Source organism: Lygodium microphyllum, chromosome 15, assembly GCF_053477565.2.
Source record: "Lygodium microphyllum isolate KBCC chromosome 15, Lygodium_microphyllum_v1.1.10, whole genome shotgun sequence".
In the NCBI taxonomy this organism is placed as follows: domain Eukaryota; kingdom Viridiplantae; phylum Streptophyta; class Polypodiopsida; order Schizaeales; family Lygodiaceae; genus Lygodium; species Lygodium microphyllum.
The window spans coordinates 60,054,058-60,126,146 of NC_141149.1; the positions used below are offsets into that span (position 1 = coordinate 60,054,058).

Consider the following 72,089-nt stretch of genomic DNA (forward strand, 5'->3'; position numbering starts at 1 on the left):
GCAAATAACCTCATGAGCTCTGAGGCTCATGAGCATCATGAGAATCTTCTTGTGCATGCTACTCATGTGATACAAAGGTAGAACATCAACTTCATGAAGTCTATCAGATGTGTTCCCTTATCTTAACTTGCAACCGATATCCTACAATACTTCAATGATATCAACCTTCACAACACCATAATTTGAGGATTGATCTTCCATTATCTTAACTTGCTAATTGATATCCTGCATTACTTCAATGATATCAACATTCACAACACCATAATTCGAGGACTGATTTTCAACATTTTCACGCTACTTGTCACTTTGCAAGTTAGTAATCATACCCAAAAGTCTATCATATTCAACCTACAATCCATTAAGGTTCTCCTTAAGAATATCCTTTTCATGAATTAAGGCTTCCAAGTTTTCTAAAACAAATTCTTACTGCACAACTACATATGACTGAGAGATTACTTGAGACATTCTCCCGGCAATGGAAACCCACAGTCATGCTACATAAAAACAAAACCTTCTAAGTCCACCTCTAAATCATTCAAAATCTACTTTTCAACCTTTAACAAAGGCTCCAATCATGCATCTAAGAGAATCCTTTTTTCTTTGAGCTTAGTATTTTCCTGTGTCACCACTAAATCAATCTCATTCTGAAACTTAGCTTGCATAGTGGCTATCCACTCTTTAAATGCATCCAAGAATATCTTACATTTTGACAACATGTCACCATATTCATCAATCTACATTCTCAATGTTTCCACTTCACTTGCATGCAATTGATTCATTTTTTCCATTTCAATTATCATGGTATCCCTCTTTGTCTTCACAAAAGACATGCTACTATAGTGACTAAACCACATCTAATTTGACCACACCACATGCATTCATGTTAACCATACACTTATGCAAACCAAACATAAGAGAAAATGCTTTATCAAGACTATGAGGAACATAATTTGCAACCAATGATTTCCTATCACCATACATAGCTTCTCCCTATTGCATCAAATTCGATTTCTTAGGCGATGCCTCCATCTTCACTTTAGAAAATCGAACCTTATTTTGCATACCCATAATGACAACATCATCATGAACCGTATCCTGTTTACCATCATCATTTAACCAACCTACAAAGTTTAAGGGCATAGTACTTGCAAGACCATCACCATGTGGTACAAGGCAGATCCCATATTCAATGGAGTAATCGGCTTGATTCCATGATCATGCTTACTATTTAGCAATGCACTAGAATGACCAAAATCTCTATCTTCATTAGGGCTATCACTCCAATCCTCCTCTTCATCATGAGCTTCCTTTTGTTGATGTTGCCTCCTTTTCACATGCAACTTATGATCCTTCCTTCCCCCTGTTTTCACCATGATTTCACCAACAATACCCTATTGAAAATCATTCAGTAAAAGAGGTTGAGAATTAGATGAGAAATGAAGGTGATGAAGAGAGAGATGGCATTGATCACTCGACTCTTCAAACACATGGGCAAGACAACGTGGTTGCCTCTTTGCCATAACCCCCCTTTTCCAAACTCACAATCAGTACAACTCCACAAAAAGAGGAAGTGATCTACATATACTGATTATATAAAGTACTTTAAATGACTTTGACACTTGACTTTTGGTCCTTCATTTGGCCTTCACACAACTAAACTTCAAAACCACATACAATTCCAATGTTAAAATACCTTTAGTTGGAATCAGTTCAGATCCAATGTCCCATCATCCATGAGTTCATGGTTAGAAATTAGAAAACTTTTCAAAGAGTACATAACCCATGTCATGATAATATTCTTCCATATCATAATGGTTTGAGAAAAGCCTTTAAAATTATAGTCACCATGGCCTAAATACCCATGAACAAACATTAATTGTGCCAAATACCACCGCTTCACAAAGTCTTGCATCACTTGCAAGAGGACAACATACATACCCAAAACATCCTGCACCTCACATACAAAAGCAAGACTTGTATGGCTTTGAGGTGAGGATCAAAAATAATTTGAAAGACAAAGGGATCAAAAAGAAAAATCTCACTATGATATAGTGGTACTCCATGTAGAAAATCATTCCATGAAAACTTACAAACAACCATAAAAGTCAAAAAAATCATAGATTGCCATATCAAGAAAAAAATCATAGCCCACTGTATCAAGCAACACTACTGATGAAGGCTGAACCAAATCAACTACAATTGCCTGCTTTCCCTATGCCTCTTGAGTTGGATCATCATAATTTGGTTGTAATAATCTCCACAAACTAAATCCATTAATGACTAGCTTAATAATCTCACCTTGTAGTGTAGCCAAAATAAAAGTTCATTGGTCCACATCCTTGACAACTTCATATGGACATGTATGATGCAACTTCAACTTCCCTAAGCTTAGAATTATATACCATCACAAGATCTCCTTCCTTAAAAATATTTTTGATGTGTTAGTTGATCCATGCTTATCGTCTTGATTGCACCATTGCTAACAGGTAGTGAGCTATAATCCAATCCTCTTCAAGTTGCATTAGCTTCTTTAACCTATTATGTATTGAATCCTCATGAGATAATCTATGAGTTACTACCACTCTCAAACTAGGAACTAAGAATTCCATTGGGACCACTGCTTCAAGTCCATAGACTAACTTAAACAGGGTTAAACCTATTGACACCTTATATGCTATGCGGAAGGACCATAATGTTGAATCTACTTTAGTGTCCCAATCCTTACGGTCACCCACCACTATATTTCTAAGAATGTGCAGTAAAATCTTGTTAGAGCTCTCAATCTACCCATTTGCTTGAGGGTGGTAAGGTGTTGACCTTTTATGCAAAATCATATGGTTAGAAGTCAACTCCCTAATTACTTCATTCAAAAAATGCTTACCACGGTCACTTACCAACTCTATAGGACAACCAAACCTAGTCATTATATTGGAGTAGAGAAACTAAGCTACACTTGTTGCTTTATCATCCTGCAAAGATTTGGCTTCAACCCACTTTGGAATAATCCATACACACCAAAATATACTAATTTTTACTTTGATGAGCCACTAGCTTACCATGATCTACAAAGTCAATGCCCCACTTCTAGAAGGGCTCTAGAGGCAGAATCAGATGATCGTGCATCTTGTCTCTAGGTTGAGATTGGCCTTCCTGCATACAAATAATGCACTCCTTTGTATATTGATAAGCATCTTTGAGCACCATTGGCCCCCATAAACCAGCTCAAAGAATCTTCTTACCTGTGATCTCATGGAAGAAATAACCTCCTGTCAGTCCCACATGTGCTTCATGCAGTACGACGAACTGCTCTTCAGCAATTGCACATCTTCTCAATATATTGTCAATGCCCCTCCTATAGAGCACTCCCATGATAACCTGAAAGTGTTTGCTTTGTAATGCCAACCTTCTACAGTGATCTCTAGGCAATTCCATAGGCATTGCTCCATCAAGCAAAAATTTTAGCATTTGGTCATAGAAAGAATTGAATTGATGTACATGAACACTGAATAGCTCTCCATCAAGTAACTAATCATTTAACCCTTGTACAAGGTCCATTGACTCAATCGTCTTGCTCAAGAAATCAGCTACAACATGGAATTTTCCCTGGTGTATGCACTATCTTATTATCAAACTCTTACAAAAGAAGCATCCACCTTGCTAATCTCCCTGTAAGCTATGGTTTATTAATGAGGTACAATAAAGCTTGATTATCCACATGAAAAGTTACTTGGTTCCCCAATAAGTAATGCCTAAACTTCTATAGTGCAAATATCATTCAAAGAGCTTCTCTCTTAGTTACTATGTAGTTCTTTTTTCAATTGTTGTAAGCCTTTGACTCATGTAATAGACATGTTTGAACTAGTGTACAACCTTTTCTTGCGTCAAGACTGCACCACTGCAATATCAAATGCATCAATGAATACATCAAACAGAATATCCCATGTGAGGGTTGCAAAATTGGTGCCAGTATGAGTATCTTCTTTAGTACACTAAACGCTTTATCTTGATCCTTCCTCCATACAAATTGGACTCCCTTCTTAGTAAGAAAAGTGAGTGGAGCACTGATATGAGCTAAATACCAAATATACCTACAGTGCCACTTCACTTGCCCCATAAAGTGCATCACTTCTTGAACTGTTGCAAGTATAGTAGCCTTCTAAACTGCTTGGATTTTCCTTGGGTCTATAGCCATACCTTCCTATGACATAATACACCCTAAAAGAACCCCTCTCTTAGTAGTAAAAAATAACTTAAATGGATTAAGAGACATCCCAAATTGTCAACATCTTTCAAAACATAGCCTGAGATGCTCCAAGTGATTTGCCTTCTTACAAAATACAAAAAAATCATTGATGAAAACTTTCATGAAAGTAGTGAGATATGGATCAAAGGTTCTATGTGTTGCGCCTTGAAACTATGGCAGTCCATTCTTTAACCCAGAATTCATAACAACACTCACAAATGCTCTCCATTCTGTTATAAAACCCATCTTATCCATATCATCTGGATGCATTTGAATCAGATCATGTCCTAAGAAACCATCCAGATCCAAAAAGGAGTCTATAAATGGAATAGGGAATGGATCAGTTAAGTTGCTACATTTAATTTTCTATAATCAACATGGACCCATATCTTGCCATTCTTTTTGGGCACTACTACAATAGGTGACAATCAAGTCACTTTGTTTTAATGGGCTTGATAAAGCCAACTCTAAGCAATTTGTCAATCTCTTCCTTCACCTATTTAGCATAGTTTGGATTCATACAACACTTTTTTTACATTATAGGTTTAGCATCTACCTTCAAATTAATCCTATATTGACATGCCATTAGATCAAACCCCTTCATGTCAGTGTACTCCCAAGCAAAAATGTCCTAGAATTCTTTGCATAAGTGGATCAATTGTTGCTTAGAGTTTTCTTCAACAAAAATACTCATCTTAATTGATTTAATGCTTAACTCAACATCCAACTACACTTCTTGAACATCGTCTTCAAGCACTTTGGCTGACTTACTCATAGTATGCTCATATTTCAACTCAACATCAATGATGGTTTGTCAATTGACTCTATCCAAAGCGTCCTCTATTTGTGATGAAAAATTTTCTTGCTTTTTTAGAGTCTCCATATCAGTCTCTTTATTTCCCATAGGACAATCACTTTATCCATCCAATTTAGTGTCTTACTGCATCAAGTTACTATTTGCCTGTATAAAGTCCCTGTTTTCTTGTAGCAGCAAACCTGCTGCCTGTAGTAGTGAGCCTTTTGCTGCCTACATCAATAAACTTGCTTCTTGCAATGGTGTTGCTACAAACACATTATATCAAGACATAATTTTTTCAACATCCACCGCAAAAACCAGTATAATGGTAGGATTAGCATGGAAAAAGAGTTCTTTATCATCATCTTCAATCTCAGGTGCAATATTATCTGAGCAACCAATGGGTGGTCTTTAGTTTTCAATAGTACTTGATTGGATGTAGATAGATTTACCCCTTTATTGCCATGGCATAATTACCGTAACTGCATCCTAGTCCTACTTTAATTTGGATAGTCTAAACTAAGGCCTTCCCAACAACATGTGATATGAGTCTCCCAGACCTTCCATGTGGAGGACAACAAAACTTACCTTGAACTTCAACCCTACAACTCAAATGAGTTGATTCTTTAGGATCCCTAGAGACCAAAGCCTTCACTCATCAGGCATCTTGACTTGAAACGGTGTTGGTAAAAGTCCCTATAATTTGTGTGCAAGATATAGCTCTTCAAATATAATGTTTACTCTTGAACCTCCATCTAACAATACATCATTAAATTTAATGCCCAAGTAGGGTTGGTACTTTGTAATCCACTACTTTAGATTGTGTGAGGATGACGGCTTGTCATTCTGAAATCTTTTCCTTGATTCAACATAATCATTGCTAAGAGTTTTTCCTTGAATCTTGGAATCAAGTCAAGGATCTCTTCTAAAGCGAGTTGTAACAAAGATCGAGCTAATCCAACACATACTCATGTGAACCTTGGGATTGTTCATAAAGATCTAAAATTTGTTGTTGGCCACTAACTTGTAACCTTATAAATGAAAAATCATGCTACTTTTTTGCATGTTGCAGTTGACTCCCTTGCACTTCATACAAAAAATCTATGGAATTGAGTTGTTTTGACTCCTTTTTCTTCTACAACTTTCTGAATCTCTTTGGAGGATACTTCCCTAGCCTTATCCTTATCATTCCAATTTATATTGTCCCTTGCTTTAGCCCTAGTTATGGCCAAGACATTTGTCTCTTCTGGATAAAATTCTACAGTTATACCATTTGAACAATCACAACCGACCTGTGGCTCTAACCCATGTTGGCTAACCATTTAAAACACCCTTACTTGGCACATCTTTCTAAAGAACTTCTTTAATTTGTTACTCTAGTTGCTGACCTACTGCCTGGCCCTTTGTGACCTCTACAAGTATTTCGACTAAGACCATTGCTACATGTGTCGGTGGTTGCCGTCCATGGGTTAGTCTTGCCGGTTGCATTTCTTTGCTAATCCCTATTTTGCATTCATGTTTTAGCCCTATGGTGTACCAATAGTAGTAAGGCCCTCATTGCCTTTATTGAGCAGTATTCCACTACCTTAGTGGCTAGTCATTGCTCCATTGCCTAGGTGGCTGATCCTTCCTTCCAAAACCTCTAAATCCACGTTGTTATGCCATCATAGGTGCAATTGATTTAACACTACTGCCACCACTAGCTGTGCTGGTTGAGCTCTTACAGTCTGCACCATTGGGTTATACCAACATTCTCTAGCCTCATGGGCTATCTTCAGGCATAATGCTGCATGACAACATTCTTGGGAGTATTAATAACTCCCATGTTTAGCAACTTTATTTTCTATTTTAACATTTTTTCCAAAGCCATCTTATCCTCTTTTTCTTTTCCTTTCTTCTTATCTTTAGAAGAACTCTTATCCTTCCTTGATTTCTTCTTAAACCACTTTTGCCTCTGTCTATTCTTGTCATCATCGGAGTCACTTGATTTGGTATCTAACTCAGAACCTGATGAGGAATCCTTGTCATCTCAATCAGAAGCATCAGAATCAGAATCTAAGTAAACCTTACTACTCTCCTTCTTAGACTTGCTTTTATCATCACCAATTGTGTTGCTTTAGCCAACACATCTATAGTGTTGTTTTCCTACACTTCAACATTGGCACTTACCCCATCAATATTTTTGTCCAATCCCTTTACAAAGTATGAGCATTGTAGATCTATGGAAGGTCTATCATCTACATTCAACCTATTTAGTAGGTTCTTGAATTTTTGTGCATAGTCTTGCACCAACATTGTCTTCTACTTGTTTTGCTTGAGCTTCTTTAACACATATGTATAGCTCTCTTATGTTTTCTAAATCTACTTAGAAAAGTAATTTTAAGTCCATCATACATAGTAAAATGTCTAGCATCATAAGTGTTGTGCCAATCCATGGCCTCACCTATGAAGGTTGCCGCAAACTACTACAGCTTGACGAGAGCTTGACTTGGTCCCCAAACATGTTGTTGAAACCACTGGCCACCCACCTTGTCTGGAACTATGTGACATGGCAATTTGGATTATTTTTCTTCTTGCCAGAGAACTTAAAAGCTCTGACCTTAGGGTTGATTGGTTAGTTGGGATTCATGGCTTTTGACTTTTTCTTCTTCAATGGAAATAGTGGATCAAAATTAAGAGACTTCTTTGCAGTAACCACTCTACTTCCTAACAACACCATACTTCCTAGTGCCAAATGTTGCAATATTTCCACCACATGATTGGGAGTAGTTACTTGATCTTCCCAGTTAAGCACTCCACCCTCTATTTTAGGAGAAATTAGAGGACATTTTGTAGATGTAGTAGGGGAATCATACACAGTAGTAATACCTGCAGAGGTATTGGCATCTTAGTACTCCTCTCTAGATATTGTAAATTCCTCTTCATCTATGGTGTCACTTCCTCCTGCTTCTCCACCATCATTCTGCAATAACCCCTATTATTGTCCTACCAGTAACTCTCTTAACTCTCTGGACTTGCTCCGAGTCAAGATGACATTTGATGGATGCAGATAATCGTCTGAAATGTATGCAAAATTACAAAATTAGACCTTCAGACCGCATCATCCTACTTCAGGCAGTATACCACTGCTTCAAGGTTTCAAAATTTTAGATTTCTAGCATCAAACAAATGCATTTTTGTTTTAGGCTTTAAAACCAGAGATGCAGGGTAGGATTGATGGAATTGCATCATCTTGCTTTAGGAAATGTATCGTTGTTTCATACATACAATTCAATTTTATGCCATCAAACAAGGTTGTTTTTTGTTGGTGTTTTAAACTAGAGATACAAAGAAACAATAGCAGGGTATACATATAGAAAACCCTTGAAACTTCATGCAGTATATCCGTTTTTCTTCCATAAAACAAAGTCATTTTTCACAAAGCTTCAAACCAAAGGTTTAGGATAACAATGGTAGGATTGCCAAAGTATTGTTGCCCCTAATCTATGTAGAATGCATAATTGGATTGCACTGCCTCATATATAAATACATTTCACTATTGTAGGCAGGCAAAAAACACCTCATACCACATCAGGCAACTCAAAGATAATGACATAAGAACATGAGAATACGTCATACAACACTAATAATAGTAAATCAGAGACACGAATCAAAGAATATGCTGGAAATAGAGTACAAACATAGAGAGAATCATGGCGCAGACAATCAGATCTCATGTAATTTTGTTGGGGGTAAAGGCACCTTTGCCTAGTTGCCCGTGTATTACTACATTGACAGTACCTGCCCCACTACACACTGCAGGTGGTAGGCACCCATCACCGTCACTTTATTATTTATTCTTTTAGTGACAATTTGAATAAAGGAAGGCCTGATCACACATTGTGATTGTTGGAGTTCCCATTTTGTGTCTCTCTCTTTCTTGCTCTTGCTTTCCCGCCATAGCTCTTCCAAGCAAGCTTAGATCCTTCTCACCTTTCAACTGGTATCAGAGCATGGATTCATGACTACTCGAGCTTGGTTCGTGGTGTCTTTAGCTTCCTATTGAATCCCTACATTCATTGGGTCTCCTTCCCGATAACCATAGCCAACTCTCTCGAGCTCCCATCACTCATCGGCTTCCCGAGCACCTTCTTGGCCCCCCTGGGGATCCTTGGGGCATTCCAACAAAGGTATTCATTCATCTTCTTTAGGGTTACATGCTGGCGCATGCTAGTTACAGGTCTACAGGTCTGAGAAGAAGAAGGGGGCAGCACCATTGTATCTTGTTGGCTCCATATCTTGACATAGGCCTTTGTGGGGCACCTTAGGCTTGTTGTGTGCCTTCTTTGGCACTCCCTTGAGCTTCCTACCACCCTAACCAACACAAAAACATGAGCAGCAACCCCATATAGTTAGTGTGAATTTGCGCCAGTTCATGGCAGCCCCTGGATAGCTCATCCTAGTCATTGGCAACCTCATTTGGGCACTATACACATGGTTTATGCTTGGCATTTGATCCCAAACCTTGGCATTGAGCATTGATGTGATTTACTTTAGGTTTGGGATTGTTATACACAGTTTACAGGTAGCCCACAACATTGCTACATTAGCATTTTATGTCTAGACCACTTTGGCATTGACATTGGTTTCCTGGTTGCTCGAATGCTCCCCGAATGCTAGGGGAATGTATGCCTATGCTGTGAGATACTTTTGGGGCTGAATTTGCTTAACCATTGACTATTTTACACAGTCCATAGGGAGCCCAAAATAGGTCAATCCCTTGTCATTACATTTTATGCTTATGCTACATGGTCATTTGATGCCCAATTATGCCCGGTTGGTGCCTATATATATGGGAAAAGTATGCCTATGGTTTACCTATGGTTTTGAGCTTGGATTGAGCCATTGTTTTCTCATTTTTGGACATTTATTTGTTGCTAGAATATTTAGGGCTGAAGTTCATTTGCTTATGTTTGGATATGCCTATTGGATTCGGGCTATGTCTTGGATGGATACATTGATGTAGTGACTCTAGGGGATCGACATAGAGCTTGGATTTGCTCTCGGATCATTGGTTGACTTGAGCTCACTTTGCATAGCATTTGGATTTCCATTTTTGATGTACTTATGGCATGTACTTTGCTTATGTTTGACCGGTCTTGACATGCTTGGCTTATGCCATCTCTATACATGCTAGTTACATGTCTTGGAGTTGATTGCTATTGCGACTTGCTTGGGCTTGACATTTGATTACTTGGAGCTTACTTTGGCTATTTCTTGGCTTGCCAAAGTTACAGTTTGGATGTACTTGATGTCTATGGATGCTATGTATGGATGCTATAGAGCCTGTATGCTCAAGATGTCTCATTGATGCTTGATCTTGGACACTTGTGGTGCACTCTTACATGCTTTGTTCGAGCTTTCTTGCTTGACATTTACGTCTTTTGTCCCAATGCGAGCGTCTTGATACGCTTGATAGGCATAGAGCATGTGGGTTTATGCTACTTGAGCATTCAGACACTTGAGACTGGGATCTTCACTTGGATGTTGCATGGTTGATATGTCGTGGTCCTCCACAGATGTACTTAGGCTGATTTGGGCTTTGCACTCTCTGAGCATACACCTATTTGTGTCAGGTCTTGCCATCAGTGTTGTGTACACTTTGCTCTATTACACAGGGGGTGTGCCGACTTATTGACAGATTCATTTGACATGCTTGGGTGTTTGCTCGATGTCCCTATGATTGTCACATGCTGATTTATGCCCGCTTGATGCTGGTTATGCTTTGACAATCCTGGCGCATTCATTTTGCCTACAGTTTGCTCTCATTGTACTTGGCTGTAATTTATTACATCAAGCATTTATGTATGGACTGACGTGGAATTTTCATGCTGAATCATCCTAATTTTATGTACTTTTGATGGTCTTTGGCGGGTAGCATCATTAGCTATCAATTTGTGGTCATTTTGCCTTGGTTTTTAGTTGTATTTTGGTTGTTTACAGCAGAAAACAACAAGTAGTTTTTAAACTATCTGCACCGTTTTGGACTGCAATATAGCTTCTTCTTACACTGACAATGCTATCTTCAACATCAAAGCTTGATGGTACAAATTATGCCTATTGGAAGAGTGCTTGGCAGCTTTGGGATAAGATCAAGAACATCTATGACAAGAAAAGTCCAGCAAGTCAGATGTATTGGCCAAAGCAACTTATGGATCTGCGCATGAAGGAGAATATGACGATGTCTGCTCATTTGAGCCAATACCATGCTATTCTCAAGAACTTGACTTCGTAGGGCATTACCTTCAGTGATGAGGTTACTCCATTGTTTTTTATTGGGAGTCTAAGTGAGTCATGGGATGTATTCTGCATTGCCTTATGTGCTCCTGCTACTATTTTGAACTTGCCTGATGTAGAGAGTGCTCTTCTACAAGAAGAGATCAACCATAAGAACTTGGATGCCTCTCGTGTGTCGCATGCTTTGACTATTAGAGGCAAAGATGGTAATGGAAAGAATGACCGTGGGAATGGCCGTGGCAGAGACTTGCAGAAGTCTAGGTCTAAGTCACGTGCTAAGTTGCACAACAAGTCTCGTGGGAGAAATGCTAATGTGACATGTCATCATTGCGACAAGAAGGGTCATATACACCCACAGTGTCATGACTTGCGCAAAGAGAAGGGAAAAGACAAAGTACAAGAAAAGTCCTCTGATCGTAGCATGGTACCTGCAAAATCCAGTGTAACAATCGATGAAATAAATGTCATGCACACTGAGGACTCCAATGGGGAGTACATACTTGCAACTAGTTCTTGTGATGCTATGCCGTTGACTGAGGTTCACTCTACGTATGTGCAATGCTGGCTTTTGGATTATGGTGCTTCATTTCATGTTACACCATGCCATGAGTGGTTCCACTCCTACCGCACTGTCTCTGCTCGGTTCAGTTCACTTGGGTGATGACAGGTCACTTGCTATTGTTGGCATTGGGGATGTATGACTGCAGTTCTCTATTGGCAATACTTTTCTGTTACAGGATGTATGTCATGTATCTGCACTTACACGCAGTCGTATGTCTGCAGGGGCAGCTTGATAATGCTGGGGTTCATGTCTCTTTTGGGGATTCTTGTCAAGATTGTGGGAGAGAAGGAAGGAGTCTCACTTGTAGCTTTCTTGCTTGCACAATGGGGGAATACACACAAAGGTGGAGGCTGAAAATAGTTTTCCTCTTCTTAGTTGTGTAAGCCAAAAGAACTCTAGTACATAGAAATAGAAGAACCCTATATATGGGTCTCAAACCAAACTCAACTAACTAAGGTGGCATACTAACTGAGCCATGAACTAGAGTAGATAAGGATAGCTGTCATGTAGCTATTATTCATGGGCGGTGTACCAACCGCATCTGCAAGTGACAAGTCGGTGACATAAATGCACAACGGTCACCCTGGCATATCACGAGTGGAGCTCGATATCTCAACACTCCCCCTCGAGCTCAATCCCAATTCATGCACACCAAGCAGGTCTCTGAACTTGCGCAGCTTCTCTGCACCCAATGCCTTCGTAAATATGTCAACTACCTCATCCTCTGTGCTAACATAAACTAGATCAATAAGACCTAGTAAAACCCTCTCCCGCACATAGTGATAATGCACCTCAATGTGCTTTGTTCTAGCATGATAGACTGGGTTATTTGCCAAGTGTATACTGCTCATGTTGTCACAATAAATGACAATTGGCCCATCTGTAGGCTGATGCATATCATAAAGTAGCTTATGCAACCAAGCTACCTCACATGCAGCCATTGCTGCACCCCTGTACTCAGCCTCTGTGCTCGACAAGGCAACTGTAGGCTGTTTCTTGCTGCTCCAAGTGACTGCAGCACTCCCAAAAGAGAACACATATCCACTGGTAGATCGTCTATCATAAATACTACCAGCCCAATCAGCATCAGTGTATCCATGCAATTGTGTCTGAACCCCAGTCTCATAAAATAGTCCATACTGCAATGTGGACTTCACATACCTAAGTATGCGTCTAGCCGCATCCAAATGCGGTTTCCTTGGAGCCTGCATAAACTGACTTACCAATCCAACAACATAGCTCAAATCTGGCCTAGTAATAGTCATATAAATCAAACTTCCTACTATGCGTCTGTACATAGTAGGGTCTTCCAAAAGCTCACCTACATCTGCGCTCAACTTCACATTCTGCTCCAAAGGAACTGAAATAGGCTTACAGCCTGTCATCCCATATTTGGACAGCATATCCAATCCATATTGCCTCTGTAAGAGCTGTATCCCACTTGGTGATCTAATCACCTCAATGTCCAAGAAATAACGCAGCTCTCCCAAATCCTTCATCTCAAACTTCTGCTTCAATAGCATTTTCATATGAAGGATATCTTCATCACTGTCACCTGTCATAATCAAATCATCAACATAAATGACAAGTAGCATAATACATTTCTCTGTTTTTCTCACATAAAGTGAGAAATCTGCCTTGGAAATCTGAAAGCCAATAGTGACAAGATACTGTCCTATCTTGTCAGTCCATGCTCTAGGTGCTTGCTTCAAGCCATACAATGCTTTCTTCAACCTGCAAACAAACTCATGATGAACAGCATGCACATAACCTGGTGGCTGCTCCATATATACCTCTTCTTGCAAATCACTATGCAAGAAGGCATTCTTTACATCCATCTGATGTAAAGACCATTCCTTTGATGCAGCCATAGCAATGACTGCTCTTACGGTTGCCATCCTTGCAACCGGACTGAATGTTTCTTCATAATCAATGCCATATGTTTGTGCATACTCCTTGACTACTAATCTTGCCTTGTATCTGTTCACAGAACCATCTGCATTGTGCTTCACCTTATAAACCCACTTACAACCAATTGCATTCTTACCTTTAGGCAAAGGTACCAATTCCCATGTAGCATTTGCTTCCAAGGTATCCATTTCTTCATCCATGGCTTTCTCCCATTTTTCTTTTCCCATGGCTTGCTCAAAAGAAGTGGGTTCTGGTTCTTGTATCACTTTGACCATATATGCATAGTGAATGGCTGTAAATCCATCATATTTCAGCCTATCCACAGGATACCTAGCTTTGGTAGATTGCGCAAAGTAGGTTCACTCCCAGGTGCTCTCAAAACATCCCTGATCTTCCTTACTCCAAGTGTAACAATAGAAGGAATACCCAACTCACCATCAATGCTCTGTTCTGAGCCACTGGATTCACCATCCACATAAGAGTGACCTACATTCACATCAAACATGGGTTGATCTACCTTCTCTTTTCCTTTTCGTGATACCTGAATGCCACTATCTGCATTGCTTTGAGAAGATTCTCCTGATCTCAATCTGCCTGTCCATGGCGAAGAATGTGAACCACTGCTAGAGGATGCTCCAGGTTCACTAATATTTTGTGACTGCTGCTGTGAATTCTGTGCAGCATTACCATTTTGTGCATCTACATCATCAATCACATTTACTAGTTTATACCAACTACTCATCTCATCAAAAACAACATCTCTGCTCACTGTAAACTTACGAGTAGAAGGGTTATAGCATATATACCCTTTTTGCTAACAGAGAGTAACCAATAAAGATGCACTTATCAGCTTTTGGATCCAACTTGGATCTCAACTCATCTGGCACATGTACATAGTCAATGCAACCAAAAATTTTCAAATGAGAAATATATGGTTTCCTACCAGTATACCTCTCCTCTGGAGTCATCCCATGTATTGCTGCAGTGGGAGTCCTGTTCATTATATAGACTGCCGTAGCAACTGCTTCAGCCCATTAAAAATCTGGCAAGTCTTTTTCGTTGAGCATGGCACGAGATACCTCTCCAATATGCCTGTTTTTCCTTTCTGCAATTCCATTTTGTTGTGGGGTATGACTGCATGAATATTGCTGCTTTATGTCATGCTCCTGCAGGAACCTTGCAAACGCATTTGAGAGGTACTCTCCCCCTCTATCTGACCTTAGGCATTTTATTTGCAGGCCTGTTTCTTTTTCAACCATAGCTTTAAGAGTTTTGAAATGCCCAAAAACTTCACTTTTCTTTTTCACAAAATACACCCAAACTTTTCTGCTATAGTCATCAATAAAAGTGACAAAATAATGACAACCTCCAAGAGATGCAGCTTTAGTAGTCCACACATCAGAGTGGATTAATTCCAATGGCTTCTTACTCTCTTGAACATGTCTAGGAAATGGTTTCCTTGCTTATTTTCCAAATTGGCAGGCTTGACATACCTTATGCATTTCTGCAACCTTGAATTTAGGCAATCCTGCAACAATATTTTAGGCCTGCATTGATTTAAGTCGCTGTACATTAACATGACCAATGCGTTTATGCCAGATATCAATATTTGCAACTACACCCGGCCCATGTGCAAACATTGCTGCACTCAATTCAGACATGTCTGCATCCAACGTAAACATTCTGCCCTTCTTCTTTCCTTTTGCTATCAAGCAACCTTTATTTTTCATATCCTCAACAAAGCATCCATGAGGATTAAATCTGACCTGCAAGCCCTGTTCAACCATTTGACCAACAGAAACTAGATTCTTGGTGATATTCGGGACATGAAATACATCGGACATGTATTTCTTTTTCCCATCCTGCATAGACAAAGGAATTTTTCCAATCTGCACAATAGGATGTACAGTATCATCACCAGTCTCCACAAATCCTGGTTTTTCCATTTTCCTTGCATCCTCCATCCATTCTGCATGACCTGTCATGTAGTTTGATGCACCTGAGTCAACATACCATACATCGTTGCTTTCTTCTACACTTGTCACAGAATTGTTCATGTGCTGCACCATAAACAAATGCTCATTTCTGTCATCACCCTGTCTACTAGAAGATGCATAATTCCCTTGTTGCAATTTACCATTCATGATGTCATTCTGCTTTTTATAGCAGTCCTTAGCCATATGACCCATTTTACCATAGTAGTAGCATTCAACATTGTTGTTTGCATTTTGGCCTCTTTGCCATCCACCACGACCTCTTTGGCTCCCCCTGCCTCTAGAGTTACCACGTCCTCCTCCATAGGACTGGTTTTCTTGAGTTTGCTGCATATTCTGATTTCTACCACGGCCTCCTCTACCTCTGCCTCTACCTCTTCCAACATTTGAGTAGAAGACAGCTTCTTTTGAAGTTCCTCCTGAAGAAGATGCACCACCATTTCTCTGCTCCTCAGAAATTAGAAGAGCAATCAACTCCTCAAAATCAGGAAATCTTTCACGGACGGAAATGGATGTTCGGAACTGTGCATAATCCTTTCCTAGACCATTCAAGGTCACAGAAACTAAATCATCATCTTCCACTGGCGACCCAATGGAAGCAAGTGCATCTGCAATCTTCTTCACCTTCATGTGGTAGTCATTGATGCTCATATTTTCTCTTTGCACATTATGCAACTCTTGCTTGAGCTGCATTTTCCTGGCTTGCGTATTTGTGCTATACATTTTTGACAAAGTATCCCATGCCTCCTTTGGCATACTTGCATCCTGAATATGCACAATCATAGAGTCTGAAATACTGATAGACAGCCAGTACATAACTTTCCTGGCTCTCTCATGCCATGCTTTAAATGCCTACATTTGCTGTTGATTGGGAACATCAGGAAGAACTGGTTCTTCTTCATTTCCTGCAACAAATTCCCAATATCATTTTCCCATAAGGAAATTCGTCATTCTAAACTTCCATGCTTGGAAGTTGTTCTTGTCAAGCTTTTCAGTGACAATCTGTGAAAGAGAATCAGACGCCATTACAAAACACTGCAAAAAATTCTGTCACTGCAAAGAACACAACTTCAGCCTCACAAGGGCTAATCTGCAAAACTGACGAAAGTGGTATTTGACCACACAGTCACTTCCTAGTAACGATTTTGCATCAACAGGCAACAGGGATGATTTTGTAACTCCCAATGTCTCTGCGCACAGGCATACAATGCAATTTCTACAGTAACTTTTCACCGACCTGTAAAACAGTGGTCGCACAGTATAAAACTGGGCCTTTTCCTGAGTGCGTGCGGAAAACTTCCGCCTCCAAAACAGGCCCCGAAATGGCCTCAAATAAAAAAAAACAGGGTCACCAAGGGCTAAAGCCCTTACTTGCAGCATATACTGCCCTCTTGCTTCACTGCGAAGGGCGTCTCAACCTGAGACAATGCACTCTTGCAATTTCCAGCTGTGCTACCTGCAGAGATCTGCTCCCAAAACAGAAAATGAAAGCAACACTGCTCCTCTTACCAGAACACCGCGAACTTGGCTTGCTTTCTTGAGCTCCTTACCACGAACAAGGCTCTGATACCATGTCAAGATTGTGGGAGAGAAGGAAGGAGTCTCACTTGTAGCTTTCTTGCTTGCACAATGGGGGAATACACACAAAGGTGGAGGCTGAAAACAGTTTTCCTCTTCTTAGTTGTGTAAGCCAAAAGAACTCTAGTACATAGAAATAGAAGAACCCTATATATGGGTCTCAAACCAAACTCAACTAACTAAGGTGGCATACTAACTGAGCCACGAACTAGGGTAGATAAGGATAGCTGTCATGTAGCTATTATTCATGGGCGGTGTACCAACCGCATCTGCTACAACTGACAAGCTGGTGATATAAATGCACAACGGTCACCCTGGCATATTACGAGTGGAGCTCGATATCTCAACAATTCTGCCTAGAAGATCGCATGTGGCAGACTTGTGCTTGCTAGAGGTGCCAAGGCTGGCAGCCTCTATCCTCTTGTAGTTGATGGATTCCTTGTTGACCATGTTTTGTCTGTGGGTTCCATCCCACATGTATCTCTTTGGCATCCCTGTTTGGGCCATATGTCCTTGAAGGGAATGAAAATGCTTTCTGGTTTGCAATACTTACCGCCCCTTAACTATGCATGTTTTGATTCATGTGAGCATTGTCTTTATGGTAGACATACTAGGAATATACATAAGAAGTCTGGAAGGACACGCATGAGTGAGCCCTTGGCATTGATACATTCGGATGTTTGTGGGACCATGCCCTGTTAGTCTATGGATGGTGCATAGTATTTTGTGACGTTTATTGACGATTTTTTGCGTAAAGTCTAGGCTTATCCCATTAAGCTTAAGTTAGATGTCTTGGTTTTGTTTCATAAATGGCTTACATTGGTTGAGAACCGGACTGGGCATAGGTTGAAATGCCATGCCTTTGAGTAGCTATGTGATGAGAGTGGTATTAAGTGTTAGTTGACTACCCCCTATACCCCACCCCAGAATGGTTTGTTGAGTGGATGAATAGAACCATCCAGAAGCGTGTATGCAGCATGCTTAGCCATGCAGGTCTACCACAAAGCTTTTGGATTGAGGTAGTCAGTACAGCTGTGCATATCATAAATAGATCACCTTCCAGTGGTTTGGATTTCTAGGTTGCAAAGGAGGTATGGATTGGGAGACCTCCATCTTATGCGCATATATATGTCTTTGGATGTGGGGCATTCTGCCATGTGCCCAAGGCCAAGCATAGTAAGCTGGATCCTAAGAGTGTCAAATGCATTTTCATTGGCTATGGAGATGCAGACGAGATGGGTTACCACCTTTGGGATACGCAGGCACGGAAAGTCATCCGTAGCCATGATGTAGTCTTCCATAAAGACAAGATACATAGGCATCTTGAGAAGGTGGTAAAGATATGCAGGGTTATATTCCAGGAGGAGCCATGTGCTCCAGTACATCTTGCACAACCAGAAGGTTAGGTTGCAGCAACAGTTGGTACACATGGCCAAGGTGTTGGACAAGCAGCAGAGCCCAATCTACTAGAGATAAACGTCCATTTGATAGATTTGAGCCCTCGATGCATTATGTCTTGGTTACTGATGTAGGAGAGCCTCTCACCTATGATGAGGCTATGCGCAAGGGTGACAATCACTCCTGGGAGAGGGCTATGCAGCTTGAGATAGAATCCTTGCATAAGAATATGACTTGGGATTTGGTTGCATTGCCTAAGGGCAAGAAGGCTTTGCCATGCAAATGGGTGTACAAGAGCTAAAAAGTACCCCTGGGCACCCCAAGCCAGCTTATAAGGCAAGACTTATTACTAAGGGTTTTAAACAGGAGCATGGATTTGACTTTGATAAAGTCTTTTCTCTTGTGGTCAAGATGACCACCCTATGCTTGGTTTTGGCCTTAGTCGAGCAGCTTGACTTGGATTTATACCAGATGGATATCAAGATTGCATTCTTGCATGGGGATTTGCATTATGAGATTTACATGGAGCAGCCTAAGGGCTTTGCAAAACCTGGCAGGGAGCACCTAGTGTGCAAGTTAAAGAAAAGTCTTTATGGCTTGAAGCAAGCACCTAGGGTGTGGTATCATAAGTTTGATGCCTTTGTGTAGTCACAGGGCTATAACAGGAGTGCTATGGATTTGTGTCTTTACACGAAGAAAGCCCGTGATGGCTCATTGCTTATTTTGGTACTTTGTGTGGATGATATGCTGATAGCAAGGAAAGCTTATGATGAGCTGGATGCTCTTAAATCTCAGTTAAAGAAGAGCTTCGAGATGAAGGATTTGGGACAAGCCTCTCACATTCTTGGTATGCGCATTAAGTGTGACAGGCATCAAGGACTACCCTACCTCTCACACAAAGGGAGTACATTCATAAGGTCCTTGAGTGTTTCTATAGCAAGAAGCGTTGGGATGTTGTGAAGGGTATCATGAGATACCTGAAGGGCATAGCAAATATGTGTATTTGCTATGTGTACCTGAAGGGTATCATGAGATACCTGAAGGGCATAGCAAATATGTGTATTTGACATGGCAGCCAGGATACAGGAGTTGTGGGATACACAAACTCCGATTATGCAGGACATGCAGATAGTAGGAAGTCCACTTCTGGCTATGTATTCACCTATGCTAGAGGTGCTGTCTCTTGGATGTCCAGGGTTGAGAAGTGTACAGCTCTATCTACCACTGAGGTCGAGTATGTTGCAGCCACCGAGGCCTGCAAGGAGGCCATATGGTTAGGTCGTTTGGTTCATGACCTTGGGATTGATGCTATACCTACGTTGCATTCAAATTCTATGAGTGCTATTCGTCTAGCCAAGAATCGGGTCTTCCATGCAAAGACGAAACACATTGAGGTGAGGTATCACTTCATACGTGGGATCGTGGAGGACAGGTCTATTGACCTTGTCAAGATCTCCACTTACGAAAATCCTGTAGATCTGCTCACAAAAAGCCTCACTACTAAGCACTTTGCCTTCCTTAGGAGATTGATGGGTGTTGGATGAGATGACGTTTTTCCTCATCCTGTTGTACATGTGTACATTGTACTGTCTTTTCTTTCTTTTTTCTTTCCACTCCTCACTGGGGTAGATTTGCCTTAAAGTGGGAGGTTGTTGGGGGTAAAGGCACCTCTGCCTAGTCGCTCGCGTATTACTACACTGGTAGTTCCCGCCACTACACACTGCAGGTGGTGGGGGCCCATCACCATCACTTATTCTTTATTCTTTTAGTAGCAGTTTGAATAAATGAAGGCCCAGTCACACATTGTGACTGTTGGAGCTCCCATTTTGTATCTCTCTCTTTCTTGCTCTTGCTCTCCCGCCATAGCTCTTCCAAGCAAGCTTCGATCCTTCTCACATTTTAAATATTAAGAATATCCATCATACAATAGGTCGTTAGCATCAGGAATGAGCAAAAACGCGAGATGCTCATAATAGCTCTTCAAGCCATGCTTGAAAACTACCTACATAACTACACTTTATGAGGCACACTACTTCATGAGATATTTAAAGACTACTCCATATAGAAAATAGTAAAGACTAAGGTAATAGATCATGCTAAGGGTAAAGATAATGTGTCAAGCCAATGGCTAACACTATCAAAAGCTTCTTTCTCATATCTAGACTACAAAGGAGGAAGGTATGACTTGCACACTACAAAGAAACATCTTGAGTGTCTTGCTTTTTATTCTTCTATTCTTTACTTATGGACAAAAGAGAGTGAAAGGGAAGGATGACAGTAGCTCATAACTTTGGAAGGTTCGGCATCTAGATGAGAGAGAACTTGGAGCCACATAGAGGAGAATGCTCAAAGAAATAAGCATTCTACCATGGTTTAAGGATTGTGGTGTAAACCCAAAAACTTTGACGGTATATCTGCCTTTTTCATAGATGGCTAGGTCCACATATTACTACTACCCTACTTATGGTATCCTCCAAAAGACATTGGCAAGGATTGTAGTTGGTTTGCCATGTAATAACACTATGGACATCTTTTATTGAATGTTTGAATAGATTAGACATGCAAGTACATGCGTGCTTTCATGTCATTGCGAATGAGCTTGAGGATATGGCCACTTGTTTGCAAATGGATAGGATGTGAAGTGGTTGCATTCATTATGGGCACTAAGACATGTTCTACTATGTCACTTTACACCAAGTTGAGATGGTGTATCCAATGACTTCAATGTGTGTCATCCCATGTATTCTTTTAGTTGGTCATCCATTTTATGTTTTTGATATACATGCATATATATTCATCTATGCAAACTTGAGGAAAATCTAGCATATTACAAGATGCATATGTAATATGGTTATTTGTAGCCTTTAAAATAGCTTCTCCTATGCATGTGGTGCTCTAGGGAGGGAATGTTGCAAAGGGTTCATCAAGAAAGAGGAAACTCATTTTTGCTAGGGATAGTCCTTTTTTATGCAACAAAGGAGTTCATGTCCATTTAGTTGTATAACTTGATTCAATTTTGTTATTAGATGATCTCTTTTGATTGTGTTTATGTGATGGTATACAATTTGGCATGAACATATTTCTAAGAGCAATCCTATTGTTCTATGATACTATTTAATTGATTTGCATATTAAACTTCAACAGTTGGATGTGAACTTTTGTAATGAACATTGATTCTCATTTTGCATGGTAATGGCATAGTGCATTCAATTGCATGTTAATAATATTAAGTCTTTGATGATTTTATCGAAATAGTTTATAGTTTTGGGTTATCAAGATGGAAGATGTATTTCTTCTTGTTCTATTGCCCTTTATGTATCTTTGTATTTCACTTATAGGATGGCATGCTTTGAGTACGTGGATGCATGCACTCACGCACACGTGTGTGTGTGTGTGTGTGTGTGTGTGTGTGTGCATGCGCACAAAATGCAAGCACATGGGAGTTGTTCATGTGAGGATGAAAATCAAACACTAGTTTTCAGCATTTGGTTTTCAATTAAGTTCAGGGTCACATTAGTTGGTCTCCCAATGCAACCTTTTTTTATTGCAAAAATCTAGTCGATTGCATCCACCTTTTGTGCCTTGTCAGCATTTTTAATTGGAAAATCATGCCTTTCAACATGCGATAATAGGCAAAGAAGACGGGGTTTACTATGGGGTTCAACATGGGTTTTCTTTGAGAAGGTTGTGAGGACATTGTTTGCAACGAAGACTAGTTTTTAAAACAAAGTTAGAAACTCTACCCCAGATTAGTTTTTGTTTCCTTGTGAAAATCTCTGGAAATAGTTTCTAAAAAAACACCTCAAGGGAATAGCTCCTATTTGTTGCATGCAATGTGTGTTGGATATCTCTTTTAGATATTTGTTGTAATGATTATAAATTGGTTTGCATGCCCTCACACACACACACACACTCTCTCTCTCTCTCCATTGGTACATAGACTGCAACAACATGGTGTGTGAGCACAGTCTTCAATGGGTGCAAGCACACTCTTGTGTTCTTGAACTATGAATTCAAATGTTGTGCGAAGTGTAGCTAGTAGGCCAAGGTAACATGCATGTTTTTATTGAATTAAATCTCCATATTTTCAAGGATATATATTTCTATGTGCCATGACTTTCAAAAGCAACTTTTTGACAAGCTTTGAATTTGCTCTAGGATGAAGCGAACTTGTTAACTTTGAGAAGCAGTTTTTCACAAACTTTGAATTTGCTCTAGGATGAAGCAAACTCGTCCTTCTTGAACCTTAGTTTGTATGGGTATGCACTTTGCATTGGGCCAATGATGTCTATCACAACGAATATCCAAATGCTTATGAAAGAAGGAGGTGGGTGGTTCCAGCATATTTTGAGACATTGTTGCGTTCACGCACATTTTATTGGACTGGATGTGAACCCACCCTAGTTGTGCCCTAGGAAAGCAGTGGAGGGGAAGGGATATGGAAGATTCAAAGATTCAAAGGGGATCACTCGCTGGATAAGGTAGGCCCATAGAATGATATTGTTTTACAACCGGGTAGGGCCTTTGAATCTCTGTGAACGCATACAACAATCGTGATATCTACACAACAATTCCACCCAAAATAAAGAGAGAGGGTATTTACCCAGCATGCTATCCAGGAAGAAGGGTTGGCATAGGGCGAGCTACCGTGGTTCACACTCTCACAGAGGAGCTTGAGAGCGTCACGAGTGTAAATCCCCTTCTCTCTCTCTCTCTCTCTCTCTCTCTCTCTCTCTCTCTCTCTCTGTGGCCGTTCCCCCCCCCCCCCCGCCGAATCTCAAGCTGCCCCATTGCCACCTCGCATCTCCTGTATCCGCTGCAATTTCAGCTTTCCTCTGCCTCACACTCTCATGACATCCCTCTCTGCTTGTTTATCCTCACTCCTGTCATTTTTGTTCCGGTCTTCCCTCGATCGACAAATCCATCACAGGATTTCCTTGAGTTTGCCCAAAGTTCATGCCTTGTTTAGGACTAGAGTTCCTAATTCTTATGCACTCATGAAGTGATAGGCTCTGCCTGAAGCCCATTTCCCCTGTTTCGTCTTTTTTCCTCTAAGATATTTCTGTTATAGAAGAAAGATACTTCTTGATCTCTTCTCACATCATCCACTCCTCCACCCTCCAGCTCTGCACCTGGACTCCAGCCAGAATGCACTCAGTAACTATCGAGTACACTAGCTGTTTGTCTTGAAATTGAGCGCATTTGCAACAGGAAATGGAACGATGTATGAGCTGCAATGTGCAAGACAGAGTACAGTCTGGTTCTGGCAGTCACACATCCCTCCGATCGGCCGTGACATATTCTTCACTCAAGCTTCAAAGGATTCTGAATGCTACTGCATCATTCAAGTATTACACACCGGCGTACTGCCTGCTTTTTCCACCTCATGGGGGGAAACACATTATGCAGACTAAATTACTTGGCTTGCAGGGTCCCATGTTTGGGAGTACCAGGCTGACATCCGCTCTTCTTATGTCAAATGGGCATTTTCGGAGCTGTAACTTGCATAGAGTGAAAGCAGCATTGTCCTCGTTTGCAGAGGCAGATGGGGGAAACTTGGACGGAAATTTGCCAAACAAAGATGCTAAGTACTACATGGAGAATGCGTCACAACTCATGGAAAATGAAGATATTGAAGCTAAGGTTGGGGAGAATGGCACAGGCTCAAATGGAGGAATGGCAGAAGCTTTCAACATATCCTCGAGAACAGCCTTTGGAATCACGGCAATCATCTCAATTGCAGCACTCCTGTTACCTTTGTTTATGAGCTCTGTAACTGCAGGGATAACCACAAAGACAAAGATGCTATCGTATTTAACACTGCTCTGTGGATTTTACATGGCCTGGAACATTGGTGCCAATGATGTTGCTAATGCAATGGGCACATCAGTAGGTTCAGGGGCTCTGACTCTTCGGCAAGCCGTGCTAATAGCAGCTGTGTTAGAGTTTTCTGGAGCCTTTTTAGTAGGCTCTCATGTGAGCCACACTATGCAAAAAGGAATCTTAGCAGCTGATTTTTTCAGTGGTAGGCAATCCCTGCTATTCTGTGGAATGCTCTCTTCTCTTGCTGCTGCAGGAACTTGGTTACAGGTGAGGGGACCTCCATGTAACTTCCAAGGGCTGCTGTGATGGTTGTTGGTGGTCTGTCATAGTAAGTTAGGTTTAACATCATTAGTTTATTATGAGGTTTATGGTAGATGCAACAAGTCATGCTTTTTGGGGGTAGTGCTACTTCAGGAACGGAAAAATTTATCGAGAAGGCTTTTACTCTGGAAATAGAAACGCTGTTCAGTTGTTATTAATTGTAGACACTTATCGTTGGTCTGTTAGGCTACTGCTGCCACAGGTCAATGCCTATTGTCTCACCAGGAACTCTTTTGGGCCGGCTGTTACTGGAATGTCCTTTTTCAGCCAGCCCAATTCTCATGGGGGATCTTATTGCCTAAACTGATGAACCATGTAACACTTGCATCTTGATCAATATCAAGTGAGTCTGCCACTGTGAACTAAATGAGATCTATGTTTCCCCACCTTCAGCCAGGTCCTTGGCCCCGTGTGGTCTACCAGAGCATAGTGAGTGACTGTTTACTGTTTTACCGACAGGGTCATGTTGTCCGAAGCTCTAATATGTAGGAATCCTATGGAAACAAAGAAAGACAAAAGAAGCAGACACTGGGGCTGATTAAACTTCTAGAGCTGCTCTCCCCACCCCCGACCATGCTAGCCTTTTCAGAACTTTTGCCTTTGTTACCCTTGTCCTCCTTTGGCATTAGTTAGCACTTGCCCCTCCACTTTTGGACATATAGCATTTGTTCTCTGGTTGCAGCTGCCCATGGAGCTGCTTATAAATCTTGTGAGACTCTTCCCTGTTGGGCCATCGAGTTTTCCTTCCTGTCATAGCCAGCAAGGTGGCTGCAATAAACTATAAGGGAATAGGATTCAACTGTAAAAGATGGTGACCCCCACTCAAGAAGTTCAAATGACAAAGGAGATTTCACAGGGTCCCAGGATAAAGGGAAAGGCACGGTTCTGAAGCATCTTCTTTTGACTGCACTAATGTGTGATGCTATGATTCTACTAGACCCTTTAGCTTCACAGGAGGTACTGATCATGCCAGACAGTTCTTGATCTGTTCATAAGAACAACACTCCATGATTCTGATGGAACATTGAACAACACAAAACATCAGTAGGTTTGTCTCAGAAGGAGGGATTATGAGGAGACTTCTAATTCAATTTCTCCATTTCTTTTGGTTTAATGATTTGCTACTTTCAAATGTTCAATCTTTCTTATATTTATAAGTCTGCCTCATATGAAAGTATTACATATCGTTCTTTGAGCAGGGTTTTGTGCTCCGCATCTTGTTCTTGGCATTAAGGCATGCATACTTTCTTGACTGCCTCATATGATGTGCAAATATCACATATCATTCTTTGAGCAGGGTTTTGTACTCGGCATCTTGTTCATGGCATTAAGGCATGCATACTTTCTTGACTGAAAGTGGATTTCTCAGCTCATACATTATTCTAGCACATATTTGCTATGATGGCCAGATACATATTCTTCTCATGTACAAAGATGGCCTTATCCGTTCAGGTTCAAGCATTAACCCTGTGTAAAAGAACATGCTTGACAGAAGAGTTCTTGGCATCATTCATCTCTTTCTCAGTTTAGAAGCATCACAACATTCTTCATATACCTTTGTCTCATTACGAATATCAACTACCTGCATTACACTTAACAAGATGCAGAACTACAAAATAGTATCCTGTCCTGTTGATATCAAGTTAAAATTGGAGTAGATGACCTTTCTCCACTTTTGAGAACCAACCAAGTACAAGAGTTCTCCTCTGTTTCTTTGTGGTGACTTTCGTACTCCTGTGATTTGGTATAATATAACCACTCATTACAAAAAAAAAAGTACAAGAGTTCTCTTGAGTGTTTGTTGTATCTTGCAGATACAAGTCACAATCCATACATGAATTTATTTTGAGTTAGTATGTTCAATACATGTGTGCCATCACAAGCTTCTTTGATATTGCTGAAATCCTTAGGGCATCCAAAGACATCTTTGTTTTACTTAAAAGCTTGGGTTTGTAGTTGCTTCTTTGATATTGCTGAAATCCTTAAAGTGTCCAAAGAAATCTTTGTTTTACTTAAAAGCTTGGGCTTGTAGCTGATTGGATATTGGAATACTGACTGGGAGCTGACCTTGATACAGAGTTGATTTCTTGGGCCCAATCAATATGCCAGCTTCATCCATTGAAGCCTAGTACAGGGCCTAATGTTTCTTTGTCCAGGATGCTTTATGGTTTTTGCAGTAGCAGTTAACAGCCAATTCTCAATTTACACCGTAGCTGTCTACCTACAGGGTTTTTTTGTAATAACTCTCACGTCCCTTCTACTTTCAAATTCAAGTGTTTCTTTTCTTGTTCGAGTAGCTCAGTAAAAATAAAATCCTGCTCCGACAAAAGGGAGATGGCATATGTGTGCTAAATATCAAGAGAAGTGATGGGGGTTGGTGCATATTGGTTGTAGAAGAGCCTTCATACCTCCTTGCAGTCTTGTCCCAAGAATAACTGGAATGGCCCCTGCTTGAGCTTGTCTATAGTGCTCACCTTGGACCTTGTGAGGGCCTTAGTTACATTGGCTCAACCTCTAGATGTGATGCATCAAAGTAGTCTATAATAGTCACTTTGAGGTAGGAATAGAGTGACATGTTCTTTAGTTGTCACTATTTTGTGCGCGTGCAACCAATCTCCTTCCTCAGCTAATGCGATGATATCAGCATCTGCTCAACATTGATCCTCATAGCATCAAAAGCGTTAAGTATTTGAAATGATTTCCTTGTAAAACTGAGCTGTGGTAGCAAAATCACGTGGGTGGTCTAGATATTCACCAAGATTAAGAGATACATCTTATGATGGGACTCTTCTTTGTGATGTGTTGTCATCTGAACAATATTGGCAGGGCATGCTTGTCCATTCTCTATCTATGACCAGAGAACCAAGACGAAATCTGTGTACCATAATCTCGTCTCTCTTTGGGTTGCTAGCCATTTCAACCAGAATGACTCCACAGCCAAGCTCAGAGGCTTGTATATGGTGATTTATCTATGTGGAAGACAGTTTGGAACAAGGTATCAACCGCTAATGTCAGATCCTCTTTACTTCTTTGGCATCAATCCCCATAGCATAAGAAAATCTGTTCAACATCAATCCTCATAGCATAAGAAGTGTCAAGTATTTGAAACGATTTCCTTGTAAAACTGAAATGTGGTAGCAAAATCATGTGGGTGGTCTAGATATTCACCAGGACTAAGAGGTATATCTTATGATGGAACTCATCTTTGTGATGTCTTGGAAGTTACAAGGTTTATCTGAACAATATTGGCAGGGCGTGCTTGTCCATTCTCTATCTCTGACTAGTGAACCAAGAAGAAATCTGTGTACCATAATCTTGTCTTTGGATTGCTAGCCATTTCAACTGGAATGACTCCAAAGCCAAGCTCAGAGGCTTGTGTATGGTGATTTATCAATGTGGAAAACAGTTTGGAACAAGGTATCAACGGCTAATGTCACATTCTCGTTACTTCTTTGGCATGTTCCGATTTTGGCAGATTTGGCCAATTAGGAATGCTTTCTATTTTTGACTTGGCATCAAGCCACTTTCTTGTGTTGCAAGGATTCAAGGACTAGTTTCTTCCTTAGGCATGATGAATGTGATGACACAGAAAATGTACTGCCTTGGATACGAGTGGTCAGGGATGCGAGACTAGGTGATAATTTGAAGTTCATTATGTTAGCCAGTCATTTCCTGGACAGAGAGGACGGCAGTGCCCCGTCAGCACCTGCAGTCGGACAGTTTTTACTGCAGTCGGCTGCTGACCTGCTGCGGTTATTTCCTATTTTTCGGCTATTTATAGCCGGTTTTGTGGCACACTCCAGCATTCATTATTTCAGATTCTGAACTTGAGATCTGTTGGTTGAGACAGACTATGCTCGGGCTGACGGAGATTGAGGTCATCAAGTCGGAGACATACGCAGATATTTCCTCTGCTCCCTTGTGTATTTCTGTACTCTTATACAGCACACTACACCGCAGATTTTCTGTGTTTACACTGTCTTCTTTTCTCTCTCTCTCTCTTTTCTCTCTGTGTTCACTCTCTCTCGGTCTTTGTCCTACGCTTCCGCATTGCTGCACTCTGACATGGTATCAGAGCAGTGAAGATGGACTGATTGAGGGTTGAACCTATCTGAAGAGGAGATTTCAACGCGACACAAGGTTGCGTTTCTAGGATTCGAGAGTGAGCGGGAGGGCCGTGTATCGGATCGAGGCTGAAGCAAGCGTGGGCGTGCGGGAAAGGAGTCTAATCGGTGAATTTGCTGCAGGTTCTTGCTGTTCGAAGGGGAGGAAGGCTGCGTTTGAGGCCTAAACATTGCAGATTTTACCTTTTCATCGCCTCCGGCGTGTGAAGAAGGTTTCGGTAGTGGAGGAACCAGCCCTAGAAGGCTACGTTTTCACAGTCAGAGGGGCTGATTTTGCGTTTGTGTAGGTATTGCAGGTTAACATGTCTACAGAGACTGATTTGGAGTTCTAGGCGATCATGGACAGGAAGGTGCCTGTCCTACTAGCTCTTCCATTGGATCAAAAGCTTGACGGTGACAATTATCGCATTTGGCGGGTGATGATGTTGGCCATTTTGGAGTCTTATGATTTGGTGGAACTGGTGATGGAGGAGATTAACAGGCCCTCGGTGAGGGATGAGTCCAAACTCTCTTCCAATGCTTGTGCAGAGTTGACCAAGGTCCAGTCTCATTAGGACAAACTGAATGACAGGATTCGATCATTTCTATTTCTGTCTTGCACCACAGCCGTGATAGCTCACATCGAGCACTTGACGGTGGCCCAAGAGATATGGCTGGAGCTCAACCAGATGTACAACCGGATGACCCTGATGAAGAGGGTTTCCTTGGAGATGCAGATGCAGACTTTGTCCATGAATAAGTCTTCTTCGCTTCGGGAACACATCAACAAGCTTCGACAACTTCAGATGCAGGTTCAAAATGTGGGGAAGTCTATTTTCTCCGAAGACATGGCGATCACTTTACTATCCTAGTTGTCGCCATGATTCGGTACTTTTTATTCCGCTCTTATTGGATTAAGACGGGAGTCGACTCTTCGGTGGGAAGAGTTGGTTCCTATGGTCTTGGACCAGGAGAAACAATTGAAGGGACAGAATGCTTCCAAATCGGAGACATTGGTTGGTTAAGCCTCTCAGAAGAAGGGGAATGACCAAAAGAAGAAGGAGGACTACAGATCCAAGAAGGACAAGGAGAAGGAATCGACTTGCTATATTTGTGGAAAGACCGGTCACTAGAAAAAGGATTGCCCCGATAAAGATAAGAAGGATACCAAGAAGAAGGACACAAAGGATTCCGGAGCGGTGGCTGCACCCTCCTCAGCTGCTTTTCTACACTTGGTAGTCATTGAGGACTCTACATTGAAGACTTCTGATGCTGCGATGACAACTCCCCAGGCTTGAGAGTGAATCGTGGATAGTGGTGTCTCACGGCACATGACTCCTTCCATTGGTGTTGCCCATTTGCAACCTTCACGTGTGCAGATTCTCATTGGAGACAGCTCTTCTATGTCTATTGCTGCGCGGGGTGAGATGCACCTTATTCCAGATGGACGTGGTGGTACCCACACCTCTGAGGTGTTGCATGTGCCAAGTTTGGGGTATCATTTATTTTGTGCTCTTGGTGGAGTTTGACAGTGATACTGTTCAAGTCCTTGATCGTGGATCAAGGAAGGTTATCTCTGTAGGGTATGAGGAGAATGGCGACTACAAATTGAAGTTTTCTTCAACTCTTACTTCTCTTCTTCTTACTTCTCAGACACAATTTGAGTTATGACATGCTCGGTTTGACCACCTGAACTATGCGTATCTGCAGAAGGCATCGCGAGGGTCGTTTGTCCGACGATTGCCGGACAAAGTGGTGAGCCATCAGCCATGTGTCTCCTGTATTCGTGGGAAACTGCATCGGGATGTGATTCCCAACAAAGCTTCTAGGCGGTCTACTTCACCCATGGAGCTTGTATCTATGGATCTTTGTGGCCCGATGAGGACTGAGTCCCTGAAGGGGAGCTTGTACTTCATGTTGATCGTAGATGATAACAACAGGATGGCATGGGTCTATTTCTTGACTTTGAAGTCGGAGGCTTTCTCTCACTTCAAGGATTGGCTTCTTTTTTAGGAGAACCGTTCTAGCCGGTGACTGAAGACCTTGCGTTCAGACAAGGGCGGTGAATTTGTGTCTAATGAGTTTGCTCGTTTTTGTGTAGATAGGGGCATTCACCAGAAGTTTATTGACACAAACACTCCCCAAGAGAATGGCATTTCGGAGCAGAAGAACCGAAGTGTGATCGAGATGGCACGCACCATGATGGAGCACCGACAGGTACCTCAGTTTCTGTGTGCCGAGGCAGTGGCTACCACAGTTCATATGCTCAATTGATCTCCCACTTCAGCCATTGACAGATTGATACCTTTTGAGGCTTACTTCGGGACTAAGCCTAATGTCTCTTATTTCAGGATCTTTGGGTGTGACGCTTATGTGCACATTTCGAAGACGCAGTGTGATAAGTTCAAGGCGGCTTCCCAACGACAGGTTTTTGTTGGCTATAACTCTCAGTCCCAAGGTTATTGTTTGTTTGATCCTGTTAAGCGGGATGTCTACACAAGCCGAGATGTGCGGCTCGTGGAAGTTCCAACCAGAGGGGGGTGAGGAGCACCCCGTCCTTGGAGATCCAGAGGAGAGTTGGGCTCCCAAGACAATTCCTTTGGAGCCAGAGCCTCTTGATGGAGATTTTTCTTCTGATTCAGAGTCTTCTCTTCCACCAGCAACCCCTGAGGAGCTTCCGCTGGTGGATGTTCCTGAGAGGAATGGCACTTGGTCTCTTGTGCCTCATTCCTCTCACAAGAAGGTGATTGGTGTCATGTGGGTTTTCAAGACCAAGTACCTCAGCGACGGTTCTTTGGACAAGCATAAGGCTCGCCTTGTTACTAAAGGTTTTACTCAGCGCCCAGGCATTGATTTCCATGATACTTTTGCCCTGCCCCCACTGCTCGTATGACGACTCTTCAAGTTGTTCTTGCCTTGGCTGGCCATAGGAGATGGCCTGTTTATCAGTTGGATGTGAAGTCGGCCTTTCTTAATGGTGACTTGCAGGAGAAGATCTATGTTGAGCAGCCTCCTGGCTTTAGATACTTGAATGGGAAAGTTTATAGGTTGAAGAAGGCCTTGTATGGCCTTAAGTAGGCTCCGTGTGCATGGAACGAGAAGATTGACTCGTTTCTTCAGTCGAAGTTGGTATATCGGCCCTCTACGGCCGATCCACAGCTTTATGTGCACCTCTTGAGGTTGGTTGTGTGTTGTTTGTTTTATATGTTGATGATTTGATTTTGACAGGGGATCATGCACAGCAGGTCCGAGAGACCAAGACAGCTTTACATCAGGCATTCGAGATGGCGGATTTGGGGCTTCATTTCTTTTTGGGTCACAAGATTTATCAGTCTCAGAGGGGGATTTTCATCTCTTAGCAGAGGTACATTCAAGAGCTCTTGGTGACTTTTGTGATGGAGCCTTGTTGGCCCATTACTACTCCTATGGATCCGAATTGGAAGGCCACTTCACACTCAGATTCTCCCGTGATGGATGTTTCACGCTACCGTCAGTTGATTGGATCTTTGATTTGGCTTCTCAACACTCGTGTTGATCTTTGTTTTGCTATGGGTCTTTTGGCAGGGTTCATGACTGAACCCAAATAGGTGCATTGGCAGGCTGCCTTGAGGATTCTTTGGTATTTGAGGGGGACCTCTGACTTAGGGATTTCTTATTCCGCAGGTTCAGATGCTTCAGATCTGGTTCTTGCAGGTTGGAGTGACTCGGATTGGACTGGCGATGTGGATCACCGATGGTCTACTACAGATTATTGCTTTACCTTGGGTACAGGTGTTATCACTTGGAGTAGCAAGAAGCAGCCCATGGTCGCCCTTTCTTCTACTGAGGCGGAGTATCGGGCTGCATCTTCCACCACATGTGAGGTTATGTGGCTTCGGAGATTGTTGGAGGAGCTTGGCTGCCCCCAGACTCGTCCTACTCTTCTGCGGTGTGACAATGAGAGTTGCATTGTCTTGGTACGGAATCCTGTATTCCATGCTTGGACAAAGCACATTCAGATCCAATATCACTTCATTCGGGAGAAGCTTCTAGATGGGACCATTGATGTGGAGTATTGCAAGGCGGAGGATAATCTTGCAGATTTGTTTACGAAGGCGCTTCCCCAGGCTCTTCTTTGGGAGGATTCCAGATCCCTCAGTCTTTTGACCCGTCCAGGATCTGAGAGGGGGTGTTAGCCAGTCATTTCCTGGACAGAGAGGACGGCAATGCCACGTCAGCAGGTGCCACGTCAACACCTGTAGTCGGACAGTTTTTACTACAGTCGGCTGCATTTAAGGCATCCGACCTGTTGCAGTTATTTCATATTTTTCGGCTATTTATAACTGGTTTTGTGGCACACTCCAACATTCATTATTTCAGATTCTGATCTTGAGATCTGTTGGCTGAAACAGATTGTGCTCGGACTGACGGAGATCAAGGTCATCAAGTCGGAGACATATGCAGATATTTCCTCTGCCCCCTTGTGTATTTCTGCACTCTTATACAGCATACTACACCGCAGATTTTCTGCATTTACAATCTCCTTTTCTCTCTCTCTCCTCTCTGTGTTCACTCTCTCTCAATCTTTGTTCTACGCTTCTGCATCGCTGTACTCTAACACATTATTGGCATTCACATGGCCATCACAGGTTGTCAAGAGGGTGCATTTTACGTGTAAATAGACCTCTATGTGGTTTTTTTTGGGGGGCAGGGTGTGTAGGGAGGGATAGAGGGATGGATGGAGAGAGACATGTATTAATATCTAGTAGAGGCCAACTTGAGTTACGATGTCCAAAGAGTAATGCTATAGGATGCAAGAAAATCAACAAATGATTTTGGAAGATACTCACCCCCCCATCTATGCAGATGATCCAAATTCTAGAGCCGCTTCAAAGTTCACCATAGCAATCAAATGCTTGAACAAGTGAATTTTTGAATTGGATTTCAGGGCCCAGTCAACACAATGGCAGAAGAATATTTGATATCATGAACTGTGTACCGCAGGCCATCAAAGACAACCTGAAAGCTTGAAGTTGCAATGCTTGAAATAGAGATTAGATTCTTCTCAATATGTGGAACATATAAAACATCTAGCAAGATTATAGGAGTATTAGAAACAATGATGACTTATATGTGTATGATGCTTTTCATGGCATATGGTACATTATTGGCATGCATAACAATGTCCTCCTTAGGTACATGAGAAAGAGATTAGAATAAATTTTTCCAAGAAGTGATGTGCTTGGAAGCACCACTATCCAAAGTACCAAGTATTTGTTCCATCAGTAAATAAGCAATCATCATGAATGGATAGATTATATTGACATGGTATCAAGAAAATATAATCTTTAAGGTGAGTGAAATTGACAGTCTTGGAGCAGTGGTTACTGCTAGGTTGGATGACTACTCTTTTGAAGCCATGCACTTGCAACATTTAGCAATATCGTGCCTTGGTTTTCTGTAGTCGTGCCTTGGTATTTTGTAGTCGTTATATCTCTTGTTCTGCTTCTGTTTTGAAGCAATGACTACTTGAATGATTACTACTCTTTTGAAGCAATGCACTTGCAACATTTAGCAATGTTGTGCCTTGGTTTTGTGTAGTCATTATCTCTCTTGTTCTACTTGTTTTGGAATGAGCTAAAGAGTGACCAGATGAGAAGTGGCTGATTTTTGAGTAGTGTAATAGAATGAAGTATCATGACTAGCTTGTCTACTTGTTTTGGAATGGGCTAAAGAGTGACTAGATGAGAAGTGGCTGATTTTTGAGTAGTGTAATAGAATGAAGTATCATGACTAGCTTGTCTAGTGGCTGGTTTTTGTGCAAGCATGTTTGGATTTGCCTTGGCATTTGCCCTTTCTTATGTGTTCCAAGTCGTGACATTTTGGTAGCAAAACCTTGATAAGGTTTGGGCAAACAATTCACAGTAGAAGATATAAAGCTGATTGTCAGCAACAAATTCATCAATGTAAAATCCTTGATCTTCATAAGGTAAGCATCAGCATTACCTCTGCCTTCCATGCTGGCACCTTCAAGTTGCTTAGGGGGTAAGGAAGGCATACCTCATCGTGTACCTGATGAGGTGAAGCAAGATGATCCCATGCTTGCTTGCCTAATCTGCATGACTTGATATTAGGATTGACTCCTCTCTACACTAATAAGACAAAAAACACATGCGCTTGCATGTCGTGACTATCTCGATGAAGTAGCTGGACCCTCAATGCCAAAAAGAATGTTCCACAAGTTTTTTGTGATAAGGACATGCCTCATCATATAAGGTTGCAATTCCATACTGAGATTTTCAGATTCTCATAGATCAGCCACCGTTGTGTGGACTTGTGATTGATGATAATCAACTTTACATCTTTGTACAGATAGCTCATTTTCCCTCTTTCTTGGCTTCTAATACTTTAGGCTTATGTTCTTTCATGCATGCTACTTTGGCTGGAGTGAGGTCATCATTTGGATAATGCTCTACTTTTAGGGCCTCTCTTCCAGCCAAGAATGCCTTCTTGTGTTCCGTCTTTACCAGATTGCCTCTTGCAAATCTGATTAGTCTTTGATTCAGCAACCTGAGAGAGAGAGAGGGGGCGGGGGGGGGGGGGGGGGGGGAAGAAAAAAAGAAAGATATAGTCTGCAAAAGGCCAATTACAACCTAGTAATTATCATGCTTGAATATAACTGCTGGAGAGAGAGAGAGAGTATTACAGCTTAGTAATTATCATGCTTGAAATATAACTGCTGGAGACTGAAAAGTCAAAGATATGTTAAGCTTTGTTCCATGAATAGTATTGCCATATTCAATAGGGGATAAAGAAGGGTCCCTTATTACTGTTTCTCAATAAGACTGCAGAGAAGGTATTTTAATGTAAATAATTAGTTTCTACGTTAAACCCCGGCATTCAAGTGAACTTTCCATGCTGCTTTGTAGGTTGCTTCCTACTATGGCTGGCCAGTTTCGACCACCCATTGTATTATTGGCGCAATGGTTGGGTTTGGCCTGATTTATGGAGGTGTTGAGGCAGTTTATTGGAGCTCCTTGGCAAGGGTTGTGTCCTCATGGATCATCTCACCTTTGATTGGTGCGGTTGCGTCCTTTGTTGTCTATAAGGTCATTAGAATAGTAAGTCACATGAATCTCAAACTTCTTTTATGTTTTCATGGTCAAATTAGCAGCTTGTTTACTTCATGTGAGTCCATCTTGTTAAGTCTAAAAATTTTAATTGTTGGTAAGGTGCTAAGTTCCCTTTGTAATGTTCGTGTTTTGAATTCATCAAGTCAGTTTGTTGATTATTTTTGTCTATGAACATTTTAGCCCTACTTGCTTGATACTTGGGCTTTCTAAACACTTAGTGAGCAGCTTGTCGTGACCAATATTAGGGTTTGCACATAGGCATAATTATGTGACATGTTAATCCCTAATTTAGTCTCCTTAAAACACCCCTAGAAGCACATTAATGCATAGTTATTATTAATAAATAGTTCATTTTTTATAGTAGGGCAAATGCAATCCCAATCCTCTATAAGTAGGAGTCTTGTGTTTATGCATCCATGTTGGGGGTAAAGGCGCCTCTGCTTAGCCGCTCGTGTATTACTACACTGATAGTACCTATACTTGCACACTGCAGGTGGTGGGTACCCATCACTGTCACTTCATTCTTTATTCTTTCAGTGACATTTGAATAAAGGAAAGGTTGGTCACACATTGTGATTGTTGGAGTTTCCACATTTGGACACACACACTCTCTCTCTCTCTCTCGCTTTTGCTCCTTCCACAATAGCTCTTGCTCCTGCTCATGCTTTCACCTTAGCACTCATCTCCCTTCAACTGATATCAAAGCCTTTTTCTTCGCGAGCTAAAGCTTGGTCTAGCACACTCTCAACTTCCATTCGAATATCTAGTATCTATAGTAGTCATCTCTTTGTTGGCAGCCATAGCTACTCCGTTCGAGCTTCCTATCGGTTGCATTCTTCTTGGGCACTCTTTGAGCCTTCTCGAGCAAGTTGGAGCAGTCCCCCATAGCCCTCATCTTGCTAGTGCGGCACCACGTTGCGTGGAAAGCCCTTTTTTAGTAGTAGCTCATTTTTTTCATCTCCTACAATATATCTTCTTCATTGGGCAACTATACAAGCACTTATACACTTGTTTTGATACTTGGCATTGATCCTTCCACTCTTGGTATTCGATTTGAGCGTTAAGCTTTAGTTTTGGAGTATTATAACAGTCCACAGACTGTCATAACATAGGGCAACACTTATCTTTGATGTCTACACTCATTGCCATTGGTTAGATGATGCCCGGTTATGCTCGGTTGATGCTTGTATATTTGGGGATACTATGTCATTGCTTGGAGTTGATTTTGGACTGATTTAACCGATTCATTTACTCTGTTTTGGCTGAGATTGGTTGGAAATACAGGGCAACACCTTGTTTGATGGTTCTATGGTCAGCTTTGTTGGTCTTATGATGCCTGGTTATGTTGGGGTGATGTCTACATGTATGGAATACTATACCCGTGTTATGGGTTGGATTTGGAGCTGATTTTGGTACTAATATAGCTTGGTTTGACAGTGTATTCACTGCTGTATACAGTAGGGTTGAACCTCTTTTAACAAGGATTTTATATGCCTATTGCTTCTGGCTATGATTCGGGTGTTCTATATGCACTATTGATGTATACCATTGATACTAGTACACTGGTATATCATATGCCCATGATTTGAGGTGGCTTTGAGCTTGATTTGGGATTGATTCACTCAGTTTTGCTAGTGAATTTACTGTTGTAACACCTAGGGCTGAAGCCGTAAACATGATTTAATTTCAGCAATGCCCTCTTCATCATCTCCAGTGATGATAAAATCATCTACATAAACCACTAGAAACACATATCCATGATTTGTTTTCTTTGTGAACAGACTGTGATCTGCATCACCCAATCTAAATCCATGTTGCTGTAAATAACTGTTGATTTGAGCATTCCATGCTCTAGGTGCCTGTTTCAGTCCATGTAAAGCATTTTTTAGCTTACATACATGTGTAGAATAGTCCGGGTGAACATAGCCTTTAGGCTGCTCCATATATATTTCCTCAACTAAATCACCGTTCAAGAAGGCATTCTTAACGTCCATTTGCCATTACTTTCAGCCTTTGCATGTTGCCAAAGCAATGACAGTTCTGACTGTTGCCATTTTAGCCACCGGATTAAAAGTCTCCTCATAGTCAAGGCTATATTGCTATGCATATCCTTTTGTAACTAGCTTGGCCTTATAGCGTTCTAACAAACCATTTGACTTGCACTTAACCTTGTACATCCATTTGCAGCCAATGGGGACTTTGCCTTCAGGCAACTCTACCAATTCCCATGTCTCATTTTCAGCCAGGGCTGCATACTCATCCATGGCAGCACATCAATTATCATCTGTAACTGCATCATCAAACTTTGTAGGTTCTTTGTAATCTATCACACTAGCCATATATGCATAATGGCGGGCTGAATAATGAGTGTATGTAAACCTGTCAACTAGTTTTTTGACTCTCTCAGATCTCCATAATTGTGGCTCACTCTGAGCTTGCCTCTCATGAGGTGGTACACAACGACTCTGCCTTACTCCAGGCATTATAATAGACGGAATATCCAACTCACTATCCAAACTGTTGTTGGATGACTCATAACCTCTATAAGTGGACTTGTCACATCCTCAAGTATATTTTCTTTTTCCTTATCCAATCCCCCCCTCACTTACATATCCGTGTCAGTGGACGTAGGAGTACGACTCCACAAGTGTCCTGACCAATGACTTACTGTAGGTGACCCATCACTTGTAGGACTACTCATAGATGTACTCATTGTAAGTGTATTTTCAGTATTACTAGTGTTGGTTGATCCGTCAGTAGCCACTGCATTAGGATTACCATATCACGATGCCAACTCATCGAAAACATCTCTGCTAATCTATGTCTCATGTGTATATGGTACATAACACTCGTAAGCTTTTCAGTATCTTGTGCATAACCAAGGAACGCACTCTTAGCGATGCGCGATGAACTGAAAGCCGGGCTACGGTGCTGAACTGCGTGCTAACCTAGATCCCATAAAGGGTGTTGATTGATTAAGACAGCAGGACGGTGGTCATGGAAGTTAAAATCCACTAAGAAGTGTGTAACAACTCACCTGCCAAATCAACTAGCCCCGAAAATGGATGGCGTTGAAGCGCGCGACCTATACCCCGCCATCGGGGCGAGTGTGAGGCCTTGATGAGTAGGAGGGCGTGGGGGTCATGACGTCGCCTTGGGCGCGAGTCCGAGTGAAACAGTCCCCATTTCAAAACTTAGTGGTAGTAGCAAATATTGAAATGAAAACTTTGAAGATCGAAGTGAAGAAAGGTTCCATGTGAATAGCAATTGGACATGGGTTAGTTGATCCTAAGAGATGGGGCAGTCCTATGTCAAGGGCGCAATGCGTGCCATTCATCGAAAGGGAATCGGGTTAATATTCCCGAACCAAGATGTGGCGGTGGACGGCAACATGACCGAATCCGGAGACGCCGGGCGGGGCCTCGGGAAGAGTTCTATTTTCTTTTTAACAGCCTGCCCATCCTAAAATCGGATCACTCGGAGATAGGGTCCACTGGCTGGTAAAGCACCGCACGTCTCGCAATGTCCGGTATGCCCCCGGCGGCTCATGAAAATCTGGAGGAGCAAATGCCGATCACGTCCGGTTGTACTCATGACCGCATCAGGTCTCCAAGGTGAATAACCTCTGGTCGATAGAACAATGTAGGTAAGGGAAGTTGGCAAAACGGATCCATAACTTCGGGAAAAGGATTCAATTTCTTCCTCTTTTCATTAGGAACATGCACATATGCAATGTTGCCAAATACATTCAAGTGTGAAATGTTAGGCTTATAACCATACAACCTCTCATATGGAGTTACATCATGAATTCTTGCTGTAGGGGGTTCTATTCATCACATAGACAACAATCACTACTGCTTCAGCCCAATAACCATTTGGCAAACTCTTCTCATTCAGCATGGCTCTTGCCGATTTCATTAGTACCCTATTTTTATTTTTTGCTACACCATTTTGCTGCGGTGTATAGCTATAAGTTAACTATCTTCTGATCCCATGTTTAGCAAGGTACATGTCAAAGTAATTATAGACATATTCTCCACCTCCATCTGATCTAAGACATGAAATTTTACAGCTCAACTCATTTTCAACATGCTTCTTGAAGTCCTTGAATGCATCAAACACATCATTCTTATGTTTCAGTATGTAAAGCCAAGTATATCTGCTGAAATCATCAATGAAGGATATATAGTAACGAGCACCACCAAACAAAGCATTATGAGACGGATCCCATACATCTGAATGTACCAACTACAAGGGTCGTGAGCTATTCCGTATGTCTCATAAATGGAAACCGTGTTTGCTTTCCAAATTGACATGCATCACATATATGTCCTAAGTCATGATACTTGAACTTAGGTAGTCCAAGCACAATCTTCTTCAGTTGCATAGATTTCAACTTTTGTACATTCACATGCCTAATTCACTCATGCCATATCTCAACATCCTGTATAGCACCACCATCATGTGCAAACATGGTTGCTTTCAATTCTGGAATTGACGCATCAAGAGTTAACATTCTGCCATCTCTTCGGTCTCTAGCAGCATCCATCTCTATCAAATCTCACATGCAGATTCTGTTTTGCCATCTGTCCAACTGACAAAAGATTCTTGGTTATTGTAGGTACATGTAGCACATCATGCAGGCTCTTTTTCTTGCCATCAAGCATCAACAACGGAACAATTCCTGTGTGCTGAATGTCATGTTGGGTGTTATTTCCAATACACACATAATCATGTGAACCTGCAATCATCTCATCAAACTATTCTCCATGGGGTGTCATATGATTTGAAGCCCCTGAATCAATGTACCATCTCTCATCTTTGTTCTGCCTAGATGCATTCTTAGACACATGCTGCATGGCAAACAATCTGTCAACCTGCTCATCACGAGCACCGCTAGGAGATGCATAATGCCCATGTTGTTTGCTCTTTATCTTCATATTCCCTGCTTCTTGTAACAATCCTTTGCAATGTGTCTATATCTGCCGCAGTAGTGACAATCCTTATCTCTGTTTGATTGATCATTTGATTGCCATGAACCAGATCCAACACCTCTACCATGGGGTGATCTCCCCCTGCCTCTAAAGTTGTCAGATTCACGCTGGCGCTATGTATTTGTGCCATGCCAAGCATTCTGTTGATGCTTTCCATAAGTGTTTCGAGTGTCTCCTCGACCTCAAAAAGAGCTATAGCCTCTGCCACCTCTGCCACGCTGGCTAGAGTAAAGAACAATATCTCTGCTTCTAGATGTACTAAAACCTATATTCAGCCCAAGCTTAACTTCCTCATACAGCAGCAAAGCAATCAGCTCTTTCCAATGAGGGGATCCAACTCTCATAGAAATAGACGTATCAAATTTTTTATACTCTTTGCCAAGTCCATTCAATGTCACTACAATCATATCATTCTCAGACATTGAAGATTCGACGGTGGCAAGCTGATCCGCTATGTTCTTGATCTCTGTAGTGTAGGCTTGAATACTTCTGCCATTCCTAGACATGTTATTGAACTGTTGCTTTAGCTGAATCTTTCTTGCATGTGTTACATTTTCATAATTCTTCATGAGGATGTCCCATGCATCCTTTGGGAAACTGCATCCAGTAATCTGTATAATCATAGCATTTGATATACATAAGAAAAACCAACGTAACACCTTGCATGCTCTCTCAGTCCATAGCTTATGAGCCCTTTTCTGATCATCTCATGCTCTCTCAGTCCATAGCTTATGAGCCCTTTTCTGATCATCTGTCGGATTCCTTTCATGCATTTCAGGTTCAACCTCATCACCTATATATAAGTCCCAATAACCTCTGCCAACCAAAAAATTCTTCATACGAAGCTTCCATAAAGAAATATTTTTGTTGTCCAGCTTTTCTCCCATAACTTGAGTGATATTGTCAGTGCCTTGAGCATTTGCCATAGTTGCAGCTTAGGTATTCAGTGATGCATATAACCTATAAGTATATGACTTCTTTTCCTATAGTTCAGGACCAAGACAATTTTTTTGACAATCTGCTTACTATAAACTGTATTCCAACAATGAAAAAACATAGTCAAATGAGCATAAATCAAGCTCAAATTAGTTCAAAACATTCTATGGTAGTGACAAAACATCCCAGCAATAAACTATGTCCATACAAGTATCATTGTTTGTACTGTATGCAAGTAGCAGTACCAAATACAGCTAGCCCACTATTATAACCAACAATATTTTCTCTGTTAAAACAAGAGTACTCAGACCTCAAAACAACCCCAAAACATCTCATTCAGTTGCCACTCTATGCAAGAGTTGATATATGTCTAACCGATCAGAATATATTGCATGTATGTCAAGTAAAGATGATAGGTATCCTTCCTACAGACAATAACTAGTCAATACCCTGGTATAACTAGCAACAAATCAGTCCAAACTTTGGACTTTTAGCACTCACAATATCCCAAAAAGCATCTACCACTCAACTGGTATGATCCAAGCATTTGTCAGTAGCAAATAAGCATCACAGATACTTTAACCATATAGATATATTGTTTCCAAATTCAGGATAACAACTAGTTCACTGTTTTCAGTATGCAAATAATCTCCCAAATTGAGCATTTAACACTCCAATATTATGCTTAAATGCATGATAATAAGAGCATATACATTGTTAGGATGAAAGCCACCAATGCCCTGGAATCACCTGTTGTTTATTGTAATAAACAGCCAGTCTACATAGGTCTGTGCTGAATATCTCAAAATCAGTGTGAGGAATTTGAAAAAACTTTCTTCTGCAAAGTTGTAGACCACGTCGAAACGGTTTAGAGTAGCGGGCCATTTCTCCAAAAACCATTTCCGTAGCAAGATATAGCTTCTGCAAAAAAAAAACAAGCCGCAGGCAGTCTCCTTTGATGACGTTTTCTTTAGATCTAATGTCTTGATGTCAAATGGCCACTGCCAAGCCATCAAGCTTCAGGCGTTCAAGCTCTGATATCATGTTGGAAGAGAGGGAGAGAGAGAGCGGAGAGGAAGATGAGTCTTAGCCCATTGTTGTTCTTCTTCCATTATTCTTCCGTCATACTAATTGAAAGAGACTTACACACATAGGTATGACTAACCAAGACTAACTGTGGTTTAGTCACTGATTACACCAACTTATTGAATGTCACACGTGTACAACTGTATCCAGCTAATGTCAGTCACACACATAAAGATAGACCGACTGAAGAGTAACGGAAGTTTGATATTCTAACACATGTATCTCTCTGGAATGCTCGTCTTGGGCATATGTCGCTTAAGGAAATGAAAATGCTTAGTGCTTTGCAATATCTTTCACCTTTTGATTTAAGGGATAGTCTAGTAATATCACTTGTTTTAAGTTTTTAACATGAGAGTCTTAGTTTCAACCTTTAAAAATCACAAATGCACATGAGAGTTAAGTTTTAAGTTTCAACAACACTTTATGAACATAACATGCGGTTGAGACAAATACTCCAATTTCATTTATAAGACTGAAGACATGTAGAATAGGTCAAAAAAGAGTCTTGGGCAAGTCACAAGTGACAAGCACTATATGTAAGACTCAAGTACAAAAGCATAGGAGACACATATCAAGACTAAAAAAGCATCTAATAGTAAAGGTTGCCATGGCTACTACTTAGATGAGTCCTCAGACCCATCACTCAAATGAGACTCATGATCATCACTAGATGAGTTTGACGTGTGTGAAACAAAATCCCCATCACTAAGGAGATTGCCATGCTTATTACACTCTAGCTCTTGAACACGAGCATTCTCTAAAACACGAGCAATTGGAGCATAATAGTTTCCAAAGCCATGCCTCACATAGGTTCTGACTACTATTTGTGTATTGCTATCAATTGCAATGCCTTGAGAAATTGCCCGTCATCAGAGCGTTTGGGGTCGAAAGCCTATTGTGGGGGTAAGAGGGAGATTTAGGGAGAGTAATTGATGAAAGAGAAGGGTTTTGAAGAAATAGAAGATGTAGAAGAATACTTATAGAGATAAAGCCTGTCAATTTATTTCTGCATCCTGAGAAGAGAAATCCTTTGTAGACCAAAAACGTGTATCAAACAGTAGCTTCTTCTTTGCTGCCCAAACCGCCAATATGATGCTTTCGTTAGCTCCGAAAGGGGGATAAAATACTGGGACAATTGGTCAGAATTCTCCCAGATCACTCCTTCTCCTAGTTCGAAGTGCTGTTTGGTGCCTGTAAATTATGATCATGCGTCACGCAATTTTGTCTTTTTTTTGCATAAATTTTTTAAAAAATGTCTAAAAGCCACTTGCTTTTTTTTACATATCATCCTATTCTTGTCTACAGCTTTTGGATATTTACAAAAAATAATATCCAAAAGATAAAAAATATACTAAACTTATAAAAAAATCGAGTATTTTTAAACCATCCACACTACAGATACTGACACTAATGACTAATATGGCATTGACTTTTTAGATCAATAAGAAAGCCGAATGATGATGCACTCTAGAGTTTTTCACACTATGTTTGCTTAGCGGCACGGCATCCACCCTCTCTTAACCTACACAATCCTCAAGCATGTGCCAAAGTCTCATGGATTTGCAGTGTTAGAAGAAGTATTCTCTACCATGTCAATATTTTCATCTTCTACCTCTTCTTCTTTCATATTCTCATGTTCATGCTCAGTATCCAACTCTTTCAACTCATATGCTGAAGCTCTACGTCTAAAGAGCTTGATACGTCTTCCAGCCACTGGAATCTTTAGAGTTGTCCCATCCATCTCACTTAATGCATAGGTCTTCCAGCCACTGGAATCTTTAGAGTTGTCCCATCCATCTCACTTAATGCATAGGTAGCATTGTAAAAAATGAACCTTACCACATATAGACCAAACCACCGCTTTGCTATCTTCTGACTGGCACTATACTGATTTTCCAAGCTGTTGTCATAAACCAACACCCAGTCCCCTTCTTGTATAGCTCATGGTCGAAGTCTGTATTGCTTGTCAAACCTCTTCTTGTTTTTGATCCTTGTAGTTTTCAGCTTTTTCATGGCTGTCTCAATGTCTTCAGGCCTTCTTTCTAACTGTCTAATGCGTAGGACCAACAACTCTTCTCTATTCAAATCCTCTTCCCATGGTAGAACACTCCAAGTAGCAATACTCTCCTCAATAGGCATGATTGGTTGTTGTCCATACATTAATTAAGCAAGCATATACCTTGTAATTGCACACTAAGTGGTCCTATCAGCCCATAAAGCAAAGGGTAACATTCTTGGCCACTCGTTCATCCTGCCCGTGCATGACTTTGTTAATGCCTTAATGATAGACTGATGACCTCTTTTACTTTTGCTATTTGCTTCAGGATTGTAGGCTGAAGTTAAAGCCAGCTTGATACCCAATCGTGAAAAGAAGTCACACACCTCATTCACATCCAATTCTCCTCTATCTGCAACGACTTTACCAACACAACCATACTTGCAAAAGACTTCTTCCAAGAAGAACCTGCAAATTGCTTGAGTAGTCTTTGTACTAAGAGCTCGATCTTTCACTTGATTTGTCAAGTCTTCTCGTGCAAGCACAAGATATCTCATATTCCATAAATGTGTAGGCATGGTAACCAAACCAACTATCCATTTGTAATGCATAGACAATGGATAGGTTGGTTGCAACCCATCTCTATGCTTTACCATGGAATACATTTGACAGTCACTGCATGATTCCACATAATGCTCCACATCTGTATATATGTTTTGCCACAAATACTTCTCTTTGATCTTGGTAAATGTGACCCAAACTCCTTTATGTCCAGCCCATAAACTTTCATGAAACTCCTGCATCACCTGTTGTTGAGAAGCCCTATCTCCCAATACATGTACTGGAGCTCCTCTCTTTTTCTTTGCATGCTTCCGTAAATATCCATCTTTCAAGAAAAACCCATAAGCTTTTCTTTTAATCCTTTTGAATTCAACTTTAGACCACTCAACCTTCTTTGTCATGAGGTTGAGATATTGGCCTATTTTTAGCCAATCATCCTCATACAACTCTTTCAAAAATTGTGTTCTCTCTGAAGCATAACATTGATGATGCTTTCTCTCTACTGCCCATCCCTTCTCCATGGCTGCAAGTTCTTTTCTTACTGCTGAGATCCTTGTTACAACAGTTGTACTTGCTGTACTAGCTGTTATGACAGCTGTATCTGCATTAATGACAATTGTACTTGCTGTTTTCAGATCTGTATCTGCAAAAACAACAGCTGCATACTCATTCCTTGCTGTCATAAAGTTGTTTTCAACACCTATCACATCGTCCTCTTTATCTTCCATTAGCTTCTCTTCATCTTCAATTCAAACCTTGCTTGTGAAAGCATGTCAGCCATGGGGTTTTCTCTACCTGCAATATGTTGAAAATCAGGGTTAAGTGACTTTATATATGCAATCCACCGTAACATGGTAATATCGGGAGTTGAGCAATTTACTATAATGGCCAATAGAGGTAGACAATCAATCTTTACCACTACATGAGCGCCCATAAAATACTCCCTATCACACTTAAGGGCTGTCACTACACCCCAAAGCTCTCTTTTGACTTGAGAATACCGCCGTTGCCGTTCATTGAGGACCTTTGCTCCAAATTGAATGGCATACCTATTCCTATTAGCATTATCTTGATCCACTGTCCAACTAATGCCAATTGGGCTTGCATCCACGGTGAGAATAATAGGCTGCCCATTCTCATTATTTGCTCTCTTTAGTATTGGGGCTGAAATCAATAAGCTCTTTAACTTCTGAACTGCCTTCGTATGTTGTTTACCACACCAAAACTTCTGTCCTTTTCTCAAGAGCTGATATAAACTTTTAGCCACATGAGCAAAATGTAGAATCCATATCAAGTAAAAGACACATGCACCTAAAAATCTTCTCACCTCGGATACATTCGAACATGTCTCCTGCATTTTACTTATGGCATCAATCTTTACTGGTGAGGGCTTTCAAGTGGTCTACACATGTGCCCAACAACTAATACTTTCTCCACTCCAAAAACTGACTTTTCTCTTGACAGAGTCAAATACACTTTTTCAAGACGGCTCAAAATCATGTCACAATCAGCAATATGATCAGCCACAAATCTTCTACATCCATACTCATTCAACTCTTCATTCTTCTCATAGATATCCCATCCTTTGATCTGCACATCAGCAAGAAAGGGTAAGGTCAATTGAGGAATATACTTCCTGAAAACTTTATGCATAGCATTCATCATATGCGCCACTGAATTGGTTGCTCCCTGTGAAAGTGTACACATTCTAACCAATCCAAGCGGTATCTTCATGGTAGTAATATCCCGGCTTTCCAATGCAAGTTGGAACTGATCATATCCTGTATATAAATCACCCATAGAGTAAATTGCCTTGCCTGCAAATGCTTCTGCAAATTCATCCACTATCGAGCCTGATCCAACATTCCTTATGGTGACTTTATTAACTAGTTGTAAATCCTGTATAAACCTCAAAGCACCATTTTTCTTTGGAACAGTAAACCATGGATTCGAATATGGAGTTGAAGAAAGCTCCAAAATCCGCATTCTGATCTTCTCATTCAAAAGCTCTAGCAGCTTAGGCAAATATGCCTTAGGCACTGGAATAGGCTTTAAATTCCATGGCACATGAGGTACTGTAAAGATTACCATAGGTGTAACTATGGTCAAATCAACACATCAAATTTCATTTGGCTGAAACGCAAAGGCTTTCCCATGCCTTGCTAACATCTGCAAGAAACAAGCTTTTTCTATAGGCAAAAGGAAGCTTGTATCACCAATTTTCAGCTCTAGTAAAGTTTCAGTTGTAAATTTATGTCCTACTCCATGTGGATTCCGTAAACTAGGCTATTGAGTTACTTTTTCAGCTAACCCATCACTTTCAGGTGGTAAAGGCAAAGCCACAGGCTTAACCTTCTTTGCAACTGTCTTGTACTTTGTATCCACCTTGCTTTAGCCCTGATTTGCAACCCATATTGCAACCCATAACATTCATGCTTAGCAAACTCTTGAATGACTTCATACATCTCTAAAGTGTCAACATAAATAACCTCTTTTTCTGCCTTGTTTTTAGCATTAATTGCTGTAGAAATTTCAGACATTGTGTTAACATCAACCAGCCCTGAAAACAGCCTTGAAATACCTTCATTTGCAGCCATCAAACCATATGTCTTCAGCTTTTTTCAGCCCATCTTACATATTTCTTTTCAGCCCTACACATGGCTAAAATATTCTTAAAATTGCTAAGACTACATGCTTTCCATTCTTGTAATCCAAACGCAAACATAGTTTCTCTCTTTCTCGGAGGCACAATTCTAGAGGCACTGCTATAGCCTCCACTCTCAGCAGTGCTGTCTAAAAATCCTTAAACTCTCGTTCATTAGGTGGCATGGAATTATCCTGTAGCCTATTCCGATTGCGGGAATGATTCACACAAACAGTGAGAAACTGTATTGCCTTTGTATTGTCTTTACTTCAAACCCGAGCATATGAAGAACCATCATCCAAGGCTTTTGTTTCCAGTCTTGATTCCGAAATATAGCGCTGTCCCAAAATCACCGGATAACTACATGAATCTTGCATTAAAAAATGATATTCATCCCTAACATCTCCAATAGATACGAGTACATTCAGACAAGCCGTATAAAGATCCTTTGATGAATTGTTTGCCCGCATGTGCCATCCCTGATCTATATCAATTAGCCAACCTCCATTCTTATACAAGCTGCATGCCATAACATTGATTTCGGAACCATGATTCAAGAGAGCTATGAAAGGCGTCTCTCTTTCTCCCACTTTAACAATTGTCTCTGCTGTAGCACGAGCTCAATGCATTCGTGAATAATGACTGCTTGGAATAAAATGAGCATCTTCTTTTTCATATACTTGTTGATGGACATCCCCATTATACATAGTCTTTTCTCTATGCTTATTGTTGCCCATAAGACCAATTTCAGTCCAGAAGCTTGCTGTCTATACTCCCATTTAAGCTATCTTCAACATCAGCCTGCTCCAAATCAGCATTGCATGCATCATCATATTCCCTCTGAAGTTGTTTTTCTATATCTTTGTCAATCTACGTCAATACTTGCAAAACTTCACCATCAAACTGTCTTTTTTGTTTCAGCATATCAATGATTGCATCATGAAATTTACGCTTCGGGATTCCAAGAACTTCGCCAAGTGTGAATTCCACTCTATTGCCAAGTATGTGATCTTTCAAGACCTTTTTAAGGTTTGTGGCAGTCTCAAGATCCGATTGTAACCTGTAACCGAGTTGCTTATCCCTTTTCTTCCCTTATTGTTTCTTCTCTTGAGATACATCCTCCATAACATGCTTGGGTATGGCTTTTTCGGCCTCTTTCTACTGCTCCGTTTTACTTCGTGTTATGCGTTTAGATGGGCCTAAAGAGAAAGGACCAGCATTGTCCTTATCTCTTCTTCTCTTTTCTTCAACAAGAGCTTATTGATTATGAGTTTGCGCATACCGACTTTCAAATTCACGGAGCAAAGCTGTAGCAGCCAACCCTTTATTGGACTTTTCAATCCAATGTGTAAATGTCTTTTTAGTTACCAATCTTGCATCTTCCAAGAAAAACTCTTCTCTCAAAGCTTTCTTAAAAGCTGCCTAATCAACATCTCTTCTATGTAACTTATCAATTCGATCATGCAATGCATACATGGCCAAACAGAAGAAATACCGACTCCATGCATACTGTGGTATCCCATGAAACATATTTTCTTCATACAATCAGATAAAGGTCGAAACATTTTGACCCTTAAACTACTTTAATTTTTGTCCCATTGTCTGCAATGCATTCACAACTAAGGAATCAATTCTTTCTGCTTCTTGCGGAGTTGCATCTGCTGTTGGCTTGTAATGCATTCACAGCTAAGGAATCAATTCTTTTTGGTTCGTACGGAGTTTGCATCTGTTGTTGTAACAACTGCTATTATTGTTGTTGCAACAAAGCAATCATCTATTGTAAAGCATCACCACCACTTAAACTTGCAGAATTCTCCATCTTTAAATGCCTGCTGCCGACTTTCACGTTGGGTTCACCATTGTCGGAGCATTTGGAATCGAAATTCTACCACCATGGTAAGATACAACAGGGTGAAGGGAGATTTAGAGAGAGCAATTGATGAAAGAGAAGGGGTTCGAAAAAATAGAAGATGTAGAAGGATACTCATAGAAGCGAAGCCTGTCAATTTATTTCTGCATCCTGAGAAGATAAATTCCTTGTAGACAAAAAACATGCCTAAAAAAATAGCTTCTTCGCTGTTGCCCAGACCGCCAATCTGATGCTTTTGTTGGCTTCAAAAGGAGAGTAAAATACCAAGACACCTGGTTAGAATTCTCCCAGATCACTCCTCCCAGTTCGGAGTGTTGTTTGCTGTCTGTAAACTGCAATTGCGTATCACGCGATTTCGTCAATCCTTCTTTTTGCTTAAAATCTCCCAAAAATGTTTGAAATTCACTTGCTTTTTTTTACATGTCATCCTATTCTAGAAGTTGTCTATAGATTTTGGATATTTACAAGAAATAATATTCAAAATAGACTAAACTTGTCCAAAAATCTAGTATTTTTTAACCATCCACATTACGGATACCGACACTAATGACTAATATAGCATTGACTCTCTAGATCAATAAAAAAGCCAAATGACGATGCACTCTAGAGTTTTTCACACTGTTCGCGTAGCGACACGATACTGCCCTCTCCTATGAATTCTCGACAGTTAATCTCCTCTAGCTCCATGTAGAGCTCTCTGAAGATGGTATCTTGGTCTTTGTCTCCTCTCTCTATTCACACTATTAAGTATGGCCCTTGTTAACTTCAACTCATCTACATTTACTTGAAAATCGAAGTTGAGATATATAAATAACAAGACAACTTAAATTTTATATTCTTGAGTGTAGAATAAGTATGGACTCAAGTTCAAAATTACTTGCCGTGCCATCAGCATCTCATGCATGTCCCTAAGCATATGTAAGTTAGAACGACACTAGATAAGTCGTTCTAATTGCGTGGTGCTAAGTTTGATTCGGATCTTGGTGAGAATAGGTTGATCAATTTCTCTCTCACGTACAAGATAAACAATCCTATTGAACTTAACAAAATGACTTCGACTTATTAAAAGTGAAAATTAATAAGAAATGTAAAACATTTACTATAAATATAATGATAAGATATAAATTTTAATCACGTGAGTCAACACTCTTAAAGCCACCTTCTGCACATTTGGCAATGGATACCCAAATGACTCCTGCCAAAATAGTAATTTGACCAAAGAAACCCTTTTTCAGCACACGGTGCTAGCAAAGGCCATTGCCCTTTGGCCTCCATAGTTGATTAGCTCCTGAAGGAATGGATCATGCATATCCTCATGCAAAGCCTTTGGGAGATAAGCATCACTATCCAAGGCTAGCTTCTGGTCCATGAAGAGGGAGAGATTGTTGTATGCGGGATGCAAGAGAGCTGCTAGGCCATGGATAGACCTCTTCATCCATTTCCACCTCTCTTCAACTAGGTAGAGGATGTCATCTCAATGCGGGGTATCATCCAAAACATCAACATCAACAATGCCATTATTTATAGAAAAAACCAATAGGCTTTTCATTTACTGCGTCAAGTCTTGCGCAGTTTGGAGCGAATCGAAGTGTAGAATTGTAGCATCTTAGCTCCAAAAGGAGGGAGGATGATTCCAACAGGTACAAAAATTGATTTTTTAATTGAATGGAGCGCCGAAAAAAACATACATTAAAGGGAGGGTCAAACGGACTCTGATTGACAAATAGACACTTGGGTTGGATTCTTGGTGTTGAAATGCAACTAGGAGAACTCCAGCTCCTTGATCCGTTATCGACACATTTTCGCAAAAAATGCCTCTTTTATGGATCTCAGGCCACTTTTACGCTTTAAATTCTCCCTTAAAATTAGCTCTCAGTTGTCGTTTGGTCGTTTGCAATGTTCGTGACACTACCTAGGTTGAGCTTTGATCCTTTAATATAGTCTATGGAAGTTTACGAGTGGTTGCAACAACTTTGGACAATCTGTATGTACTCTTGGGATACTATACCATTACTGCCCTTTGGTTCACTATCATTAGCTTTAGTTGTTTATTGGGAAATCTTACTGTTTGCAGCCTACCTTGTTGCCCTATGTGTGCCATTGGAGGTGGTTTGCTCTTGTAGTCTTGCTTTTATTAATGAGGGAGTCATTCAATGTTCGGTTGTGCGACTAGTCTAATGGATGCATGGATGCCCTCCAGGCCACTTTGTTACCTATTTTGATTGAGTTTTTCAGAGCCAATTTACAAGGAGACTCTCTCTCTTTGCATGATTACTATGAGGTTATGTGCAGCCACAATTTCACTAGGTGAGTGTAACCTAATTATGTTTTACAGGAGAGCATGCTGGGCATGTCATGAGCATGCAGAGAGAGATAAGACATGATTATTGACTTTAGGATACAGGCACAACCATTTAACAATGTGCATGCAGCCTTGACAGTGGTGGTGGTTGCGCCATGTGGCATAATGGTGGGCAGGTGGCTCAGTATTTCAGCTCTTAAATGGGCTGACATCAGTGGCTATCAATCACATTTTTCGCATGTATCATATATTTCTGTCCTTACATAGTCAGCCCCAGTGGGCTCGCAGAGACATTTTTGATACTACAATCCTGGTTGTATCTTACCTCTAAGAAAGATCTTCGTGCTCTGTTTGTCTTTTGCTGCTACAGAGAGACCGACATGGCCAGGGTACTCTGGCTTATCCTTGGCCTTCACCTTCTCCCCTCTCCTTGCCTTTTCTACTCCTTGTGCAAAGTTATGCCCTGCCTTCACTTTGAAAACCCTCTTTCCTATCCCTTGTCAGTGGTCATACATGGACAGTTTGTGCTTTAAGACCTACTGTTGTGCACCAGTAGCTAGAATATCTCCAGGAACAAGAGGTCATGGATGGAGGTACTATCCATTTGACACTGAAAGACAGGCCTGTCCCTTTCCAGCAGGTGAATGCAGAAACTGCAAGCCTGTTGACTTTGGTCTGGTATGTGATAATCATAAGGTCAATTGAGTTTGAATCAGCACCCTCATGTCCATAATTTTTTGTTTGATTACACGATGATATCAACTTGATGGTAGAACTTGTTGGAAGTGAGATGACTGAAGGTAAGGTACATGTGTTAAAAATGTTGAAGTGACTATTCACAGTGCTGTTTTTACATACAGTTCCAGCCTCTGTTTTCAAACTGCTTGCAGTTTCATGTCAATATCCGAATCCTGCTTCTGTTTTATGTTTCATCTGCAATTTATATTGAAAACAAAGAGCCATTACTTGAATTTAGTGTCTTCTGTGTCAAACCTTGAATCTCAATTACTTACCCACAGGCTCCCCTTCAAATAACAAGCTGACTCTTGGTTACTATCTCATACATATCTACTTGCGCTTGACTTCACTTTCTGTGAATTGCTGACCCTATATAACAAGTAGGCAAAACTGGCTATGTGGAGGGTAAAAAAACACTTGTTCCTGAACCAAATTCTATGGGTCTTCTGCAGTTCGTCTACAGTGCACCTAATCCAGGTCAAGCAGCAGCTACTGTTGCACCCATAGCAGTGTTTGTTGGAGTAACAGCATTCTCTTTAACTGCATGTCCTATGAATGGAAACCCTCTGTGGATATTAGCAAGAGCACTTGCTTGTGGTGCATTAGGAAGCTACCTAATGCATACTATTATACAGCGCCAATTTGGGAATCTGCTAGGAGATTATTGCGAAGTTCCATCTGAAACATCAGAGGAGAAGCCAGGTGGTTGGATGAGATTCTTCCGGAGAGTAGGAGGCCCTACTGGCACACAACTGAGAATTTGTTATGGTGTCTTTGGTTACCTTCAAGTCCTGTCTGCTTGCTTTATGTCTTTTGCCCATGGTGCAAATGATGTAGCAAATGCAATTGGACCCATTTCTGCCGCTCTTGCAGTTTTGAGGGGTAGTGGATTAAGTGGTGAATTGGCCATACCTACTGATGTGCTAGCATGGGGTGGCTTTGGTATTGTGGCAGGATTGTTTGTTTGGGGCTACAGAGTTATTGCAACCATAGGGAAAAAAATAACAGAGCTAACACCAACAAGAGGTTTTGCAGCAGAATTCGCTGCAGCTACAGTTGTGGTTGTTGCTTCCAGGCTCGGACTGCCCATATCTGCAACACACACCTTGGTGGGTGCTGTCATGGGGATTGGATTTTCCAGAGGCTTGAACAGTGTCCGTGGTGAAACAGTTCGTGAGATTGCAATCTCTTGGATGGTAACCATTCCTGTTGGAGCAGTGCTTTCTGTAGGGTATACATTTTTAATAACAAAAATGCTCACATTTGGGGTGTAAAAGAAGAGGTCCTCAAACATCAAGTTTGGAATTGGTCACATGCCTTCTAATGGGTCATTGGCTGAATTATTGTACTGGGCAAGATTTACCATACAACTTTGTCGTGTTGATGTTTAAAATAAGGTGCTTTGTGACATTACAAATTCAGCCTGATTGTGTCACAGGCAATGGATACTATTCCATGCTGTCAAGTTTAACCATGCTTTGTATAGTGAGCCAGTGGTTATCCTAGTAATGAGGTCTTTAGTGTCCCTAAAAGTCGAGTCTGAGAGGGCTCATTTGTTTGTAAAGATGGAATACTCCCAAGACATGTCACTTGCTGTAATAACCCCTCTGGCGGACTGGGGTTGAGGCACCTTAATACAGTGGCAGGTTTGGGGTGGTACACCTAAAAGCATGTCATATTTTTACCCAAAGAGGAACTGATATCATTCAGGAAGGTTGATCATGAGAGTTCCGTAGTTTTGCTTTGTTGCTTTTCTTTCATCCCTGCAACCCATTCATGCACCACCTTTTTTTTTTTTTGTGGGTGTGTGCACGCACGTGCCTGTGTGTGTGGGGGGGTAGGGGGATGGGGGGATGGGGAGGGGAAGAGGCAAACTAATGTATTGTCATCAAGCAAAATTTTGTGCGAGCCCTTGAATGCAACAAATAATGCTGAAACTATGAAAGAAGTTGAGATTTGTCTATGAGCAAGAAGAATGCTAGCTAGCAAGACCCCAACCGAGATCTCCATAAGAAAAGATGCAATCTAAAAGGAAGTTTTCATTTCCAAATGCTTGCACAACCACCTAAGATTCTTATCCAAACACCACAGCTTATCTACATGCCAAAGTGAAGAAGATGTCAATAGATAAATTAAGTTCAGAGGTGAAGTATCCGCTTTGAACAGTAGTCAATTTCAACTTAACATTTCTCATCCAATCATTTACTTCAAAAAACGAAGGTAGATCCAAAGCTCGAAGAATATGGTTAGGTGGAATTTCAGCCAGCCAAAACAAACAATGTCATTGCTGTTCAAATAGAATACCTGTGCTAGATTAACAAAATCTACTTTCACATCAATAGCAAGTTCAAAGGTTTCCAATATTTTGATCATATTCCTATTACGTTCATTACTTTCACATTAATAGCATATGGTTGAGCTAGCACGAATGAACCATCAAGCAAATCAATCCATTTGTATCAATGGTAGTTGCCTGATTATCCAGATATTTCAGAAATGGATGGGTATTTACTAGATACAATAAAGCACTCCAAGAATAGCCATGAGCCAAAACCCATTTTAGCCATAGCTGATGTAATCTAATCCTAATTGTTAGAATCAAAAGCTTTCTCATTGCCTGCTTGCATATTTTTAGTTGGCATGCTCAATGCCAAATAATATGCCTTAGTAGTATTGATACTCATGTATCTTCTTAGTATAAAACTGTATGAGCAGGATTCAAGCCATCCTGAAGAAAACTTTTGATTCTGTTGATGAACATTTTAATCACCAACTTGTATATTACATGCATCACCCTTATAGATCCTTTGTTAGAAAAGCATCTACATATTTGTTTTTTGAGAAAGAGCTTAACAAGATGCTCCTTTGAACACGCTAAGCCATTATCCTTGTGTGCCAAGTTTTATTTTTGCAGCCAAGGATAATTTTGAATTCCAACCCACATTAAAGCTATTTTGGGAGAAGATTGAAAAGAATACACTGTTGCAAATTCAAATGTGTGACCATACATAAGATATTGGGTGACGATCCATCATCCAAAGAATTGTTAAACCCAACTTGAGGCTGAAGTTTATGATAAAAAAGCATATCACGATTGTTGGATAACAAGAACATTCAAAATATCAAAACTGATAGCCAATTCATGTTGATTATGTTCCTGTACACAAATTGCATGCAGTTGTATAGTATGCATGTAATGATAAAAAAGCCTCAACTTATTTGGATCATAAAGACTATGCATATTGTAAGTGACACATTTTATTGGAGCTTTAAACATCATATATACAAAGGAGAAAGGCTATGTGATCAGGTGTTAATTTTCTTGCATGACATTGCAATTAACATGTAAAGCCAACTCATTATTGACCACACGCATAACAATAACATTCATTGATTATGCATTGTTAGCAATCTCAAGGATGAACTATTCCTTTAACTATGTGATGTAGTTATGTAATCAGTCATTTATTATTTGGATGGAGCAACAATTTGACCTTGAATATAAGCATTATGCGCTCACTAAAAGACTGGAACACATTTTTACAAGAAGAAAGAGGTTTCTTAGGGCTTTGTCAATAATCTTAAACAATTTTTCACTTCCCTTGGACTGTGGATTAGAAAATGCATTCGTTGTCTACTAGTTTATGCGATATGTTGCCTTGAACTTTATCTTATTTTGACTGTCCATTTTGCCCATTCACTTCATTATCAATATGGGAATTACATTTGGAGGAGGCTGATGCAATAATACAAAGAGACATTCCAAAGACACATGACCAAATTTGTGACATGCAAAACATGAACCAACTAGCACAATCCATACGCCTGCAACATTCTCAGCCTCAATACATATTCTAGGAAGCTTATTTGGTAAGATCCCACAATACAAAAAAAACAGGTGCCATTTTCTGAAGGTCTTGGTGGACAAACCACCTTATCGAAACTCACAACGATACCTATCAACTATCATTGATGTCCAACAAGAGGCAGCTTATCCTTTGTCGAAGACCATGGGAGTACATACACTAGCTGACTACCATACATCAATGAAGATTTCTCAAGTATCACAACTGCTTATGTTTCTTATCTATGAACAAAACAGCATAAATACAGTAAACTGCAAAGTGCATAAAGAGGCATTGGCAGCGAAGTGTACCCATTGCACATCTTGTGCAGATAGCATTTTTCCTAGAAAGAAACTAACTATCGGTCTTTCCAAATATTTGTTTCGAGGGCGTCACAATTGTACTTTCTACAAAATCCTCATGAAGTGCATCATACGCAAACTTCAGCTAACTCTTCTTGTCAGACAAATAGATGCGGATCGCTGTTTCTTAGCAACATGTTGTCTTTTGCCTATTTCTTCCATTTTGTCCCCATGACCATGGACATAAAAATCTGAATTCATTGCACTGAAAAAACAAGAGAGCCTACACACAATGTACATACGCATGGTGCTCAGAAGATCTGCAGAGGAAGCACGCGGTCCTGACGAGTCAGCTGATGCCTCGCGCAGCTGCAAATGATTTGAACTGCAGAACGCTTGCATGACGATGGCCCGCTGCTAGGGCTGAATTCTCAGAGACCTGATAGGAGGCAGAAGCAAGGAAAGATTGTTTGAAAAAACGAATCTAGCATGGAGGTCGTGGGATATGCAGACACTCCTGTCTTCCCCTCCTAATGGGCGATTGTATTAATCACATGAGAAAGTAGAATAGGGTAAAGGTGCCATTAAGCGGGCGCCAAACGAACATTTTAAAAGGTAGGCATCGGGCACATAACATAAAAAGGAACATTAACAATGACTACGTCTCTACCAAAGAAAAATATTGCTGCTGCCCCCTCGTTGCCCTCTTTCTTGTGGATTCATGACTGCCCACCTGCCCATCACCCACAAAAAATGAATTCAAATGCTTGTCAGAGCTCCACCTCCATACATTGCCTAACTAATTCACGCAAAATTTTACAAAAATGCACTCTCTATTACTCCCACAATCTACTCCCTACACCTATGCCCTACAACTTCTCTCGTAGTATACCGATCCTAATCACCTTGCTACAACCAATCAAAGACCACGGAATGCAAATCAACGATTTTGATAACAAACTTCTCTAGTGGTATACCGATCCTAATCACCTTGCTGCAACCAATCAAATCACCACAGAATGCAAATCAACGATTTTGTTTTACTTGGATTATTGGGCTTTCAGATGTTATGATGCATAGGGATTGAGATTTTACCTTGCTTTGGGCTATTATGATTTGCTTCCAATGGCCTTTGGAGCTCATAGGATTTGTCTTTATGCTCATTGGTTTATGCAGAACTTTGTCCTTGTAGTCATTGATCACTATGGGTTGATCTCTATTTGATATTTGGTTCTCGAATACTTCCTCCTACTAGACAAATTTGTCAGTCATGGATGCATGCTTCATTATGTATAGAGCTTCACTGTCTATGAGCAATGAGTTGGTTGCAGTGTGGTAGATCACCTAGGTGTTTAGAGATATATTATGCATAGTTAACAAAGGCATCTATTGCTTTTACTTTGTGGACAATAATACATTGGGTTGTTTTTCCCTTGTGCATCCATTTTCGATTGAGTTTTGGGACTAATTTACTCTCATTAAGCTACATACCATTCTTAGCTTTGCAATCATAATGGTAAGTGCTTCTAGTGCCTTTGGGGATGGTGCCATCTTTAACATTGATAAGTTGGATAACAATGACTTTTATAATGAGCTCTCTCTTTCTCTTCATCTCTTGCATGAGATATCTTAACTTGCTCACACACACACACACACACACACACACACACACACACTCTCTCTCTCTCTCTCTCTCTCTCTCTCTCTCTCTCTCTCTCTCTCTCTCTCTCTCTCTCTCTCTCTCTCTCTCTCTCTCTCTCTCTCTTTTTGTGAATCTTCTCCCTTCCCTTCACCAACGTTTTGGGGCAACATTTTTCATGTTTGCATTTTTATGTGTGTGCTTTTGTGCTCTTGTTGAAGCAACCAAAGCAATTAAGAAAAAAATTTCTAAAAATTTGAGAATTTTCTTAATACTATTATTGGATGTATTTGATAACAATTTTGTTGTGATAATCTAATTATATTATTATACTAGAAATTCAAGAAGAGAAACAGAGATAACCAATGAATGAATAAATTGCTAGTTATACTAATTCTTACATATTGTACTAATGTTGTAATATATTAGATTACATTAATAAATTAACCCATTAAGAAGGTAATGAAGTAGCATTCCTTGCACAATATTGCTAGGTTAAACTACAAGGAAAAGAATAGGAGCAAGGTTAGTCCTTAGTTTGAACATTTTTCTCATTTTTTGTTTGATCTCAAATTAGGAATGCTTCCTCCATGATCATTTCTTCTATGCCTTTATTTCCTCAATCAAAATCCAACCCAATCTCTATTTGAATAACCATTAATATACTAAAGCAAAGAACGAGAAACACAATTTGCAAATCTTAGAATTAACTTCCACTAAATTTTTACTGTCTCGAGATTAACCAAGAATTATCATTGGCAAGATCACCAAAATGAATAGATCAAGCACCCAGAATACGAAGAGAATTGGCCTCTTGGTGGCATCTACAATGCACATACACATGTACGCTTGCAAGAATGAATCTTTTTCACTAAGAACTATATTCTCATGTATACAAAAATGGGAAAACTTAGAAGATATGTCATCGTCCTCACCATCCTTAGACTCTCTCTCTTTGTGAAATAAAGCAAGACAAATGCAAGAAGAGAGAGGTCACAGTTGTACCAAAATGAGAGAGAGGCAACCATGAGATAAGGAGGTAAGGTGGAAAGGAGGTTGCAACTACACTCAACCATCCCCCTTGTCATACCACTACTCTTTTCACCTCTTCTTTCCTTTTGTTGTAGATTTTGATTTTGATGCATTGTGATAATGTTTTGGCTCCTCTAATTTTTGGATTAGATGAAAAATTTGAAGTTTCCCCTTTTCATTTTCACTCTTGGAAAGTGTATACAATTGTGTATTCATACCAAATTACATACACTATTTTAATGGTTTACACAAAGTGGATGAAAAATCAAATTCTAAGTTGTTATTGATTCATTGATATAGACCATGTTTTATGTCTAGCATTTGCACAAGTTTATCAATCTTCAATAATCATCCACAATTCATTTATCATGTAGAGACTGGAACGGGTACCCAAGCATGGCGATTTTGGGAAGTGAAAGCAAATTCTTCTTAGTGGTAAGCAGATAGAGTAGAATATGGATTAGAAAAACAACATTCTCATTAGTTGCAATAATGTCGATGAATCCTAAAGTGCAAAACAATAGACTAGCCAATTCTGCATAGCTAAGTCATGGTGGCCCCCCTAGGTGTACTTCTCAATGATGCTAAACATATTTTTCATGATGTCATATGCTTAAAAGCACAATTATTAATGTATCTAGCATCATTAATACTCTTCAACACCCATACATGAATCATGAATGCTTAGAAGCAATCAAAGTACCAAGTGTCATCAATATTTTTCTTTGCTTGTATATATCTAAAGGTTCATAAGGACACACATAGCAAAAATCTACTCCTCATAGCAAGATTATAGTAAACTAAAAAGTTGGCATATGGACAATCTTAGTGGTGCTTTGCTACTTTACATTAACAACATATGAATTATATCGTATAAATTGTATCATATATTACTAACATTAACACCTACTTATTAGTTATATATATATAAATATATTTATTAATAATGGGTATTGAAATATGAATATATAAGTATATTAACACTAATTTTATAGTTAATGCATTAGTATGAATATCAAATATATCTTAATATCAGCTATATCAATATAGCAACATATACATATTAGCAAATATATGTTAATATATTAAATAGTTCATACTAATATAATTATTATATAGTTATACCTACATAGTTCATATTATGGGTAATATAAATATATATTAATATAATATTATTAATATTGGCATAGCTAGTAATTAATCATATTGACATATCAAAATATAGAGAAAATATAAATCTCTCCCTTTCTCTCTCATTATACACATAAAAATATGGGGATACTTATGAAAAATGGAAAGTAAATAAGATTTGAAAAGGAGGTAGCAAGTTACTAATGTGGGGTGGCGAGGAGGAGAAGCCAAGGAAGAGGAGAAGGAAGGGAGGAAGAGAAGTAAGCAAGAATGGGAAAGAGGAGGCAAGGACAAGTAGAAAGCAAGGAGGAGGGGCTGAGTATATAGCAAGGGGGGCGAGGTGAGGAGGAGGCGAATATGGGGAGGGGAGTGAGGAGGTGAGGAGGAGAAGGCAAGGATGGGGAGGGGGAGGAGGGAGTGATGAGGCAAAAGGAGTAGTTGTTTGCATGCGCGCGCATGCACGTAGTCGTGCCGCTACGCGCACACCGTGTTAAAAAATCTAGAGTGTGGCTTCCTTTTAGATTTAGAGAGCCAATGCTACTTTAGGCATTAGTATTAGTGTCCATGGTTCAAAATATTAGATTTTTTTTGGACAAGTTTTTAGTCAATTTTTGATATTCTAGATATTAAATCTTATAAAAATCCATAAAACTATAGATAACTTCTAGATTAGGAGGACATGTAAAAGAAAGCATGTAGCTTTCAGCCAATTTGAGAGGATTTTATGTAAAAAAAGAGATTAGCAAAATTGCGCGACCCGTGATCGCTGTTTTCAGGCAGTGAAAAGCACTCCGAAAGTGGGAGATGAAGAAGAAGTGATCTAGCAGGATTCTGGCTAGGTGTCCTGGAATTTAACCCCCCTTTCAAAGCCATTGGAAGCATCAGGTTGGCGATCTAAGCAGCATAGAGGATGGTATTATTTGTACAGGTTTTTGTCTATTAGAGTTATATTTTCTCATAATGCTAAAAGAAACTGACAGGCTTCATCTATGTTAGTATTCTTCTATATTTTCTAATTCTTTTTGGGAGTATTCTTCTACATCTTCAATCTCTTCGAACCCCTTCTCTTATGTTTACTCCTCTCCTTGAATCTACCTACACCCTGCTGTCTCTTATCTTTAAGAACTTGTCTTGAAACCTTCAACCCTTCTCTTATCTCTACCATCTCCGAAGTCTAAGCTCTTGAACCCGCATACATTCTTCTCTTGCCAAACCCCTGTGGTGACCTTCAACCCTATGCACTGCGACATTGGTGAACCCGACGTGAAGGTCGGTGTAAGAGAACTCCAAGATGGGGGATTCTTCAGGAGATACTCTACAAAAATTGGTGTGCATATTGTAGCAGACTCAGCAACAACAAATCCAAATGTTACAATAACAACAAAAAAGGCAAGATGAAGAGAAGATTGATTCCACAGCTATCAAGGCCCTAGAGGAAGTTGGGCATGAATTAAAACAATTTAATGGTTAAAATGTCTCTGTTTTTATTCGCCAATTTGTTGAAAAAATGCTCTTCTTTGGTGTACCACAACATGCATGGAGTCGTTATTTTTGCCAGACTAGCCAAGCATGGTCTTCAAGAAAGAATCCATGGTCTTTTTCAACAAGATGCGGATTGGGTTGCATTCAAAAAAGCCCTATGCGAAGAATTCTTCTTAGAAGACTCTGGTCTAATGACGAAGAAAAGTTTCATTGAATGGGTTGAAAAACCCAACAAAGGTTTAGCTACAACAACTCTATACCATGGGTTTAAAAGTAAATTTAAACAACTTGATGCTGAAGACCAACAAAGTATGGAAGGTCAGAAGATTGAATTATTCCTTAAGGCTACAAATCCCATTCTGCAAGAGAAGCTTGCTGATTGCCTAGAAGATGCTATCTCCGAATCAGGAGTCAAGACTGCATGGATAGATGTTACTGATACAGTTAACATGATTGCTCGAAGAGAGCGGATGTGACTAAGATTGGGCTCTACTTCAACTTCAACAACTCCATTGATGGAGCTTGTTCCACCTTCAAAATCCCGTATTTCTTTGACTAATCAACCAACTCTTTCTTCTTCCGTTCCTTCTAAAAAAAATGATGTAATGGATGAACTCATTAAAAGCATGCATGAACTTCATTTGAATCTTACACAAATTAGTTCAAAAGTAGAGAAGCTGGATGTCAAAGTCGAAGAGCGAGGACGAGCATCAACTCAAAGACCCATGAGAGAAGGCTTTAAGAGGCGTTGTATTTGGTGTGACAGCCAACAACATGACAAGAGGGAGTGTTCTGCCTTTCATGAGGCTGAAGCACAGAAGCTCGTCTTTTGGAAAGACGGAAAAATTCATGTGGCTGAAATTGGTCTTCCACTAGAGCCAAATTTTGGCAATGGTGGAATGAAGAAAAGATTCGAAGATTTAGCTGTAAAGGATGCCTATGCAGCAATTGATGCAGCTACCTATGGGCTGCAAATTGAGCCAATTAAGTCAAGTTTGAAAGCATGTAAAGCTAATGTGCAATCTAAAGTATGGATGCAGGCACTAGATAAAATGGAACGTGGTAAAGCAGCCAAAGAAGATTTAGTCAGTATATTCGGTTGGAAAGAATCGGTAGATTCTTTTTCTGCCTTTGCACATTTGGCTGACGTCAATAATAAAGAAGACTTGATTGAAGAAAAGAGAAAAAGAGAAGATGAACCAGGGCCTTCCTCTTCTGGCACTCCGAAACGGGTAACTAGAAGAATGCCTGAACAACCAAAGCTAGCTGAAAATATAACCCCAGATCAAGAGATGGAAGATGTGCCACAAACAAAGAAGACCGAAGGAAGGAAGAAAAGCAAGTAGCCATGCTACAAATTGCAGTCTGACATAGAATCTACAACCAATCTCAAACGAGTCCTAGAACGAATTCTAGGAAGCAAAATTGAATTCACCTTAGGCGAAATTCTTGGAATTGCCAAACGTGAATTCCATGATGTAATTATTAATGTGATCAAAAGGAAAAGACAATATGTTGGTGATGAAGCTGAAGAAATAGTGCATGCCTTTTTGCAAGTTCTTCGAGTTTTTGTGTAGGATGAAGAGAAGCTGACTTCACAAGGAATTCAACGTGAAGCAGTTAAAGAATTAATTGCAGCAATTGAAGCTGAAGATTAAGAAAACATGAATGCAAAAATTAAAGAAGTGAAAGTTGAAAATGTAATGGTTGGCTGGTCCAAACCAGTTGGGTAGCCCACATTTCAAAAAGAAGGTCGTCTACAACACATGCATGAGGAAGAAGAGGTTTGGTTCATTCCAAGCAGTCACTACTCCCGTATGCATTGGGCAAGAGCAACAACAGAGACAGTCGTCAAAATTGGAGAAAAAGAAACACCATGTATTGCACTCTTAGACCATGGCTCGGAGATAAATGTCATGGCAAGGAATCTCTATGAAAGTGGCGGATGGCCCATAGATGTTGATCCAGGTTAGCGAATGAGAGCTGCAAACAACTCTTCTGGAGAGTTATATGCTGTATGTCCTAATGTGCAGGTAACTATTGGAGACATAAAAGACAATTTTCACTTTTTTGTTCAAGACTCTTGTAGTTACCCTATCATTCTTGGGCAATCTTAAATTTCTAAAGCCCGCTTGGAAACAAAAGCTCTTAATGATGATTCTTTCTATGCTCGAATCTGAATCAAGGATAATGAATGAGCAGTCCAATTTCTTACTGTGTGTGTTAACCATCATTGAAACAGAGATCAACTGCGTGATTATCCTATGCCTCCTAATGTTCGAGAATTCAAGGGTTTTCGAGCTGCACTACTATAAAGGGAGGCTATGGTAGTGTGTCATGTAAAAAGATTGAACCTCCTTATGCTACAGAAACTGTGTCTCTAGCAAATTTGTATGTATGTATAGCCAAAGGCTATTATAAGTCTCTTCCGGCCATGACTAAGGCTGAAAGAAAATCTTTATGTAATGTAAAAAGGGAGCTGAAAACTTATGACATGATGGTTGAAAATGAAGATATTTCGGGCATTTTTTTTGGAGTGATTACTACTAACACATTGACTGAAATATATGCAGCTGCTCATGCAGAAAATCAGGCTGAAAATCAATCCATAGAAGTATGTACATTGGATTTTTATCAAACAATTCAAGAATTTGTTGAACAGGAAGACAATAGTTTACACAAGGCTGAAGCACAAGTGGAGACAAAATACAAGACAGTGGATAAGAAAGTCAAACCTGTGGCAGTCCCGTTGCCTCCTGAAAGTGAAGGGCTTGCTGATAGGGTAGCAAATCAGCCAAGTCTTCGTGATCCTTCGAACATTGGTCACAAGTTCACATCTGAAAGTATAAAAGAGCTCAAAATAGGTGAAAATTCTTTCCTTTTGTCGGCTGAAAAACACTCTTTTATACAAATGCTAATGAAACATGGAAAAGCTTTTGCATTTCAACCAAGTGAAATAGGCTGTGTGGATCCAAATATTGTGGCGCTTATGGTCATTTTTACGGTCCCACATGTGCCTTGAAACCTCAAGCCCATTCCCGTTCCAAGGGCACATCTGCCCAAATTATTGGAACTTCTAAATGAGAAGATCAAAATGAAGATTTTAGAACCGTCTTCAGCACCTTACTCAAACCGATGGTTTACTGTGCCTAAGAAAAATGGATCTTTACGATTCATTTAAGATCTACAGCCTGTCAATTGTGTCACAATCTGAAATGTTGGTTCGGGTCCAATTGTTGATGAGTTTGCTGAAGCTTTTGCAGGTAGAGCAATTTATTCTATGGGCGACCTATATTCAGGATATGGCCAATTTCAACTTTCATTAGAAAGCCGAGACATTACCACAATGAAGACACCTCTTGGATTGGTTTGCATGTGCACTCTACCACAAGGTGCAACAAACTCCGTAGCCCATATGATGAATGCCATGCACAAGGTCTTAAGGGACTTTATTCCACAACTTACTCTTCCATTTCTTAATGATGTACCTATCAAGGGATGTGAAGTCAATGAAAAGAATGAGGAGCTTGACGAAGATGGTTGCATGACATTTGTAGTTAACCATATTCATGATTGTGACACGATTTTGATAAGGCTAGAAGAGGTACATCTTACTCTTTCTGGAGCTAAGTCAATTTTTGGAGTAGAAGAAGTCCTAGTGGTCGGTCATCTATGTGGCCCCTATGGATGCAAACCTTCTCCAATCAAGATAGATGCCATCAGTGGAATGCAAGAAAAATGCACAAATATTTCAGAGGTGAGAAGATCTCTTGGTGCATATGTATTCTATCTCATATGGATACCACATTTTGCTAATGTAACCAAAAATATTTATCAATTATTAAGAAAAGGCCAAAGATTCTCTTGGAATAAAGAGCATACTCTCACTATGCGTAAATTAAGAAGCTATTAATTTCAGCCCCTACTCTCAAAAGGGCTGACTATTCAAATGGTCAACCCATCATCCTTACTGTGGATACAAGTCCCATTGGGATAGGATAGGCTGTTGGCCAAGAGGATCTTGAAGGTAACATGTACGTAATTCATTTTGGAGAAAAAGTTCTCAATGAACATCAAAGAAGGTATGCACAAGTAAAAAGAGAATTGTGGGGAGTTGTAACAACATTAAAGTGTGATCGTGAATACTTTATAGGTGCTTCCGTAGTGGTAGAAACTGATTGTCTTCCACTCTTGGGCATGATTACCAACTGCTCTACACCTGACATTGCTATGCTAAGATGGATTGCATATATTAAGTCTCTCAACCCCGAATGAAAGCATATTGTAGGAAAGGAAAATCCAGTGGCTGACATGCTATGATGTGCAAGATATGACAATGAAGAAGAGCTAATCGAAGAAGATGAAGTTGAAGAATCTATACTTGGTGAATTTTATTCCATGGCTGCTGAAAATACATTTTCAATTACTGCATATACTAGTCCAAAGCTGAAAACAATAGGATGGTCAACTAGAAGCTAGCATGCTCATTGCATTGCTCAAGTTCTAGTTCATTTCCTTGAAGAAGATTATGAAGAAGATTCGGCCAATATTTGAGCACAATGAAGAAGAAGGAGACTTGAACTGATGAGGAGTTCAAGCATATCAAGAGGAAAGCTTATGGCTTTTTTCTTAAAGAAGGACATCTATGGAAGCACGCAAAGAAGAAGAAAGAAGCGCCTGTCCGAGTTTTAGGTAACAAAGGATTGCAACAATAGGTAATGAAGGAATTTTATGAAAGCCTATGGGCTGGCCATCGAGGCATATGGGGAACCTTCTGCAAAGTCAAAGAAAAATATTGGTGGCAAAACATGTATCGAGACATAGCACATTTTGTTGAAACCTATTATGTGTGTCAAATGTATTCTATGGTTAAGCATCAAGATGGGCTACAACCGACTTATCCCTTGTCTATACATTATAGATGGGTTATTGATCTTGTAACCATGCCTAAAGGAATATGGAATATGTGGTATTTAGAGCTTTTTGCAAGAGAGGATCTAACCAATCAAGTTGAAGACAAAGCCTTAACAACCAAATCCACTCAAGCTATTTGTCGTTTTTTGCTTGAAGAAGTGTTTTGTAGATATGGTTATGTGGGTAAAGTAACTGCAAATATAGAGGAGAGTTGGATGCTGATGAGGGACACAACTTTTTTGCTCAATTGGGTATTAAGTTGGCTTTAACATCATCCTACAACCCTGAAGGCAATGGAAAGAGTGAGAGAGGTCATCAATCTATTCTCAAAGATCTAGTAAAGTCTTGTAGAGGAAAGATCAAAGAATGGCCTAAAATGCTACCTTTTGCATTATGGGCTGACCGGACTACTCACAGCTCAGTGACTGGCTATATGCAAGCTGAACTTATGCATGGACAACAACCAATTATGCCAATTGAAGAATCTATTCTCATATGGATCCTTCTACCTTGGGAGGAAGGCATCAGGAGAAGAGTTACTAACTTTCATATGGCAGCTAGAAAGAAGGCCTGAAGATGTTCAAGCAGCTATTGAGAAGCTAAAGGCATCAAGACTAAAGACCAAAAGAAGATTTGATAAGCGACATCGACTTTATCCAAGAGAAATTCAAGAAAATGATTGGGTGCTTGTCTATGTCAATAGCCTAGACAATCAATATAGTGCTTCTAGGAAGATGGTAAAGCATTGGTTTGGCCCATATGTGGTAAAGGTCGTTCATGACAATGCCACATGTTCATTGGCTGAATTGGATGGAAAAAGCATAAAGATACCCATAGCTGGAAAACGAATCCAGCTCTTCAAACGAAGAGAAAGTTCAACGTATGAGCTAGAAGACTTGAGTATAATTCAAGAGCATGAAGACATAGAGGAAGAAGAAGAGGCAGAAGATGAAGACATTGACATGGCAGAAGATACTCCTTCTAACACTGCAAATCCGTAAGACTTTGGCACATGCCAGAGGATGTGCAAGTTAGGAGGGGGTGGATTGTTGAGATATCAAGCTCCACTCGTGATATGCCAGGGTGACCGTTGTGCATTTATGTCACCGACTTGTCAGTTGCAGATGCGGTTGGTACACCGCCCATGAATAATAGCTAGATGACAGCTATCCTTATCTACTCTAGTTCGTGGCTCAGTTAGTATGCCACCTTAGTTAGTTGAGTTTGGTTTGAGACCCATATATAGGGTTCTTCTATTTCTATGTACTTGAGTTATTTTGTCTTACACAACTAAGAAGAGGAAAATTGTTTTCAGCCTCCACCTGTGTGTGTATTCCCCCATTGTGCAAGCAAGAAAGCTACAAGTGAGACTCCTTCCTTATCTCCCACAATCTTGACATAGTATCAGAGCCTTGTTCGTGGTAAGGAGCTCAAGAAAGCAAGCCAAGTTCGCGGTGTTCTGGTAAGAGGACCAGTGTTGCTTTCATTTTTCTGTTTGGGAGCAAGTCTCTGCAGGTAGCACAACCGAAAAGTGCAGGAGTGCATTGTCTCAAATTGAGATGCCCTCCGCGGTGTAGCAAGAGGGCAGTATATGCTGCAGGTAAGGGCTTTAGCCCTTGGTTGCTCTATTTTTTTGATTTGAGACCATTTCGGGGCCTGTTTTGGAGAAGGAAGTTTTCTGCACGCACTCAAGAAAAGGCCCAGTTTTATGCTGTGCGACCACTGTTCTACAGGTCGGTGAAAAGTTACTATAGAAATTGCATCGTATGCCTATGCGCAGAGACATTAGGAGTTACAGAATCATCCCTGTTGCCTGTTGATGCAAAATCGTCACTAGGAAGTAACTGTGTGGTTAAATACCACTTTCGTCAGTTTTGCAGATTAGCCCTTGTGAGGCTGAAGTTGTGTTCTTTGCAGTGACATAATTTTTTGCAGTGTTCTATAATGGCGTCTGATTCTCTTTCACAGATTGTCATTGAAAAGCTTGACAAGAACAACTTCCAAGCATGGAAGTTTAGAATGACGAATTTCCTTATGGGAAAATGATATTGGGAATTTGTTGCAGGAAATGAAGAAGAACCAGTTCTTCCTAATGTTCCCAATCAACAGCAAATGCAGGCATTTAAAGCATGGCATGAGAGAGCCAGGAAAGTTATGTACTAGCTGTCTATCAGCATTTCAGACTCTATGATTGTGCATATTCAAAAAAAGTACACCAAAGGAGGCATGGGATACTTTGTCAAAAATGTATAGCACGAATATGCAAGCCAGGAAAATGCAGCTCAAGCAAGAGTTGCACAATGCGCAAAGAGAAAATATGAGCATCAATGACTACCACATGAAGGTGAAGAAGATTGCAGATGCACTTGCTTCCATTAGGTCACCAGTGGAAGATGATGATTTAGTTTCTGTGACCTTGAATGGTCTAGGAAAGGATTATGCACAGTTTCGAACATCCATTTCCATCCGTGAAAGATTTCCTAATTTTGAGGAGTTGATTGCTCTTCTAATTTCTGAGGAGCAGAGAAATGGTGGTGCATCTTCTTCAGGAGGAACTTCAAAAGGAGTTGTCTTCTACTCAAATGCTGGAAGAGGTAGAGGCAGAGGTAGAGGAGGCCGTGGTAGAAATCAGAGTATGCAGCAAACTCAAGAAAACCAGTCCTATGGAGGAGGACGTCGTAACTCTAGAGGCAGGGGGAGCCAAAGAGGTCGTGGTGGATGGCAAAGAGGCCAAAATGCAAACAGTAATGTTGAATGCTACTACTGTGGTAAAATGGGTCATATGGCTAAAGACTGCTATAAAAAGCAGAATGACATCATGAATGGAAAATTGCAACAAGGAAATTATGCATCTTCTAGTAGACAAGGTGATGATAGAAATGAGCATTTGTTTATGGTGCAGCACATGAACAATTCTGTGACAAGTGTAGAAGAAAGCAACGATGTATGATATGTTGACTCAGGTGCATCAAACCACATGACAGGTCATGCAGAATGGATGGAGGATGCAAGGAAAATGGAAAAACCAAGATTTGTGGAGACTGGTGATGATACTGCACATCCTATTGTGTAGGTTGGAAAAATTCCTTTGTCTATGCAGGATGGGAAAAAGAAATACATGTCCGATGTATTTCATGTTCCGAATATCACCAAGAATCTGGTTTCTATTGGTCAAATGGTTGAGCAGGGCTTGCAGGTCAGATTTAATCCTCATGGATGCTTTGTTGAGGATATGAAAAATAAAGGTCGCTTGATAGCAAAAGGAAAGAAGAAGGGCAGAATGTTTACGTTGGATGCAGACATGTCTGAATTGAGTGCAGCAATGTTTGCACATGGGACCGGTGTAGTTGCAGATATTGATATTTGGCTTAAACGCATTGGTCATGTTAATGTATAGCAACTTAAATCAATGCAAGCCCAAAATATTATTGTAGGATTGCGAAAATTCAAGGTTGCAGAAATGCATAAAGTATGTGAAGCCTGTCAGTTTGGAAAACAGGCAAGGAAACCATTTCCTAGACACGTTCAAGAGAGTAAGAAGCCATTGGAATTAATCCACTCTGATGTGTGGACTACTAAAGCTGCATCTCTTGGAGGCTGTCATTATTTTGTCACTTTTATTGATGACTATAGCAGAAAAGTTTGGGTGTACTTTATGAAAAAGAAAAGTGAAGTTTCTGGGCATTTTAAAACTCTTAAAGCTATGGTTGAAAAAGAAACAGGACTGCAAATAAAATGCCTAAGGTCAGATGGAGGGGGAGAGTACCTCTCAAATGAGTTTGCAAGGTTCTTGCAGGAGCATGGCATAAAGCAGTAATATTCATGCAGTCATACCCCACAACAAAATGAAATTGCAGAAAGGAAAAATAGACATATTGGAGAGGTATCTCGTGCCATGCTCAATGCAAAAGACTTGCCAGATTTTTACTGGGCTGAAGCAGTTGCTACAGTAGTCTACATAATGAATAGGACTCCCACTGCAGCAATACATGGAATGACTCCAGAGGAGAGGTATACTGGTAGGAAACCAGATATTTCTCATTTGAAAATTTTTGGTTGCATTGCCTATGTTCATGTGCCAGATGAGTTGAGATCCAAGTTGGATCCAAAAGCTGAGAAGTGCATCTTTATTGGTTACTCTCTGCAGGTATAGATGCTATAACCCTTCTACTCGTAAGTTTACAGTGAGCAGAGATGTTGTTTTTGATGAGATGAGTAGTTGGTATAAACCAGTAAATGTGATTGATGATGTAGATGCACAAAATGGTAATGCTGCACAGAATTCACAGCAGCAGTCACAAAATATTAGTGGACCTGGAGCGTCCTCTAGCAGTGGTTCACATTCTTCGCCATGGACAGGCAGATTGAGATTAGGAGAATCTTCTCAAAGCAATGCAGATAGTGGTATTCAAGTATCATGAAAAGGAAAAGAGAAGGTAGATTAGCCCATGTTTGATGTGAATGTAGGTCACTCTTATGTGGATGGTGAATCCACTGGCT

The 72,089-nt window shown here is 40.4% G+C and overlaps 1 protein-coding gene across 2 annotated transcripts; it reads left to right on the forward strand.

The window, feature by feature from the left end:
- The first annotated feature begins 23,325 nt into the window (after window positions 1-23,325).
- Window positions 23,326-55,007, forward strand: LOC148024595 (inorganic phosphate transporter 2-1, chloroplastic-like). Of its 2 annotated transcripts, XM_087694217.1 has the most exons (3): window positions 23,329-24,848; window positions 35,914-36,105; window positions 53,697-55,003. In XM_087694217.1, the coding sequence occupies exons 1-3, from the start codon at window positions 23,973-23,975 to the stop codon at window positions 54,516-54,518; spliced, it is 1,890 nt and encodes a 629-aa protein (XP_087550343.1). In that variant the 5' UTR covers window positions 23,329-23,972; the 3' UTR covers window positions 54,519-55,003. The 2 variants fall into 2 exon arrangements, with proteins under 2 accessions (XP_087550344.1, XP_087550343.1); XM_087694218.1 differs by lacking the exon at window positions 35,914-36,105 and having other exon boundaries at window positions 23,326-24,848; window positions 53,697-55,007.
- Window positions 55,008-72,089: the final 17,082 nt, after the last annotated feature.

What these genes read in the sequence shown, in the direction of transcription:
- LOC148024595 (XM_087694217.1), top strand. Translation starts at nt 23,973, where the DNA reads ATGGAACGATGTATGAGCTGCAATGTGCAAGACAGAGTACAGTCTGGT. An exon ending in CTGCAGGAACTTGGTTACAG is followed by an intron (nt 24,849 to 35,913) that starts GTGAGGGGACCT and finishes GCTGCTTTGTAG; the next exon opens with GTTGCTTCCTACTATGGCTG. An exon ending in TCTATAAGGTCATTAGAATA is followed by an intron (nt 36,106 to 53,696) that starts GTAAGTCACATG and finishes GGTCTTCTGCAG; the next exon opens with TTCGTCTACAGTGCACCTAA.